Here is a 71,743-nt window from a genome sequence, read left to right as displayed (position 1 = left end):
CAACTTAAAATAATTCGTTCATCCCAATTTCCATTCTATCTTCTTCTACTCTATTTATCCAAACAAATATTCATAAAAAGCTAAGACATCTGTGGTGGTTGATTTTCTGTCAACTTGACACATGCCAAGGTCATCTGGGAAGGAGTCTCGGCTAAGAAAATGTCCCCATCAGACTGGCCTGTGGGCAAGTTTGTAGAGCATTTTCTTGATTAATGATTGGTGTGGGAGGGCCCATCTCACTGTGGGCAAGTGGACCTCAATTATATTTTTTAAAAAAACAAGCCAAGGCCGGGCGGTGGTGGCGCACGCCTTTAATCCCAGCACTCGGGAGGCAGAGCCAGGCGGATCTCTGTGAGTTCGAGGCCAGCCTGGGCTACCAAGTGAGTTCCAGGAGAGGCGCAAAGCTACACAGAGAAACCCTGTCTCGAAAAACCAAAAAAAAAAAAAAAAAAAAAAACAAGCCAAGCAAGCCATGGGAGCAAGCCAGTAAGTAGCACTCCTCCACGGCCTCTGTTTCAGTTCCTGCTTCCAGGTTCCTGCCTTGAGTCCCTGCATCAGCTTCCTCTGATGATGGACTGTAGCCTGTACACCAAATCAACCCTTCCTTCCCCAGGTTGCTTTTGGTCATGGTGTATTATCACAGCTATAGGAAACAAACTAAGACAACATGCTGAGGACTGTGTGGGATGTGATGTGCAGAACACGATCGACTGGAGAAGACTGAGCAATTTGAACAAGATAATCACAACAAAACCTCATAAGATGATAGAAGTCCCAGATCACAAATTAGTGGACATTGAAGTTGAGGTACAAACTGTAAAGGTTAGGGAGGGAGTGCTTTAAGCAAAGAAGGAAGATGTGGTGTGCCAGCTACAGCAACTGGCCTCCAAGTTAGCTCTGATGATGTCCTCTCTTTGTACCTATGCCTGGCACAGTCCTCCCCTACATGTACTGGGTCTGGTGTCTATGAGCAGAACTCCACAAAGCTAAAAGGTGTGTCCCTTTGCCTGGTTTGTGGAGCCGCGGGTTACTGCACCAGTGGATCTTTCATTCAGTTATAGATTCAAGGAATCATTCATTGGTCAAGTCTATGTCATCTCAAATAAATGCTAAACACAAGGCCATTGTGTATAGTTTGCTTTCTTATAATGTGAATCCAGGAATACAGTAGCTGCCTCAGAGATCTCCAATGATATCAAACATGATGCATGACGTGTGCGTGAGAGTGTACGCGCATGCACACACATGCAGTTATATGCCACAGTTAGGTATGTGATGAGCTTGTGTAATAAGTACAAATGGCTAGAGTTAAGATCATATTTTTGATAATCCCAGCACTCGTGAGGCAGAGCCAGGCGGATCTCTATGAGTTCGAGGCCAGCCTGGTCTACAGAGCAAGATCCAGGACAGGCACTAAAACTACACAGAGAAACCCTGTCTCAAAAACAACAAGAACAAAAAGATTATATTTTTGAAAATTCATACCATTTCATTCTTCAGTAAAGCCAATCCAATTTGGTCTGTTTGAATCTTCCTTCCTTTCCCAAATCTCTGTGGTCCGTAGTAATTCACAAAACCTTTATTCTATAAATATAGCAAAATAATAGGTCAGAACTTCAGAAATACAGTACATCAAAGTACAATCAAACATTTCTCTTCATATTTAATTGAGAAATCCAGTAATCACCAATAATACAGAGGGGCCAAATGGTCTGAGAAATGCTAAACAGTTACACACCAGGAGGAGAATGGGGCAGACAGATGTAAATCAGTCTGTAAACCCCCCCCCCGGGGGGGGGGGCAGTGTGTGAAGGGGAGAGGAAGGGAGTGCTGAGAGCCAAGACCCACCTGGGCTGTGAGACCCTGTCTCAGAAAACCAAACTAACCAAAACTTTACCACAGAAGACCAAAGCTTTGAAACAGTTTTCTGTTCACAACAGTGAGGGGTCCCTGGTGCACATGACCTGAAGTGCTAAAGCCAAGAGCGATGAGATGCGCTGGCATACGCCGCCTATTAAACCTGCATTTCAGCCCCTCTCAAGTTCTTTGGTTTGGGATTCTTCTGATGCTGGAGGGGAGCGGAACAAGGTGCAGATTTCTTTTCCCATCCCACAAGCTCCGCTCCTTGATGTTATTCATTTATCTTTTCGTTCACCCCGATTTCTCTGTCATTTCTCAAGGAGGGATGGAGTTGCCTCTACATGCCATGCTTCAAAACTGTCATATTACTCAGAAGAAATATGTGATTATAATTGGTCTGTGTGAAACAGACAGACAGAGGACGCACATGCGTGGCCAAGAGGTCCAGGGGAAGTTCTTGAAAATTAAGAGTCCTCCACACAGTTTCAACCGATAATCACAACTGAGCACCACCAACTCAAGGCTTGTCAATAGAGGATGTGAAGGCAGTTTTTATCAGTACAGCACAAAATCAACTGCAGATAAGGTGAGTACTCCCTATATCGAGTCTCAGCTTTTTAAAAGTTATTTCAAATTGGTAATAAGTGCTGGGAAGCTTAGGGCAACTGGAATAATTATCCCTCCGAATTATTAAATATAACCAAAAGTTTATAACCAGAGCTATAACTCTCTAAAGAAAACTTCAAGGAATCCTTATTGCCAAGCTGCTCAACTTCATTTCTCAAAAACAGACTTTTAAAGTCTATTGGCTGGCAAAATGGTATGGCAGGCAAGGAACTCCCCATGCAGGCCTGACGACCTGATTTGGGTCCCTGGAAGCCATAGAAGGGGAAACTGCCTCCTAAAAGCTGCCCTTTGTGCACACGCGCACACACACACACACACACACACACACACACACACACACTACTAAATAAATAAAAAAATTTAAAAGAGAATGCTGTCTAAAGCTAAGATCATTTCTAATGGGAACTTCTCAACAGGCAGTGTATTTTCATAAATACCAAAGCAGACGTGGTCATAAATTCATTCACAGAAATCCCTTCCATTTTTTAAGATATTATTTTAGTAAGTTTTCAGAAGGAAAAAAAAAGTAGAATTTTTAGGTAGGTCAGTCATAAAAAACAGATCGCAACACAGAGTACACTCTGAGAAGTATTACACACAGGTCAAAGTGCTGAATTTAAAGATCTTTCGTGCTCTCTTGTCTATGTATTGTCACCTGTGACTACTTCGACACAAGGGCAGCTAACTGACCACAATAGGAACCATAGGCCCAGAAAGCCAAGGACAGTTATTATGGAGCCCTATGGAGAAAAAACACTGAAAGTTAGAGTTATGTGTGCACCTTTAAATACCTAACAGGTGTGACTTAAAACTTAGCAAAGGCTGTCTGCTGGCTGAGCAGGTTACGGATATATGTCCTACTCAGTCTGTACAATCATACCTAACGACAATTAAGGAAACAGAGGCCATGAATTTGAGAGAGAGCAAGTAGGGCCTGGTAAAAACCAGAAGGGTTGGAAGGAGGAAAGGGAAGGGGGAAAACAATGTGATTATGTTTTCATTTCAAAGAATAAAAAAAAAAAAAATAAGTAAAAAAATAAAAAGTTTATGATTTATAATTCATACATATTAAAGAAAACCCAACATTAGGTTAGAATGGAAAAGGACCTGTACAAGTCTAAAAAGTGAGGTAGCTATTTACCCAAGATTTCTGGAGAAAATTACTGAACAAAGCGGCCACGCCACAGCGCGAACCCGTCTAAACTACCACGCGCTCCTGAGGAAGACGCTGGAGAAAGCCTGTTTCAGAGAGCCTCTTCTGGGGATCAGCACACACGGTTGGAGCAGGCTTTCTCTTGGACCACGACCCAGCCCCCAATCAAGACATGGAGACTTATTATTAGGAATGCTCGACCTTAGTTTAGGCTTGTCCCACTAGCTCATATAACTTAATCTAACCTGCTTCTCTTCATCTACGTTTTGCCTCAGGGTTTTTACCTTTCTTCCATTCTGTATGTCCTACTTTTCCTGCTTCCTCTGTGTCTGACTGGCTGGAGGCTGCCTGGCCGGCTGACCCCAAACATCTCCCTCTCTTTCTTCCTTGTTCTCTCTCTCTCTCCTCTTCTCTTCTCCCGAGCCTAGATTCCTCCTCCAACTTATTCTCTCTGCCCACCAGCCCCGCCTGTCCCTCTTCTGCCTAGCTGTTGGCCATTCAGTTTTTTATTAAACTACTCAGGTGCCTTAGGCAGGCAAGGTGAAACAAATACAACACATCTTTACATAGTTAAACAAATGCAGGACAAACAAATGTGACACACATTTACATAGTTAAAGGACTATTCTGTAACATAAACAAATGTTAACACATCTTGACATAGTTAAAGCAATAGTCCATGACACACTCTTTTGTTTTTGTTTTAATATGAAAGATATCAAGAAAAAAATAAGCCAACACTGTTATCATTTTAGAAATTAATTATATATACACACATGTTACAAAAAATAATCATTTTTTAAATCTAAGAGGATTATAGAAATTTTCCTGTAATTCAACTTCAAAATTGTGTTTTCTTACCTTGACATTTTCTATTGCCTCCACAATCCTCTCAGTCAGGCTTGCAGAATCATTTATTTGATTGTTTAGATTTCTGATGACAATTTCAAAGTGATTTCCTTTGAGCTGACCAAGTCTGAGAGGATCACCTACAGACCGAATATTAAATACATTCATTCTCTTCTTTTTAATTTCTTTTTCAATATTTTTCAACCTATAAGTGACAAGTCATATAATCAGTTAAATCTAAATCTAAAAATAAAAGTATATATTTAACACAAGCTTTAAAACGATAGTTGCCAGGCAACGCCTATCAAAATGTAAGTACCATGGGAGGCTGGAGAGATGGCTCAGCTGTTAAGAATAATGGCTGCTCTGTCAGAGGACATAGTTTGATTCCCAGCACCCACATGGCAGCTCACAACCACCTGTAACTCCAGTTCCAGGGGTTCCAACACCCTCTTCTGGCCTCCACAGGCACCAAGTGACATACAGACATGTATGCAGGCAAAACACCCATACGCATTAATATGTAAAATGTTTCAGTGAAACTGTAAATTAATGTTAGTAAATATACACTACATATTCACCATTATAGGACTAGACTAAGAGGGTTACTCATAGGACTAGACTAAGAGGGTTACTCATAGGACTAGACTAAGAGGGTTACTTATAGGACTAGACTAAGAGGGTTACTTATAGGACTAGACTAAGAGGGTTACTCTGGCGACATGAGCAGGTGTCTCTTCAGCTCGAGTGGCAGAGCCTCCTAATGGCCCTGGTCCTCCAGTCCTAACCTGTCCCTTTCCTCCTCAGGGTCTATCCCAACATTACTGAAAAACAGAACCCACCAGCATCATCAGAGAGGCTGCCCTGAACACTTCCTTACTCAATCGATCAGTTCTCTGCCAACTTTTAAAAATCACACTCCAGGATCATGTAAAATATATATAATTTGTTTATATCTATTTTTTTTAGCTCTTATAAGAATTGCCTATTTTACTTGGTAGACTGCTTGTTATCCCTCTGATTTCTAGTTCCACTAGGTCCTATTACTTAAGGGTACTTGAAATCTCACATCCATGGATCAAATCAAGGTTCTCTCTCTTCTCTTCCTAGGAACAAATAACATGTATTGCCTTTGGTTGTTAAAAATTAGCCTTTGTTTTAACAGTGTGATATCTGAATTCCTATAATTCAGACCACAAAAACAGGCCTTAAAAGAATCCCCTTGCAAACAATGCATGCTTAAATAGTTTGTAACTAAGTACTAAAATGTGAATAGCATATCCAATTAGGAGGACTTCTGATGCATGACTCAGCTTGCATAAGGTTAAGGAAAGCATCCAGAATTTGCAGACTGAAGTACCGGAACATTAACCACAGTATCGTCTATAGTAAAAGAAAGTGGACAAAATCCATTTTTAAAAACAGGGACCTATTAAATCATTTATGAAAATAATTTTGAAACTCGGCAAAAACTCTATTATTTTATTATAAATATCTAAGTTACACAGGTAGTATGATTTTCATTTCTGTGATGTGTGCACTCTGAAAAACACCTTGAAAACAATATTTATTGTAGTTATTTTTGAGCAGTGCAGGCATTCGTGAGCTGTTCCTTTTTTTTCTATTTTCTAAACATGAATACGTTATTTCTTTTAAAATGGCAAAATCACTGCTAAAACTTCATTGCACTAAGAGGTAAAATTTGAGTGCTATGCATTCTATTTAATAAGAATGTATTTTAAACGTAAGGGCTTATGATAAAAGCATTACAATAATTAAGAAGAAAGATTTATAAATGTTATATGTCTCCAGTTACACTTTTCTGAATGCAAGTGCATATTTGAACAAAGTATCAGATGTTTATAAGCAATTCGGACAATTTGAAATCTAATACTTGTCAGTTTCCATCCCAAAATATCCTATTTTCTGTAAGTTTTTTTTTTTCTTTGATTTATGTGTGTGTTTGTGTGAATGTATGCCTTGTGCAAGGAGGCCAGGAGAGGCCCAAAGAGGACAGGGATCCCTTGGGGCAGACTGCAGGCAGTAGTGAGCTTCCCATCATGGGCGCTGGGAACCGAACCTGGGTCATCTGGAAGAACAGGAAGTGTTTTAACCCGAGCCATCTCACCAGCCCCAAACTTCATATATATTCAAGGCACATTTACACATATGTGGAAGACAATTATTTTACTAATGTACAATGTGTGTGTGGTATGTAATCAGTTAGTTAATACTGATAGTAAGGATAAACTGGTTCCGATATTATTTTGAGTTTTAACCCTATATGTACTAGAAAGCAATAGCGTATTACCTCTCTGGAGTCACTTTTTTAACAACCATCGATTGATAGGTGATTGCTTTCTTGTCTTTGAGGCCCGCGTAACTAAAATCTGAAGGAATAACACCAAGTTTGACGGCTAAAAAACCAATTGCTTCAAACATCTCCAGGTTTTCCTTTTGTAGGGTAAAAGCTGAAACAAAATAATCCTAGATTAAAAAAAAAAAAAAAAGAAGGCGTCATCCATAACTACATTCTTCACAAACTAACAGGTTAGGATAAGAAATCTAAAGTAAAGTGTGCTTTAATGAAACCCTAAAGCCAGCATCACAACAGATCTCGGCTGCGTTTAAAAGCATTCCTTGGCTTGTCAGAGGTGCGCATTACTGACCCGAGCTAGTGGGAGCTCACGGACTCTGGACTGACAGCTGGGGAGCCTGCACGGGACTGAACTAGGCCCTCTGAATGTGGGTGACAGTTGTGTGTGGCTTGATCTGTTTGTGGAGCCCCTGGCAGTGGGAACAGGACTTATCCCGGGTACATGAACTGGCTCTTTGGAGCACATATCCTACAGTGGGATGGATAACCTTGCTCAGCCTTGATGCAGGGAGGAGGGGACTGGACCTGCCCCAACTTGGTATGCCAGCCCATGTTGACTCCCCAAGGGAGGCCTTACCCTCTATGAGGAGTGGATGGGGAGTAGTGGGGAGGGAGGCTGGAAGGGGAGAGGGAGAGGAGGAATGGGAGCTGAGAGGGAGGGGGAATTATGGTTGGTGTGTAAAAGAAAACAAAAACCATTTTTACAGCACTGCTGAGTGATTACAGTGCTGGTTAAAGCCTGAGCATCCACGGGAAGCCTGATGAACCACGTGTGCAGGCCCCCCACCTTACACGACAGAGCATTCCTTCCCCTTCCCAAGGATGACAATATATCCACCTTATTTCCAAACACTTAACCGTAGGTGAGACTATTCTGAAAACAGAAAAACTAATACTCGCAAAACCAATCAAATACAAAACAATTGCTTCAACTTTATACATTTGTGACTCTTAGCTGTAAATGTCTTTATTATCCATACTTAATTTTCACATTTAGCATAATTTGCAAGCTTTCGTCTTTCTCCAAATAAACAGTCCATCTATTCTTTACAACAGCTCTATGATCAGGCCTATTTATTCAAATTACTTATCTTTCACCAATTTTACACAAGTAAACGATGATTTACAAAATTACCTGTATATACAGCTTTTCTTCCCTCACACTCAAGACGAGCTCTCTTTCCGTGTGTCCGAGCCTTTTCCCGGAACCTCACGGTTATGGCTGTGCTTGGATTCCCAGCACGGGGGTTCTGCTCGGGGAAAGATTTGGTTTCCACAAGGGTTCCAAACTTCTTGTTGAGGAAATGGTGCACGGCCTTCCTGTGACCTTTGTTTGTATCCGGTTTAAAGGTAAACTTGGAATCTTCTTTCTTTGCATCCAAATATTTGAAAAAACCGAGCGCTTCTTCTTCGGACACCAAATGGCAGAGCTCTTTATACTCGGGGTTTGGTTTTACAAAGACTTCACTGTTTTTCCCTACGGTTATTAAAAAAGGAAACGTCTGCCTGACGGCACTGTGTAAAATAGTCCTTTGGCTTTTGTCAGGGATCCTACCTAGTGAGAATTCCCGAGAGGGTTCAGTTAACTCGGTTTTTGAATCCCACATCCCTTTGATGTCACGGGCAAACTGCTCCAGCAATGTATGAGTTTTTTTACTTAAAAGTGAACTTAGTAAGTCAACATTCTCTTTCTCACATTTAGAAGTCACACCATTGACACCGTCTTCTTTATCTGAGCCAGACAGATGACTCTGGTCACCATCGGAGTGCCCAGGCAGGTTAGTAGCGTCTTCGTTACCTTCATGGTCTGAGGATACATCTTGAATATTTAGCTTTGGCTTTTTGACAGAATGACTTGGCTCAGATTGTGTTTCACTAGTTTCATAAATGGATTCATCAATGGCCTTACTGACTAATTGCCCCTGTTCGTCGATCTCAGTAACGATGAAGTCACTTGGGGAGGTTTTTATAGTGCCCTGAAATCCAACATGGTCATTAACGAAACATAGGGACCTAAACCCTATTCCACCATCCGTGTCCTCTTCTTCCATTCTTAACAGTGTCTATAAAACAGACAAAACAGTCAGCTACCAGAAACATTTACAGAGAAGAATGAAATAGGTTTGCAAGACCCCACTTAGTTGTCTTCCTCTTAATTCTATGTCCCCTAAAAAACATTAATAACTTATTTTATGGATATATGTGTTTATCCTACTTTCATAGAGCAAGAAGGGTTACCAGTCCAACTATCTGTGGCATAAGTAGTGACTTGTATCTTGATTCCCCAGTCAATCTATGCTTCCATTATCCAGAATTAAAATGGGTCGATGCTGAGCTGGAGAAATGGCTCAGCAGTCAATCACACTTGTTCTTGCAGAGGACTCCAGTTCAGTTCCCAGCACCCACAAGGCAGCTCACAACCATCTGTAACTCCAGTTCCAGGGGACTTGTTGCCCTTTTCTGACCTCTGCGCCACACCAGGCACACCTATGGTGAACATGCATACCTATATACAAAACACATATAACAAAATAAACCTATTAAAAATGTTTTAAAAAAAAAAAAAACAAATGGGTCAATTTCAAGTTCATCTGAAAAGTGGTGGCTTTAAGCCCATACAGAAGAGAGAAGGAGTTTTTACAATGATTGTCACCCCAGGAGCCTCAAGATCCCCTGGAGCTAATTCCAGAGCCACTGTGGTGGTGTTTTTATACACTGGAGGTTAGATCATGAGGAAGAATAAGACAGAAAGGTCTACTGTAAATAGACAAGAGAAGTTCTCCATAAACTTAGAGGTAGGTGTATTTAAGTCGGTCCTTGTCCTTCAGCTTTCTCTAAATTCCCTGTAGGAAAGATATAACATTCTCAAGCTGATGAGAGGAAGTTTCTACCCAATCACTGGTGTCAGAGAAAAGAAACCCGGATAGAGTGTTCTCGGAGAGGTGACACCAGAGCAATTCTACAAAGAACCCCACAGTCACCATACCGCCACCATCTCACATGGAGCTGTGGGAAAGCAGCTTCACCACTCGGCTCTTGTGCCATACTTTACAAGTTCTTTGTCATCATGATCTAAACCTCCGCCCTTCTCGGTCCTTTCCACTGGGCCATGTACAAATCACATCCAATTCTCTGTATCAAATTTTCACATTTATTTTCCTTCACTTTTAAAGTCCCTGCAATCCCCTGCATCCCCATCCCCCCCCCACACACACACACACACACAATTGAGTCCTACGGATTTCCCTTCCTCCGTCATCTTCTTGAGAGAGAGGGGGACATTCTTTTCTTTCAACCCATGTGTCTTAGAATCTGGAGATTAGAAACACTACCTGTTTGTTGCCACTGATCTTTCCAAAGCGGTTCTTTTCCCTTGTACCTCAGTTCCTCTGCAGATCTTGTCCCAGGTTCTACTATCTTTCCACATCCTCTCTGATAACTCTTCCTTCACTGAGACTTCTGGCTTCCATCCTCTTGAGCAGAACCTCTTGTCAGTCACCCATGTGGACCATGTTTCTAGCTCCATCCCACATTCCCTCAATCTTCTCCTCAGCCTCTGGCCCCACTCCATTTCGGCCACCTACTCCTATGATCATTCTTACTTTCTCATCACCAAAAACTTTACCACCTTTAGAAATCTGATTTCCTATTTTACCATTCTTCCACAGTGCTAATTCCCAAATTCTCAGGCATGGTGGCAGCCTTTCTATTTCTGTCTAGCCAATTATTATCTACTATGTGTGACACCCAAAATACTGTATTAAAAGGTGAACATCCAAAATACTGTATTAAAAGGTCGAAAAACCAAAATAAATAAAAGGTAAACACCCAAAATACTGTATTAAAGGTAAACTGTACAAGTGTTTAAAACCCTATTGTTACATTTACAACAAAGTCTAAACTATTTACCCTAAGATTCTGTACCCTGTCTATTTTGCAGTGTGATGTGCCTTTATCCCATTACCCTCTAAACTATGGTTACACTGGCTCTCTTCACTACCTTTGAGGTAACTTCCTGGTCAGTCTTTTAGGATTCACATTCTTAGAGGTTTTCACTGACCAATAATCTCATCTATGGGAACCTGCAAGCCATTTTCTTTCAAAAAAAATTAATTTTCTGTATAGCAAATGTTTTTATTATTTTCTGTCCATCTTCTTCAACTTAGTGTCAATTCCACATGAGCAGGAATTCTACCTTATTCAAAACTGATTAGCCCACATTTAGAACACCACCAAGCACATTGTAGGTGACCGTAGCAGGTCTTCAATCAATATTGGTTGTTGGACAAAAACAACTAGAACACAGTCAAAGCTCGTGATGAGGAGGAAGGAAGGGTTTTAACTTTTGTTTGTGATCATTGGGAATGGTATAATAAATTGCTATTTAAGTCTTTGAAAATAGTTCAAGAGACAGAAATGGGGCAGAAATACCACAAGCAAGTACCAACGAAACGGGCAATATGTGGAAGAGCAAAAGCTCGGACACAGAGCAGTGGGGAGAGGGAGTAGGGTGGCCGTTTTGGAGAACACAGCTGAAGTAATGCTATGAAAGAAACGGAACGCCCTGTCAACGGCTGGAATCTGCCTTGTGGAGGTGTTTCTAAAATGACTGATGGAACTCAGCAGTCAGCGGTGACCAAGTCCACAGCCCTCGGGAACCCTAGGGATTCTAGGAAAGATCAAAGGAAGGCTTTCTGGACTAGACGTGGGGACGGTGCGGCGACGAAGACACTCCAGCCAAGCCGCCAGTAAAGCGGTGGAATGCAAAGGCGGGAGGACCGGGCGCGTGGGCTAGGCTGGCAGGGCGAGCCGAGGCTGCTCCTCGGGGCGAGCCGAGGCTGTTCCTCGGGGCGAGCCGAGGTTGTTCCTCGGGGCGAGCCCAGGCTGCGGAGGGACCCAGCCCGGCAGAAGGGCGGGAGGCTCCCTTGAGATCCTCACCCTGCACCCAGCTCCCGCGGCGCCCGCCACGCCTTCCTCCTCCCTCCGGGCCCCGCGCCACCCCCGTCCGTGTCGCCCTTGTCGGGGTCACGGGCTTCGGATCGCCCACGTCCGCCACTCTCAAACCCACGCGTAACCCAGCCTCCTACTAGACTCAGCCGGTTCTACCTCGCTTCCGAGAGAAAGAAAGCAGTCCTCCCGGGTGACACACTGCGCATTCCCGGAAGCCTCCGCCTGCCCAGCCTCCTACAGGGACATTTAAAGGGACAGGCTCCCACTTGCGGAGTTCCTGCCCCGGGTGGAGAGCCGCCCGGAGCCAGCTAGAGGAGTAGGGGGCGGGGCGATGAGGGCGTGGTCTTCCGGGTTGGCCACGCCCCTCCACTCCCAGCCTCCCAGGACCGCCGGAGCTGCTGTCCCGCACGGATCTGGTGCTCTGGGAAGCCGCATCACCTGGTCGCAAGACGGTCTGAAGTCGCCTCGTGGCCCCGCGCGTCCTCCCCTCCCGAGTCCTCGCGGGACCGCGGCGGAACGCCGGTCGCCTGGTTCAGGAAGCGAGGAACGTCAGAGAGGAAGTAGGTTGTGCGAGCGAGCGCGCGCGCGAGGAAGGCTGATCTCAGGCCAGGACCTCGCTGCAGTCCTCTATCCTGGGCCCGGTTTGCGACCGACCGGCTCGCTTCACCCCAGAACCGGGTAGTGGGTGCACCCCCCCGCAAAGGCGTGGGCAGCCCCGCAGGTAGCCTCTGCGCTGATGGTCCGCCGATGTCTCGCTTGCTGGAGGTGGGGAGTGTAGGAAGCTGTCAGGGGTAAGTAAGCGCAGCACAGCTTGGAAGCCGCAGATGAGCAGAAAAAGCAAAGCCCAAGAGAGCGAGAAAGCTCCAGTCACGTTCGGAATGGACACAGTGCCCCCCCCCCCCAACAGAAGATTTTTTAAAAATCCGACTTTTCCGTGCTTGAAAGTAATCCTTCAAGATATGCATCAAAGACCTCAGGTTTCTTTTATTCTATTTTCATGCTAAACATTTTTTGCTACCTCCATGTTACGGACAGATCTGATTTCCCAGGCTAAACTTGCACCTTACAGTCTTGTTTCCGGCCCAAGCAGAAAACCCTGGTGCTGTCTTCTCCCTTTCTACATCGGCAGACTTCTGTGGATTGCCCTGCAGAATACATCTAGCAATGGGACACTAGCACCCTTTCGAACCTTCCACATAAATTTTTGGTGTTCTCCTCCAGTCGCCTCTTCCTGTTTCTTTGTCCTTGCTCTGCACACCAAATTGTCCAGGGAACCTACGCTTTTGGCATGAATATAGAAATATCTGCACTCCTCTGGGAACTTCCACTGACTGTCTCTTCTCTCAATTCAGAAGATAATCGAGTCAATTCAAAGCCCTGGAGTCTAATCCCTCATCTATAATCCCACCTGCTCCTTGCTGTATGTTTGTGGAAGCTGTTAGGTCTCACACCCGGAACAAAAAAGCTAACTGAGGTGTCTAGAACATATCAAAGTGGATGCTGTCCACCAGGTTCTCCCAGCTTCCTGCAGTCCCTAGCTCTTACAGGGTCCTCCTGTACCTGGCATACCCTGTCCACTTACCCTGAACTGTGGGTACTGGGTACCAACTCAGCCACGCAGCTTCCTGCCCCCCAGCTTCTCTGGCCCCTATGTAACTCAGCCATTTGGGCTATGCCAGTCTCCTAGCCCAGGCTGCCACTTTTAGTAGGCAGCTCCTCTCTTGCTCTCCCTCCCCCTCCTCACATGGCCAGGCTCAGTTTGGCCATGTTCACTCTGGACTCTCCCAGATGTCTCTGTCTCTGCCTCTGGCTATGCTCTCCCTCATATCTGTAATAAACCTTTCTCCTCAACCCCTTGGGAGCAGTCATGTCCTCCCTGTTATTTCCTTTCTTCATTCAGAAGCACCTCCAACGTCTGTGCCTTCTACTCATATTCCCCAGAAACGTTCCCAACAGGCACCCAGCTAAAATTAGTGTTCCCATCCCTGTCTTCCATCACGATCTCCTGAGGCCCTTGGTGACTAACCGTTTTAAAGTCACAGCCCCTTGTCTCCATCTGGCACTGCCTTATTTACTTGACAAAACACCATGACCAAGGCAAGGCTGAGCTCAGCTTAGAGGGATGGAGCCGACCCCAAGCACAGTGGGAGAGTGGGAAAGGCAGCCTGCAGGCAGACAGACAGGATGAGATGGAGCCGCAGCTCAGAGCTCACATCTTGAACCACAAGCAGGAAGCAGAGAGAGCACACTGGAAATGGCCCAAGACTTGAAACCTCAAAGCCTGCCTCCAGTCACACTTCCTCATCCTCCCAAACAGCCCTCAATTGGGAACCAAGTATTCAAATGAGGGAAACTCATGGGGGCCTTCTCATTCAACCTACCACAGACACCATTTAACATACTGTGAAATGCATTCTTCGCTTACTACCTTCTTCCTCCATTAGAATAAAACTCCTGTGTGTTCTTGTCCACTTTTCCCTCTAATTTTCTTAATGTTTCATTTCCAGGCATCTGGATCAATCACAAATAGGACACCTTTTTGGTGAATGGATGACAGTATATATTTTAGTATATCCAAAGCATTTTAAGTTGCCACTGAAGTAAATCAGTGTATAAGAAACATGAATGTTGCCTGTGGCATCTAAAAGGTCTTTTTGCAGATGTATCTGGGAAAAATGGAGCTGTTGTAGGGTGAGAGTCATTGGGAGAGCTTATGTGGAACATTTTCGTTTGGGTAGAGGGTGATGTTCAGTAAGTAAAACATTTAAAAAAAAACGGCAAAAATGTGAGTATGAGGATAATAAGGAGGAAAGGAGTGATGGAGAAGAGGAGCCAGAGTGGAAGGGAACCAAAAGCCTCTACATAGGAGGAGACTTGTAGTTGGTTTTTTGTCTGGATTCAGTGTCTTTGGGCCCCATCTCAAACCAGTTAGGATGTGTTTGTGCCTAAGCAGCATTGCTCATAGGGGAAGGCACAAACACATCCCATCCTTAGCAGTCAGATCTGGTCTTTTTAAATTTGGGAGTACCGCAGTAGCCAAGGAATCGATCTGGTCCTGAAGGATGTTAAGCTGATCTGAAATTTCTTGAAGTTTTTCTGAGATCTGGTGGGACAGAGAGGCTAATTGATGCAAAGAGGGCTGTAGTCCAGTGTAGGCTAGCTTTTCTGTCCTGCCAGCTGCTCCCAAATAACCACACAGAGGCTTAATGTTAATTATAAATGTTTGGCCAATAGCTCAGGCTTGTTTTTAGCTAGTTTTACAACTTAAAGTAACCCATTTGTATTAATCTATGTGCTGCCCCGAGGCTCATTTATCTCATCTGTGTACTTCCCATCCTGCTTGCTCTGCATCTCATGGCGTCTCCTCCAACTCTACCCTTCTTCTCCCCAGCATTCTCTCTGCCTTGAAAATCCTGCCTAGCCATCAGCCTTTCAGCTTTTTATTTACAATGAGAGCGACACATTTTCACAGTGTTCAAAAGGATTATTCCACAGCAGTCCACCTGTTTTAGTTCCAAGTCCTGGAAACAATATCTATTGTGGCAGAAAGAGGGATAAGTTGGATGGCCCATTAGTTCCCCTTTTGGAGGTAGCCCAAACTGGTTTTGGGGGTTTGGGAGCACTGATTCCAACTGCTTCGAGCTGACAAAAATGGGTGATGTAGAAGGGACCACAGTTAGGGTGCCTCAGAGCAGGATCCATCCAAGGAGCTGCAATAACACAACAGATCGGAAAGATCGGAAACATAAGTTGGGAGCTAATAACTGTGCAACCTTGTGGGAACATTAAGAGGCAAAGTTAAAGAGGAAAATGTTTCAGATCAAGGTTAATGTAAGCAATTGTTTAGTAAGGTTAAGTGATCAGTTGTTTCTAGGTCTGTGGTGAGGGCGAACATCATGGCAGAGAGCACATAGTGGAACCAATCTGCCTACCTCACGGTGTGGGGAGGGGCAGAGAGAAGGAGGGAGGGAAGAAAAGAGATAGGAAGGGGAATAGAGCCCATACTCATCAGGGGCACATTCCACCTTTTCATTTAGGTAGGTCCCACCTCGTAAAGTTACCACCAGTTCCCAATATCCCATTAAAGCTATGAATCCATCAGTGGATGAATACATTGATTGATAATAGGAGAGCCTTCATAATCCAAACACCTACCAAATGCACTCCCCTCCCAACACAGAACACTACTATATTAGGGACAAAGCCTTCAAAACAAGAGCTTTGGGGAGATATTTCAAACCCAAACCCTATCATACAGAGAGATATGAATACTAGCATAGAAGCTTACAATCAGACAAATGTACTTTTTACTGTTTTATAGCTTTTATATTTTGCACCATTTGAATATATTATTTACTCCCAAGGTTAAATGTATTTAAAAATGAAAACATACGGAAGCAAATCCTTGAAAGAATAGTATGAGTCTATTTCTCTTGATTAATTGGAAGGAAGGATTTTTGTTTGTTGAGAATGAGGGACAAGGAAACCACAGAGAGAGGTAAAAGTAGGAAATGGCCATGAAAGACAAGGAGAGAAAAGTAAAAGTTAAGTGCTGGAGGGGCCCAATGGAAAGGCACGTTCTCATCAGTCTGTTCAGTAATCTAGGGCTGTGCTCAGCAGCTCCATGGACAAGTAACACTGTGAGGTATCTCTTAGCTGCAGCCTCTGAGGTGGAACACTGGGAAACAAGGATCAATCAAATAAAGGCCCTATCAAGAGAGAAGCCACAGAGAGGGGCCATGGATTCCACCATACAGAAAACAGAAGTCATGCAGATCTCACAGGCTCCAAACTGTTCGAGGTTCTTGTATACTTCGTGAAAAATAGGTGGATGGGATATGTCTTTAATGCTGTATAAATTAGTTTGCTTTTTTTTTTAACCTTTACCAAAGATGGTTGCATAAAAACTTATAACAGTAGATGCTCAGTGTTTTAATAGTGATGGCTCAGTTGTTAAGAGCCCTTGCTGCTTTTGCAGAGGACCCAGGTTCAGTTCCCAGCACCCACATGGTGGCTCACAGTCATCAATAACCCCAGATCCAGAAGATCTGGTGCCCTCTTCTGACCTCCGCAGGCACCAGACAGGACATGGGGCACATGCATACATGCAGGCAAAATAGCCATACACAGACAACAATAAAATAAGTAAATCTTTTTAAACATTTAATAGTAAGTAGCCAGGCGGTGATGGCATACGCCTTTAATCCCAGCACTCATGAGGCAGAGGCAGGCGGATCTCTGTGAGTTCGAGGCCAGCCTGGGCTACAGAGTGAGTTGCAGAAAAGACTCCAAAGCTACACAGAGAAACTCTGTCTCAAAAAAAAAAACAAAAACAAATTAATAGTAAGTAGGTACTAATTGAAAAAAATACTTTAAATTCAGAGCTAAGTCTCTTCTATTCATTTTATAGATTTGATTCCTGAACATGCTCCCAAGTCTCTTTCTAGTAAACATCTTGCTTTTTATAAGTTTCACCTGGAAAATTCCAGCGTCAGAATGAAGTTTTCCAATGTTAGTTTGGGGAGGGGGGAGAATAATCCTAGAGGGTGATTACACAAACACTTTTTAGTAGGAGGTGGGTTGCAGTAAGAGTTGCTCTGTGTTCAGACGGTCACTTGCCAGCATCTCATGCAGGATAGCAATGCATGGCATGCAGCTTCTAGAAGCTGTCTCTGATACTGTTGTAAAGTTGTAGGGTTTGTCCAATTTGTTTGTTTGGTTTTTGTTTGATTTTCATGACAGGGTTACTCTGTATATCCCTGGCTGTCCTGGAACTCGCTCTGTAGACCAGGCTGGCCTTGAACTCAGAGATCTGCTTGCCTCTGCCTCCCAAATACTGGGATTAAAGGTGTGAGACACCACCGTCCAGCTGACCTGCTATAAAGTTCTAATGAGAATTTTTCATATTTCAGGTAGAAGATGAACAAGCCTCTGACACCATCCACGTACGTTCGCAGCCTCAATGTCGGAATCATTCGGAAGCTGTCGGATTTTATCGATCCTCAGGAAGGATGGAAGAAATTAGCAGTGGCTATTAAAAAGCCATCTGGGGATGATAGATACAATCAATTTCATATAAGGTAGTATGGCGTTTATTTTTCTTTTTAAATCCTTCCCATCACAGGAAGGATACGGGCATACACACTGTCTAATACAATTGCCTCTCTCTTCTCATCTCTGCTTGATTTAGTAGAAAATACAAATTCAGGTTTCAATTTTGTGCTGTATTTTGAAGTTAAAAACTTAATGTCAAAATTTGTCTTACGTAGAAGGAAGAAAATAAATTATTGGGTTTTTTGTTGTTGTTATTTTGTTTGTTTTTAATCAATCTGGTAAAGACTCTAAAGCTAGGCTTCCAAATTATTCTTCCTGCAAATGTCTGCTCATGTGAAGGCCAACATCATAAAGTACAAGGGAGAAGCTCAGCTTTCAAACTTGGAAACCAAATTCCCAAGGATAGTTTGTTGATATTTCCATTAAAAATGGGAGGGGGGTTACTGCAGCAGTCATTCCAGAGAGAAGGGGCTCTTCCCTACCAAACAGTGCCACCAGCTGTCAGAATAGCAAAATTTATGATGTTAGCAATGTGCAGCCGCCAGTGAAGACTGGTTCCCACGAGGCTCATCGGGGCCCAAAAGCATAAAAGTTTTGTCCACATATTTTCTATGCATTAAAAAAGAGAAAACTAACTTTTGCTACTGACCCGGTCTTGTGTAGCCAAGGCTGGCCTCAAACTTGTAAGGCTAGCCTTGGACTCCTGATCCTCCTATCTCTACCTGCTAAGTGCCGGGATGACAAGTATACACCAGCAAGAGAGAGGTACATGTGTCGTGACGAAATCTGAAGCACATCCCCCTATCCAAATGATCAAACAGTGCCACCAGTCATGGCACAAAACTGCATTTTGTGCCTCTGGGTATAATGTAGCAGGAAGAACACATTACCTCCTGTGTGGTTCTTACCAAAACTGTTAATCATGATTGAAATTACTCATTAAAAAGTAGTCCTGTAAATGGAGACAGTGAGACACAGAGAAGATACCTGGTCAACACTGTAGGCATGCCATACATAGAGAGAGAGGTGGAAAATGTAGCCAGAAGATTTCCTGTATCCCGCCTGGCCCACAGTTGGGACAAATCTCTCACTCACAGCCCCACAGTCTTTTATAAAATAATCACACAGAGGCTTATTATTATTTATAACTGCTCGGCCATTAGCTCAGGCTTATTACTGACTAGCTCTTACACTTAAATTAACCCATAATTCTTATCTATGTTTAGCCACATGCCTTGGTACCTTTTCTCAGTTCTGCCTTGTCATCTTGCTTCCTCTGTGTCTGGCTGGCAACTCCTGACTCTGCTCTTCCTCTTCCCAGCATTCCTTTAGTCTGCTCGCCCCACCTATACTTCCTGCCTGACTACTGGCCAATCAGCATTTTATTAAACCAGTGTACAAAAGCATTATCCCACAGCAGGAAAGAGCATTCAGAAGAGCACAGAGGTGGGCAGATGCTGCCAGTTGGCCAACTGATAAATCTAGATGGAGGTTAGGTTGTTGTTCACTATGTTATTCTTTCAAAGTTTTTGTTAAGTTTGAAGTGTTTCCGAATAAAACCTTTGGAAGAAAAACAGAATGGGCTGTTTTGGTTAAGTTTTCAGGATTACTTTCTAAAGCTAATTTTTAATTTTAAAGAAATGAAATGAAGAAAAAGATGTTTTTCTTTCTATTTGATTAAATATAGCTAAGATCACAGCCTAGGTGCACTCTGCTTCATGAAGCAGCCTTATTTGTTTAAAAGTATACAGCTAGAAGACTGAATATGTCATGTAAGGTGCAGGTAGACCTTGCAATGTAGCCAAGTGGTTTAAAAGTGTACACTTTGGTCAGAAGAGCTCAGAATTTGGATCTAAACTTGGGTACACTTTGAGTGTGCTGTGTGGTCACAGCTCGTTATTCCACCCAGCCCAGTCTAGCAGTCCCATGCTAACTTTCTCAACTGTCTCTCTAGAGAGGTCCTATAGCTCTCTGATAAACATTCAGGGAATATTTGATAAATAATATCAACTGGGTGGGTTTGAGCAGTGTGTGTGAGTGTGTGTGTGTGTGTGTGTGTGTGTGTGTGTGTGTATGTGTGTATGCGTGTGTGTTAAGTGAGCGTGCTTGTGGAGGCCAGAGGTCAACATGAGGTGCCTTGCTCACTCTCGCTCCATCTTGTTTTTTGAGCCAGGGTATCTCACAGAACCTGGAGCTTATAGATTCATCTAGACTAAGTAAACAGCGGGCATCAGGGATCCACCCATCCCTGCCTGTCCAGCCCAATATCAGAGCAGGTGCCCTGCACTGGCTTTTTGCCTGGATGCTGGGGAATCTGATCTCAGGGTCATCAGTCTTTATAGTAGCAACAGCGACCACTTCCCAACTGAGCTGTCTCCTCTGCCCCAAAAGTCAGCTTACATTTTTTTTAAGAGTTGTTTATTTTATTCTATGTGTGTGCATGCTTTGCCTACGTGTATGTATTTTCACCACGTGCACACCGATGCCCGAAGAGGTCAGAAGATGGTTTTAGAATCGCTAGAACTAGAAATACAGGTGGTTGTGAGCTGCCCTGAGGAGGATGCTGGGAACCAAACCCTGGTCCTCTGGAAGGGCAGCCAGTGTTCTCAACCACGGAGCATCTCTCCAGCGCCAGTGGTTAACTTATCATCCTCTTTGGCCCCTTTTCTGCTGAGTGTCTTTCTCCTAGTCAGGGTCCTTACGGGTTCCCTCACACCCCCGTTGCTTTTCTGTCCTCAGGTCCAGAGATCCGGACAGAAGGGGATGCGGGAGTGGTGTGGAGATCAGTGCCTATTTTCATACGAACTCTCCTTGTGTACTGGTTTGTTTCTTGCTTTTCAGGAGATTCGAGGCCTTACTCCAAACTGGAAAAAGCCCCACTTGTGAGCTGCTGTTTGATTGGGGTACCACCAACTGCACAGTCGGGGACCTTGTGGATCTTCTGGTCCAGATTGAACTCTTTGCCCCAGCTACTCTCCTGCTGCCGGGTAAAGTGGGTGTGGCCAGAGCGTCAGCAGCTGGCTGAAGTGGCAGGAATACAAGTGTTTATTTTTCTTTTTACTCTCCTGTGGAATGAACGAACCTGACATTTGAGTCCCCTGCATCCTTTCAGCTCTCCCTAGCTTTCAACCACTCTAGATGCCCGGTGCTCTGGACTGTGCTGCTAAATTACTAGAAGCTTGGGGATGGAGTCTAGCCCCGTCAGAGTCAGGTAGTTTTGTGCCAGGAGGGTTTATTTAGAGGGATGAAGAATGTATCCTGTACGAATTTATTCTCTTGAGCCATGTCTCTCTCTAGACCCCCATTTGGCTTTACCTTGACAGGATTCCCATCATGGCTTCCTTATTCCGTCGTTCTGTCTTCTCATTACCCCACTTCCTTTCTCCCTTTGATACACTAGGGGGTCTCAACCTTTACTGTGTAAAGAATCTCAGAAAGATCTCATTGAACATGTAGATTCCCGGACTCCATGCCATGCCTTCTTTGGGGGTGTTTGTTTGGTTTTTGGTTTTGTTTTGTCAAGGGTTTTTCTATGTAGCCCTGGCTGTCCTGGAACTCACTCTGTAGAGCAGACTTGCCTCAAACTCAACAAAGATCTGCCTGCCTCTTCCTCCTGGGTGCTGGGATTAAAGTGTGTGCCACCACTGCCCAGCACCACACCTTCTTAATAGGACTCATAACACTGAGTTCAGTGTCTAAAATGTTTTTGGTCCTGTTCCCCCACACATATTCCGTGTGTGTGTGTGTGTGTGTGTGTGTGTGTGTGTGTGTGTGTGTGTGTGTGTTCAGTTGTTTGTTTTTGAGATAGACTCTCATGTAGCCCAGACTGACCTTGAATTTACTATGTAGTCAAGACCAGAGTTGAACTTGATCCTCCTGCCTCCACCTTCAAAGTGCTGGGATTGCAGGTGGGTACCACCGTGCCAGCTGGATCTCTATTCTTAAATAACTACACTGTTTCCTAATTTCCTAATGGTTCTGAACCACTTTCGTAAACACTATCACTCGGTCTATTCATCTTTATCACAACGGACAGCATCTTACCGGGTGTCTTCCTGTGTTTGGTGAGGATGTAGGGCCAACATCTAGAAGCTGCATGTGAGCTCCTGGTTGTCTTGGTTAGGGTTTCTGTTGCTGTGAAGAGACACCATGAGTACGGCAACTCTTATAGAGAAAAACATTTAACATTTTACTGGGGCTGGCTTACAGTTCAGAGGTTTAGTCAGTTATCATCATGGTGGGAAGCATGGCAACGTACAGGCAGACGTGGTACTGGAGAGGTAGCTAAGAGTCCTACATCCCAATCATCAGGCAACAGGGAGAGAGAGAGAGAGAGAGAGAGAGAGAGAGAGAGAGAGAGAGAGAGAGAGAGACTGGGCCTGGTTTGAGCATCTGAGAACCTTAAAGGCCCCTCCCAGTGACACGCTTTCTCCAACAAGGCTACATACACCTCCTAATCGTTCCACTCCTTATGATCCTAGGGGGGGTCATTTTCATTGAAACCACCCCACTGATTTTTCACAAAGACCTTTCTCTTACACGGAGACTAATTTTGTCTTCTTGTTCGGCAGACGCTGTTCCCCAAACTGTCAGCTGTGTACCTCCTAGAGAAGCAGCAACAGTGGCGCAGACCCAGGGGCCTTGCTGTGAAAAAGACAGCACCCCCGTAGTGCCTGTGCCGAGGCTAGAACAGAGCTGTGGGCGGCCTGACTCCTCCTGCCCCGCCCAGAAAAGTCTGGAGTTCAGCGATACCGATACTCGTAAGTAACGCTGCCTGCTCTTTCCCTCTGGTGGGTTTGCCGTTGTAGCGATTGAAAGTAAACCTCGCCTGTTTGTGCTGTGGGCAGAGCACTTGGACATTTGTTTTCTTTTAAATTAATTAAGTACCATCGTCATGGGGCTGGAGAGATGGCTCAGCAGTTAAGAGCACTGGCTGCTCTTCCAGAGGACCCGGGTTCAATTCCCAGCACCCACGTGACAGCTCACAACTGCCTCTAACTCCAGTTCCTGGGGATCCCATACCCTCACACAGACATACATGCAGGCAAAACACCAATGCACATTTAAAAAAATACATAAATAAAAGGTACCATCGTCGTGGCATCAGTTACTAGTTCTTTTGGTGACTTGAAGTGTAGATGTAATGGTCTCATTAAATAAGAAACACAGAGCCAAATGCAGAGTTAAAAGCCCCAGAGGTCAGACAGCAGTAGCTAAGAGCTGAGACTAAAACTGCCTTCTTATCACCAGCTGCCACTACCGTCCTTCCCCTGAGAAAAAGACCTACTTCCTGTGTGTCTGTCTTTTTATTGACTTTCTGTTCTGCCTTCTCATTGGTTGTAAACCCAACCACATGACCTCCTCATCACTGCCTGTCTATACCTCCAGGTCTCTATGGTTATTATTGAGATTAAAGGCATGTGTCTCCAAGCTGGCTATGTCTTTGAACACACAGACTCTGCCTGCCATGTGATTAGATTAAGGGTGTGTGCCACCACCACCCAGCTTCTGCTATGGCTTGCTATTAGCTCTGACCCCCAGGCAACTTTATTAATATACAAATAAAATCACATTTCAGCACAAATGAAATATCACCATATTGAAGTAATTGGGACATGCAAACAGTCACAAAAACTAAGAAAGAAAGCAAGTCAGGGTGGTGCTGTATACCTATGCTCCCGATACTTGGAAGGCAGAGGCAGGATGGTCAGGAGTTTGAGGCCAGCTTCAGCTGAATAACAAATACAAGGGTAGCCTGATCTGCATGATATCCTGTCTCAAAACTAAACACATAAAAAAATAATAATTTTTAAATGTGACTAGAGTTTTGGAGGAGTAGGACCGAACTTAGCCGAATAAGTATTTTGGGTGGAGATAGAGTGTTTGGTACAGAATCACCAAGTGTAATTGTCATAAAAAAGGTTACATGTGAGTGTGTGTGTGTGTGTGTGTGTGTGTGTGTGTGATCTTCAAATTGAGAAAGTATCAGTTACTAAAGCCACATTCCTTTGTGTAAGCACCTCTTCCTTATTTTGTCGACGTGGTAGGTTTTCACAGTTTTTCATTTTATGAACTGAAGAGTATCACGAACAACTTTGATGAACGGCCTGTTTCTGTCGGCGGCAGCAGAATGGGAGAGGGAGGCTTCGGAGTGGTGTACAAAGGCTGCGTGAACAACAGGACCGTGGCGGTGAAGAAGCTCGGAGCGGTAAGCTGTCCCCCTTCCTCCTGTCGGAACAGGCTGTCAGTTAACATTCACGGATTTATCTTCTCAGCACCTGCTCCCTTTAAGTGGACCCCATCCTAACTTCATCTCTCTTATCATGTAAGAACCTACTGAGGGCTGTGAAGAACTATCTCTAGAAAAGCGTTTATGGACACAGACATAATAGAATCATGTTTGCAATTGTGGTAGATTCACAAGATAAAGTTGAGAAGCCTTGTACCACAACGCCTCGTACATAATTTAGATTAAAGATAAGTGTGGTTAGTTGTTGTTTTTTTGGGTTTTTTTTGGTTTTTTTTTTTGGCTCTTTGCTTTTTGGGGGCCTGCCACCCAGCTCCCAAATAAATACACAGAGGCTTATTCTTACTTATAAGTGCCTGGCCTTAGCTTGGCTTGTTTCCAGCCAGCTTTTCTTCAGTTATCCCCTCTAGCTTTTGCCTCTGGGCTTTTACCTTTCTCTCTGTCTGTATACCTTTGTTTCTTACTCCATTGCTTACTGTATTGCTGGGTGGCTGGCCCCTGATGTCCTCCTCCTTCTTTCTCTCCTAGATCCTTCCTCTCCCAGATTTTTCCTTCTATTTATTCTCTCTGCCTGCCAACCCCATCTATCCTTTCTCTTGCCTTGCTATTGGCCATTCAGCTCTTTATTAAACCATCAGGTGTTTTAGACAGGCACAGTAAAACAGCTTCACAGGGTTAAACTAATGCAACATAAATGAATGCAACACATCTTTGCATTGTTGCACGAATCCTAAATGGTCTTCTAATAAAAACCCAGAGCCAGATATCAGGGTAAAAGCTGAAAGATCAGAGAGACAAAGGAACAAGCCACTAGAGAAACTTCTCACCACTACTGAATCCTCGGGCCAAAAGCCTCTGTGTCCTCAGCCAAAAGGGCTCCAAACTCCTGTCTCCTCCTGCCTTATATTCCTTTCTCTGACCAGCCATATCACTTCCTGTGTCAGCCTTCCTAGTGCTGGGATTAAAGGCCTGTGACTCCCAAGTACTGGGATTAAAGGTGTGTGCCACCACTGCCTGACCGCTATTGCGAACTCTGTGGCTGGCTCTGTCCTCCAATCTTCAGGCATGCTTTATTTCTTTACAAACAATATATCACCACATTGCATCATTAAGCAAATGTTCCAAAGCATAAACAAACATAACACACCTTAAAAATAATATTCCTCGAGAATGGCATGACCAGGGAGAAGGGAAAAGCACAGAGGAAGAAGCTGCTGAGAAGAGAGTATACCCTACAGTTCTCAGACGGGATGTTCCACAGATGCCTATTAAGTTGGCAGCTGGTCTCATCTGAGTCTTCTTTGCAGCCCAGCTTCCTTCTATCTGCCTGGGACACAAGAGCGCTACTGACAACGACAGACATGACTCTCAGCTTTTATTGCTTATTCTGTCAGGGAAGAGCCTAGTGAATCTGGTCAGTTTCAGGAACTTCCTGAAGCTATTTTGAGTTGTTTACCTTCCTGCTTAAGGAGCTTCCTTCAGGGTGGAATAAATGTTTGATCTCAGAAAAATAATAATAATAATAATAATAATAATAATAATAATAATAATATTCCTCAACAGATAAAATACTAAGAAAATGTCATCTGGATACTTTTGTATGGCCTGTCTCATTTAAAAATATCATTTAGGTGCCAGGGAGATAATTCAGTAGGTAAAGGTGCTTGCCACCAAGCCTGATAATCTGAGTTTGATTCCGGGGACCTACTCGGTAAAGAAGAGAACTGATTCCTACACGTTGTCCTCTGACCTCCACATGTTCACTGTGGCACACACACACACACACACACACACACACACACACTAAATAAATGTAATTTAAAAAATTATATATATATATATATATATATATATTTGAAACAGGGTCTCTCTATGTAGTCCTGGCTATCCTGGATCTCACTATGTAGACCAGGCTAGCCTCAAACTCACCTGCCTCTGCCTCCCAAGTGCTGGGATTAAAGGTATGTGCCACAACGCCCAGCAAAAACAATATTTTTTTTAAATGCACATTATGAAAAAGAAGTTTCCTTGCCTGTCCCTTTCCCCTATTTCTATAAGGGTTTTTTTTTTAACTTTTAACTATTGATTAATTATAATATCAATCGTTAATCTTTAAAATGACAATGTCCTGTGCATGTATGTGCCACGGGCATCCCTTGTCATGGAGGCTGCAGGTGCTTTCCTAGGATTCGATTATTTTTCTATTCATATTTGCTTTCATTTTGTTACACAGAATTCTTCTTTAAAATTTTCCCTGTGGTGAAGTTCCACATTTCATTTTGTTCCTACCATAACCCAGAAAGGTTTATATATATTTTTTTTCCTTTCTCCAAAACAACATGGACCTAGGGCAATCACGTGTACTTCCAGATGTCTCTAATTCTATAAAGAGAGTAAGGTCTTAGTGGAGAGCATGTGTACCCCTGTGTGAATGAGCATTCATGACCTGAGAATGGCCATGTCACAGACCTCAGTGCCTCGGGCTCTCCTGTGGTCTGAGTGTGGCTGTGACAAACGGTTGGCCTTTAGCCAAAGCCGGTACATGTAAAGGGACTCGACCTCTGTTTTCTCATCCCAGGTGACTGCAGTCTAAGGCTGCTCCCCTGCAGAGAAGCCCCCTACCAAGATTAGCTCACTGGCATCCTAGGACATGCTGTACACAACAAACACACCGAGTCTCTGGGTGGCTGGTATGACTCCATCTCCCTTGATCCCAGCTTTGTGTTACTTATCTCTTTTCTGTCTGTCTGTCTTAATCTCCTGTCGCTCCCTGTCAGATTGCCAGGACCCAGCCATGCAGACGATAGCAAGACATTATTTTTAATTGATTTTACTGTATTGTAAGTGAACCCAGGGCCTTGATTATGTTAGGCCAGCACTTTACCACTGAGCTACGTCCCTGCCCCCTTAATGTCTCACTTGGAGCAAAGATCAAGCTGCACTGGCCGCCCTTGAACTCACTCTGGAAGCCAGACAGGCCTTGAACTTGATGTTCTCCAGCCTCAGTCTCCCACTTATCTGGGACTACAACCCCGCGTCACCAGATCTGGCTTACCATGTGTTTGAAAAGTAAGCAAATCATCAGGGCACTCTTTCCTGAGTCCCCTGCCAGCTTTAGGAGCCACAGGGTAATTGTATCATGTCACAATATATATTTTTATTTTCATAGATGGTTGAAATCAGCACTGAAGAACTGAAGCAGCAGTTTGACCAAGAAATTAAAGTAATGGCGAAGTAAGTGTTGATCTGCCAGTGTGGCGTGGGGTGAGAACATGGCACAGGGCAAGGAGACCCGGTTTCACACCCAAGTGTGCAGATTCGGGGGTGTAAAGATACAGGGTTGAGACTAACACTATTGGTTCCCCAACTAGATGATCACATATACTCATGCCTGCAGGTTAAAAGTAGTCAGTATTCTACATCACAACGTTACAGAGGATTCGAAGTGTTTTCCATGAACAGGTTTTCTATTGCCAGAATTCCTAACAGTTCAGTAGTAGCTATTTAAAAAACAAAACAAACTGTTTCTAAATCCAAGAACGATGGTGGTACACTCCTGTAATCCCAGTACTTGGGAGGTCCAAGTAGGAGGTTGCGAGTTCAAGGACAGCCTGTGCTACATCGCAAGGTCCAAGACAGCCTGAGCTAAAAAGGAAGACTCTGTCTCAAAAAAATTAAATAAATAATAAAAACAAAAACTATTTATAAAATAACAGACCCTCGGAGAAGTTAAAATTCAGAGGAATGTTAAGGAAATACTATGTACAAAGGGGCTGAGACTATATTGATGGGCTCCGTAAGGAAGGGGAGGAGAACCAAATCAGCAAATGTGATCATTCCAGTGATTGGTATTGTAGATGTAGTTTTCCTGCCTGGCCCACAGTCAGGACAAATCTCTATCACCTGCCAGTCCCACAGCCGCTCAGACCCAACCAAGTAAACACAGAGACTTATATTGGTTACAAACTGTATGGCCGTGGCAGGCTTCTTGCTAACTGTTCCTACAGCTCAAATTAATCCATTTCTATAAATCTATACCTTGCCACCTGGCTCGTGGCTTACCGGCATCTTCACATGCTGTTTGTCATTGTGGCAGCTGGCAGTGTCTCTCTGACTCAGCCTTCCACTTCCCAGCTTTATTCTCCTCCTTGTCCCGTCTACACTTCCTGCCTAGCCAATGGCCAATCAGTGATTTATTTATTGACTAATCAGCAACACATTTGCCATACAGAACATGCCACAGCATTGGTATTTGAGTATATATAGTATGCCATACACCACATTATCTGCTTGAAGTTCATGGACTCATTTAATTGTTCAATCAGTACCACCTCCTTTATTTAAAAAAAAAAAAAAACAAGATTTAGAAGTGTGAAATAATTTGCCCAAGTTCACATCGCCAGCAAGTATCAGGGATGGGTTCTGGTCCAGATGTAGCTAATTCCAGAGCTTTTGATCTGAATCCTAAGGAAGTTATTAAACCATCGCCATGAGGCCAAAGCGCTCCTCAGATTTGACCTCCTCATCTCTACCTCCATTGTCCAGTTCTAAGAGTAACTTGTGGCCCAGGCGGTGGAATGTCTGTCACGAACAAGGCTCTGGGTTTTATCCCCGGCACCACCTAAAGCTACATGTGGTGGTCACACACTTGTGGATTGCACTACATCTCCAGCCTCTAGTGTTACAATTTTTTAAGTGTCACCTTCTGGACCTTACTACCAGAATGACCTAGTCCAAATTTTATCTTATCTCTACCCCTGAGGGAGTAAAAATGATGACATGTTGTGAAGGTTAATGAAACAAAACAGGTGAGTCTCCACCTAATTTATAAATAGTAGAAATTCGATCAACATTACCTACTTGTGTTTAAAATATGCAAATTTTGTGAAAATGGAGGATTTATCGATTCAACTGACACTTCCCAGAGTATTTCTGACAGTAGAAGTCTGATTTTTATACAAGGGTAATGCAGAGTTCTAGAAGGCATGGAATGAACAAATTAATAAACCCTGAATGAAGCATCTCTCAGGTGCCGTGTGTGCTTCCCGGCTCTCACAGCGATTCATAAATTATCGCAGCATCCACGTTGTGTGGTACCGTGATGTCAGTACCATGTTCTGTCTGCAGGGAAGCCCTGAGGCTGAGGTTGCCATGCGTCACCGGTCCAGGAGGGGGCAGGACTGCGCCTTCAGCGGAGGCCTGCAGCTTTGTTAGTGTGTGGCTGGTGTACTCACTTCTGTCAAGTGAACACAAGGCTCAGGTGACAGACAAGCATGCGGTTAAAGACCGTAAATATGAAAGTCAGATGTGACTGAAGGTCGTTCCTGTAAAGCCTGGGGTGGGTTAGAGTTTTGTCATGTTAGAGGATTTGTCCCTGCTCTAAGTTTCCAGATCTTGAAAATGCATGGAACGAAGACGAGCACTAGCCTTGTCCTGAACTAACCTGTCTCGGGTTCCCTTGATCTGATCAAATGTGGCTACAGAATCGGGAGAGGTTCGCTCCTGCTGTGGCTCAGTGTTACTGAAACCGGAAGACCCTTTCACAGAAAAGAATTAACAATTTCAATGAGCATGTTAGCATGTTAGGAACATCTGTCATACTACATATGCTATGTATATTACATATTACGTACACACACATTTACATATGCAGTTTATCCCTTTGATCTTTCTGCTAAAACTCCTACATGGAGTAACTCCTGGAAAGATTTATTATAACAATTTTGCGTGCTCCCTCACTTGTACAGGTGTCAGCATGAAAACCTGGTAGAGCTACTTGGCTTCTCAAGTGACAGCGATGACCTGTGCTTAGTGTATGCTTACATGCCCAATGGTTCCTTGCTAGACAGACTGTCCTGCCTGGTAAGACACCCGTCACCAGATTGTCTCACTTCCCGTTTCTACGTTGGATTGCTAATGTTCACGTTTGGTCGGGATCACTTAAACCACATTAAAACTTACTGTTTTCTTGTTCTGAAAAAGGATGCAGTTTATGTGTTGACAGGTATTACAAATTTAAAATGCAAAGCATCAGTAAAGGCTGAATGTTGAAGATGTTCTCGCATGTTTTTATTTCCGAGTAAGGAGTACAGAGTCCACTTAATCTTACTTGAGATTATTTTTTTGTGAGCTTTAAAAATTGTAACCCTAAATTCTTAGTGATACAAATGTGACTATAAAGAATACTGTTATGGGTTTTCTGTGGATTTTTTTTTCACCTAAACCATTGTTTTAAAATCGGTTTGTCTCTTCATAAGGATGGCACTCCACCACTTTCTTGGCACATGCGATGCAAGATTGCTCAGGGTGCAGCTGATGGCATCAGTTTTCTACACGAAAACCATCATATTCATAGAGACATTAAAAGGTAAATCTCCTCTGAAGAAGCTTTTGAAAGCCATCTTTAAAGAACAATTTTCTGTCACTTCTTTTCAGTCACTCTGCACGTGTGTCTGAACGGACAGTGGCTGGACTGTCCCTGACACTGGAATGCTCTTTGCGCTGCGCACACCTATAATCTCGACTGTGCCAAGCCTTCTGACCTACCTCTCCTTGGGGAGATTAGGTTCTTTCTTGGTTTTTGGATCACTGATCTCTCCTGAATCACCTTCGTCCTCCATGGATAGTTTTCAGTCCTCTCTGCTCGTATGTTATTTACCTCATTAAATATTTACCAGCTGTATGATAGATATTGTACATGATATGGTTGGCAGATGTAGCTCAAAGCAGAGCTCAACACCAGTCAGAGAATCACAAAACAATAGAGTTTGAGTGTTTATTATAGTGTTCAGTATTACTATAAAGGATTTTGAAAAACGATGTTTAAGCTGAGACTTGAACAATGAGCTGGAAATAAGGGAAGCAGTTTGAGGGTAGCTGTATAGAAGATGAGGAAAAATATTCTAGAAAGCGTAAGCCTATAAGGTGAATGTTAAGAGGGAATATGAGGGGCCTGGAGAGATGGCCCAGTGGTTAAAAAGCACTGGCTGATCTTCCAGAGGTCCTGAGCTCAATTTCCAGCAACCACACAGTAGCTCACAATCATCTCTAGTGGGATCTGACGCCCTCTTCTGGCATAAAGGTGTACATGCAGATAACATTCATGCAAAAAATAAATAAACCTTTTTTTTAAAGAGGGAATATGACATCATGATGAATTACAGGAAGTGAAATGATTACAGTGTGACTGATGTGTAGAAAGTGAGGGGTAGGAGACATGAGGGAAATTAAATAGATGAGCAGGCAATCAAGTCCTATAGGGCCCGGTAAACAAAGGCAAGGGTTTGATCATAAATGTAATGAGATGCTGTTGAAAGTTATAAAACTATGGCAGTGGCTCTCAACCTTCCTAATGCTGCAACCCTTTAATAAATACAGTACCTCATGCTGTGGTGACCCCAACTATAAAGTTATTTTCATTGCTACTTCATAATTAGTTATAATATCTGATATGTAGAATATCTGATATTTGGCCCCTGTAAAAGGGTCGTTCAACCCCATAGGGGTCGCAACATACAGGTTGAGAACTACTGGACTACAGCATCATATTCAAGTTTTGTGAATCACTTTGAGTCTAGCGTAGAGAGCAGTTTAAAATCAGGGGTAATTAATAGATTGCTGCAGACATCTTGGTAGGCATAGTTCATATGAGCAGAAGCGCGCAGATACAAGTGATTAAGATGGCAAGACGTGTTTATATCTTAGCTTGTAGAGGGTTCAGGAAGGAGTATCAGTAATAGCCTTTGAATTTACAACACCCACAGTTGCACTCTGGGAATGACCGCGACATGACTCACTTATATAAAAAAGACTGGAAAAGGTCCAGGTTGGGGAAGGCTTAGGAGAGGTGTACATTATGTGTTTGAAATTCTTTTAAGACATGGAAGTGGAGAGGCTAAGCAGACAGTATGACATAGATTTATAGGTAGAAGTCTCAGCTGAGGACATGGATGTGGATAGCACTTGCATATACATGATGCTTAAGGAGTTATCATTTAATTACAGAAATATATAGCATAAGGGCCCAGGATTAAATCCCAAGGATCCCTAAGACACATCCAAACAAAAGGGGACAGTCCCCAAAAGACATCTAATAAACTATAGAAACACATAAGTAGATGAAAGCCTATACATGGATTGTAATGTCTTTAAAATCGAGTAAAGAAAGTTTGCCAAGAGGGATGGTCAGAAGTCAACTTAACCCATTGGATTACTACCATCCAGGTCAGTCATGACTTTATGGGGAGTTGTTTCCATCTAGGAATTGAATTAGAAGTCAGGTCGTATAGAGGAGAGAGTGGGAGCCAGAAAACTGGGACTAGAATAAAAACAGTCTGTTGTGGCCAGGCGGTGGTGGCGCACGCCTTTAATCCCAGCACTCGGGAGGCAGAGCCAGGCGGATCTCTGTGAGTTCGAGGCCAGCCTGGGCTACCAAGTGAGTCCCAGGAAAAGCGCAAAGCTACACAGAGAAACCCTGTCTCGAAAAACCAAAAAAAAAAAAAAAAAAAACCAGTCTGTTGATGATATTTGGATACTGAAGTGTGACATCTGAAAACAAGATTAGGAAACCCTTGAGATTGCCAAGACTAGTGCATGCTTATATGGCTATGACAAGGGCCTAAAAGGAAAAGGATGCAGTAGACAAAACAAGACAGTCCTTAAACTACGGTCATGGAGAATGCAAAGAGCCACACAGAGGAGGGCCTGGTTCAGAGACGAGTCAGTCTCTGTGTCTTGTGCTGGGATTTGCTGTCTTCTGTTCTTCCTGTGGATTCTATGCCATGCTGTTGCACAGATTTATTGGATGTGCCTGAAAATTTGCACTTCCCATTTACCCCCGGTATTCTTTCTACCTAACATTTGTTAACTTCTATCAGCTTTATTTCAAGCCCTCCTACTCCATAAATCCAGTTTGCACTAGGTCTCAGCTGTTCACTACCACAGTGCCAGCTTAAGGTCCTAAAACATGTTTGATAACATCAGTCGCCCGTTCTGAGAGCTGAATGGTGTCCTGGTGCCCAAGGATAAAGTCCAAATTCTCTCTGTGTTCCATGGACACGAGTGGTCGTGTGTACTGTATACTCCTTACGTTCTCACTACCTTGTTCATCCACGTGCCTGCCATATGTCTTTCTTCCCTCCTAGTACTATCCACTTCTAATAACTCTTTAAGACCAAGCATGCTTTCCAACTGCTCTTGAGAACCCTCCTTTCACCTACACACAATTATTCTCTCAGCATTTCGTACCGAATATTACCATCATGTCATCTTATTGGTTTTTAAAAATTATTCGTATGCCTTTGTCACAAATAAGACCTGTGATTTCTTTTTCTTTTCTTTTCTTTTCTTTTCTTTTTTTTTTTTTTTTTTTTTTTTGGCCCTCAGGTTAAGCATTCAGCTTAAATACTATAAACTATAGGAGCTCTCAGTAAGAAAATACATACACATGAATGCATATGATAAATAGATGAAGATCTTTTAGCTGTGCATGGTATTTCTTTAAGATTCCTAGGAGTACAGCCCTGCAGAGTAGCACACACCTTTAATCCAAAATTCTCTGTGAGTTCCAGGTCAGCCTGCTCTACATAGTTCCAGAACAGCCAGAGCTACATACTCAGACCCTGTCTCAAATTATATATATATAGATAGATGTAGATATAGATTGATAGATAGATAGATAGATAGATAGATAGATAGATAGATAGATAGATAGATAGATACAGGAAGGACAGGTGAAAGAAATAAAAATTGCTGAGGTTTGGTTGGAAATTTGTTTCTAAATGTATTGAGAAATGTTAGGAAAGGGGTTAAGGTGCCTCTGACTCATTTCGAACCCCAACACAGAAAGACAAATACCACATGTTCACACTCATTTCTAGAAACTAATCCCAGAGAACTTTGGGGTGCAGGGGTAGTCACTAGAGACAGGGAGAGCAGGAGCGGAGGCAGAGGCAGTACCAAACAAGGTTGAGCCAGGGCTTCTGAGTCCCCCTCAGCTCAGTAGAACTTAGGCTAAGACAGCCTGTGAGGTCTCTCAGCGTAGCTGAAAGAACACAGAATGTCAGCACAGCACATGGAAATGGCTAATGACTATAGGGGCTGTCGTGCTCCCTAGCCTGGTATGACTCTACACACCACGGACAAGACTGAACTGCCATGTAATACGGAAGGTATGCAAATATACCCCATTATTAAAAAATCCAAATTTCTTCCAAAGAACAGTGCTTTTGGCCTGAGGATATAGACCAGTAGGAAGGCTGTTACCTTTCCCCCCACACCCACACCCCCCAAGTGAAGCTCTGGAGTTAGTCACCAGCACCATGAAAAAAAAAATTTTAAGGAAAGCTCCTTTGGAAGGCTGTACTAAAACTGTGCCCTCCCTTAAGAGGAAATTTTATTATGCTTTCATTCCCTTAAACATCTCTCTTCAAGATACAGAAAAGAAAGGAAAATAGTCATTTCTCTCTTGCTGTCATCTGAATAACTGACTGACCTAAACACACTTCAGTCTTCTATGCTGCATCTATAAAATGACACACAATGTAACTAATACATCTATATTACACATATATATATATATATATATATATGCATATATACACATATACCTCTTTCTAAGAACCTATTTGACCTCAGAGGCAAGAAAAATGTTTTCTTCCTTCAAATTTAAATTTTATTTTTCCCCAGTGCAAATATCTTACTAGACAAAGACTTTACTGCCAAAATATCTGACTTTGGGCTCGCCCGGGCTTCTGCAAAGTTTACCCAGACAGTCATGACCAGCCGCATCGTGGGTACAACAGCTTATATGGCACCAGAAGCTTTGCGAGGAGAAATAACACCCAAGTCTGACATCTACAGCTTCGGTGTGGTACGTGATCGTTCCCTTTATTGTTTTCCGTGTATTTCCTTACAGTGTGTGTGCATGCGCGTGCCACGGCGTACGTAGGCCAAGAGCTGGAGGGTAGCTTGCGGGAGCCAGTTCCCTCCTTCCACCATGCTGGTTCCGGCGATCAGACTCAGGTTGCCAGGATTGGTGGCAGGTGCCTTCACTTGCTAAACCTCACTCCAGCCCATGATCATTCCTTTTAAACTGTGAATTAAATTAAGATGTTGTAGTCCATGTGTCTGGTTTAGCTCTCCTATATAAATGTATGAACTATTTGTATTAGCCTGTAGTTCCACCAGAAAGTTTATGAATAATTCGCAGTATGTAAAAGTTTTGAGTCGATTTCTTTTTAATTACTGCAAGGAAAGATTCTCTTACCATGCATTCAAAGGAAGCTTCAATTGAGTCAGAGTGCAAAGTTAATCCCATCCCATAATATGTACATTTCCTTTCTTGTCACTTGTCATTTTATCATCTAACACTCAGAAGTGGAGAACGAGGGGAGATGAATGGAGCTCCATCTCCATCTTACTTTTCCAAATATGTTTCATTTATGGAAACTGAATTTCACTCCACCATAACGTTAAGGCACGGGGTTGTAAAAATGTGGCTACTGGCTAGAAAAGAAGATTCTCCTGAGCGCCCTGTAAGAATTGAAAGGACCCGAAGTTTCCAGAACACATGCTCAGTAGAACTTTTGGATACCTGTATCCATAGGCTTTATACAGAAATGACTAGGGAGATTTCTGTCAACATCCATGTTCCAGGCCAGTGGTTAGCACAACAAGCAAGCCTTGCTTAGCGTGTTCAAGTCCCTGGGCCCAGTGCATATTCCTTTCAATGTCTACTTGATGTCTTCGGTGTTTTGCTAATGGGTCTCTTTGTCTTCCTAGGTTTTATTAGAGCTAATAACCGGACTCGCGGCTGTGGATGAAAACCGTGAACCTCAGTTACTAGTAACTAATTCATTTTTTTCAGTCTTTTCCTCTTTTGCCTTTATGGTTTTAAATTCACGTGTGTAAATATGTCATATAGAAATGGCATTTCTGACATAAGACTGGCTATGTGTAATGGCATGGTGAAAGTGCATGATGTATTTACAGTCTTGGATTTGCTGGGATGTATTTGTGAAGCCTGAAAAGATTATTTATATATTCTTTGTTCCAGTGTCTTTGTAGCAAAATGAGAAGAAAACTAGTTTACCCATGGTTTGTTACTTTCTGAAGTGTACAGACTCTGGATGGTGAGGCCATTTTCAGGTCATAGGAAAAAAAATCATAGTTTTCATTTATATCTGCATAAGAATATAAATGCCAGTAAAAGCTCTCTATTTAATCATGGAGTATTTTATTAACACTTCCCTCCTGTACTACCATTCCTACTCTTTTAATTTTTACATTGAACATTTGATTGATAGTTTATAAGTAGATGAGTTAAATGATAACTAAACTTTAGATAAATTATGCTACATCCTTTAAAAAGATATATATATATCTTTAAAGATATATATACATGTGTCTTTACATATATATCTTTATATATATAAAGAAATATATGTGCTATTCATATATATGAAGACATATACATGTGTTCTTTGTATATATCTCTAAAGATATATATATATATCATATAAATGTTTCTCAAAATTAACTATATTCCTTTTATCCTCATTTATTTCTATGCCCTAATAGCACAAACTGGTACGAACAATTCAGACAATAGATATATACTAGATCATGTCCCAGAATTAGGATCAGATGATCAGAAGGTGTAACTTGCTTGTTCAGTCTTGATGACAGGGCTGGAGAGATGGCACAGTAGTCCAGAGCTCCTACTATTTTTCCCGAAGCCTAGGTTTAGTTCCCAGCACCCAGGATAGGTGTCTTACAACTGCCTGTAACCCCAGCTCCAGGTCTGAGGCCTCTGACCTCCACAGGCACCTGAAAACTTGTATACATACCCACATATAGACACACACATACATTCAGATATTAAAATACAGCTTCATAAGGACAACAAAAGTCTTAGTGCCAATACTAATTTGAGTAAACTGTAGTATGTGAGATTGTTACAAATGTCCACTACTATAAATCAAAAATGTCCATGGTCTGTTGAAAATATAATATTGAAATAGTATATATAATATATTTGCACTGGAAGATATCTGTGAGAATATTCTAATGGTATTCACATTTTTATAATGACAGATCAAAAGGTAAAATTTTATGTTAACCAGAAATATAAAGTTCTCTGTCTCATCAGTTATGTGAGGTCAAGGGAGAAACCTGAATTGGGGATGCCACATTTCATTTAAGCTGTTAGTATATGGACATAGATGAAGTTCAGGGTGGAGGTTGGATTAAAAACATAAACATTAGAAATACAGAGGCCAGTAAGATGCTCAGCATGTAAAGGTGCTGTCACCTAGCCCGACCTGAGTTCAGTTTCTTGACCTGAGAACTGGCTTCTTCAAGTTGTCCTATGACCTCCGCCCCCCATAGTATATAAATCAGTATAAAAATGATTGCTTATAGGAGGGATTTAGAGGTGCAGGTTGGTTGGGAGAACTCTTGCCTAGCTTGCACAAGGCCCTAAATTGGATCCCTAAAACAAAACAAAACAAACAATAGAAAAGCAAAACAAACGAAGCCCCACAGGGCCGGGAAAGGGGTTTGGGGTTAGGGGTGACGACCAGAGCGTCACCAGCTTTGGCTTCTTTTTCCAGCAGCCTTGCCTACACAAAGGCCACCTAGGTCTCCTAGTGAGACCTTTCTCCCCTTCAGGAGGTGTAAAAGTCACCACTGTGGTTCGAATAGGAATGAAATATAGGATCTCCGTGAGTCACAAGTTTGCACTGCATCATTTAACAGTGAAAGTGTAAAAGTCAGGAAACAGCACACTCTTGAGTGTAGTCTGGCTGGGAAGTCCTAAGACTGTCATGTGTGACCTGTCAGTGAGCCTTCCTCCCACTGCCTGTGTTGTTTCACAATCCATCTTTTGGAAGAGCTCTGGAATGCTACATTCCACTCCTCACCCATAATCCTTCCTTTCAATACAAATTTATTTGAGCTACTACAAAATATACTATAAACCAGATGTCTTAAAGTGACAGAATACAGGGCAGAAGTCTGAAGTCGAGGTTTGCTAAGACCATGAATCCCTCTTGAGGGACCAGGAGAAACTATTCCCAGCCTCTTACAGGTTCTGGTGGCTTCTGGTAGCTTTGGCTTATAGCCCTGTCGCTATAGTCTCTGCTGCTAGTGGTCACATTTTCTTCTGCGTCTTTTTCTTTTTGTCTCATATATATACATACACTTGTCATTGAAGTTAGAGTTTGCCTGGATAACTCAGTGTCTAACTTACTGTTTTATTGCTGTGATAAAATGTCATGACCCACATACACATATAAGAGAAAGGGTGTATTGGGGCTTATGGTTCCAAAGTCTTTGACAGGGAGATATGGTAACAAGTGACTGGCATGGCCTCAGGAGCAGGAAGCTGGCAACTCACATCTTAAACCACAAGCTCAAATCAGAGTGAACTGTGAGTAGAGTGAGGCTTTAAGCTCTCAAAGCCCACCTCCAGCTCCTCCAGCAAGGCCACACCTCCCAAGCCTTCCCCAACAGCACCACCAATAGAAGACCAAATGAGCCTATGGCAAACGTTCCATCGAAATCACTGCACCCAAGATGACCACTCACTTCAGATATCTACGAAGATCATTTTTCCACGTGAGGGCATATTTTCAGACTCCAGGAACCAGAACGTAGACAGACATAGATACATGCTTCTGGGGCCATCACTCAACTGACCGTTCAGCCCACAGCACCATCTCCTCCTCATTCGTCTCCCAGCCTCCCAGTCCTCCTTTCACTTTGATTCATCAGTCTGAGTCCCTGTGGATAAAAACGGGGAGTCTGGATCCAGAAGGTAGAATGGCATTTTCAGAAATGATCAAGAAGCTGATGACCCTGAACTGGCAAATGCTGCCAACAGGAATGCAGGCAGTTAGCTCATCACAGAAGGATGAGAGTTGTAAAGCCGATGGGTAGGAGTAAATGGAGAAAAAAACTAGCAAGTCAGTAATGTGTGCATGTGTAGACATTTCCTTATCTACCATTTGTCCTGTGTGGCTTCAATCCCTAAGGAGGTTATAAAAAATAGTAAGATAAGAGTTCAGGTTATTACAAAAATAGACGAATCTCAGTAATCTAAATTCACATTCTGATTTCTTTCGTTGTGACGCTTCTAACCACGTTTTAATGCCCACTTTCTAGCTGGATATTAAAGACGAGATTGAGGATGAAGAGAAGACGATTGAAGATTACACGGATGAGAAGATGGATGATGCTGACCCCGCCTCCGTGGAAGCCATGTACTCTGCGGCCAGCCAGTGTCTGCACGAGAAGAAAAACAAGAGGCCAGACATTACGAAGGTATCCATTTTATAGCCACACACACACAGTGAGGGCTCTGGGGGCCGGGATCCTTTACTGAGTGTCCATTCCAAGGCCTCGATGTCATGTTCTTTTGTTTCTTCTTAAAAGGTTCAACAGCTGCTACAAGAGATGTGCACTGAAAACGAATGAAAGACTTCATTTTTTAAATGTGCATCAAGTTCTGTAAGCCCTCACCCCTTCACACACACACACACACACACACACACACACACACACACACACACACTTTTTTTTTTTAACTTCTTGTGGTCCTGGAGACTGAACAAGCACTTTGGCACTGAGCTACATCACCAGCCTGCTTTCTTTTTTTGCGTTTTTTTTTCCCCCCCCCGTAAATGTTCTTTAACAAGGTGGCATGGTGCAGTGCATTGTCCTGGTGAATTAATAGATGTGTTGACCCACCACAGAAGTGACAGTAGTATGGCGGCACTCGGCCCCGCCTACTTTGTGTGGAGAGCATTTTCCATGACAACATCACCAAACTACAGCAGCCACACGATTCAGAAAAACAACCCTGCACTGTAGGGTGCAGAGACCCTAGGGTTTGGGGTTTGGAGGTTTTTTGAGGGAGTTGTTTTTTTGAGACAGTGTAGCCCTAGATGTCCTGGAACTCACTCTCCCTGTAAACCAGGCTGGTCTCAAACTCAGAGATCTGGGATTAAAAGCATGTGTCACCACCGTCCGCCCCGAGACCCTGGTTTGAAGCTCAACAGGACTCAGCTGATCCCCTGTAAAGCTCTGGTCCAGCTCTGAGCCACCTTAAGCCTCGGTTTTGGCTTTTCTTTTTTGTTAATGAACTCCATGCTCCTGTAAATACTCCTCCTATGCTCCTGTAAGTAACCACCCACCACTGCTCCTGTAACCCTAATTAAACTCATTGGGTCCCCAAGGTAGACATGGGTGGACATTGTTATTGGTGTCCTAATCTGAGTGAATAGATGTTTGCTTGTCTCCCGCAAGAAAAATTCACACACTTGGTACTTTATGTGTGGGGTCCCAATGATGGGCTTAGGGGTGGTACCTGCATTGTCTCTGCTATGGACAATAAGAGAGCAACTGGGGCTAAGCTCTCTGAAGGTGGAGCACGCAAAGGGAGCAATCTTGATGTCATCCTTTCCCACGTGGCAGGAATGGCAGGCTCTCTTACTCTACTGGGTGATTTTGTGTGTCAACTTGTGTCATTGGAGAGGAAGACTAGTGTCATTGGAGAGGAAGACTAGTGTCATTGGAGAGGAAGAGCCTCAGCTGAGGAAATGCCGCCGTGAGATCCAGCTATAGGGCATTTTCTCATTTAGTGGATCAATGTGGGAGGGCCCAGCCCAGGGTGGGTGGTGCCATCCCTGGCCTACTGGTCCTGGGTTCTATAAAAAGGTGAGTTGAGCAAGCCAGGAGAAGCAAGCCAGTAAGCAGCACCCCCTCCATGACCTCTGCATCAGCTTCTGCCACCAGGTTCCAGCTCTGCTTGAGCTCCTGTCCTGACTTCCTTCCATGATGAACAGCAATGCTGCAGTGTAAGCCAGATAAACCCTCTCCTCCCCATCTTGATTTTTGGTTACGGTGTTTCATCACAGCAGTAGAAACCCTGACTAAGACACTTGCTGTAGTAGTGGTTGCATTGCTCCTGCCTTGAGTGAAAAGACATGTAAACAAGACGGCAGTGCTCCACCTGCAGGAGGAGTGTCTGTGGGGAAAGTTCCAGAAAGGCCGTCTTCCTCTATCAGTATGCAATGGCATGCCTCCTTGATGAATGGAATTTGCCATGTGATACCTCAGTCCTTGAAAGTGGCACATACATATGGGATACGGTCATAAGCATGGTGTGGCATCAGTAAGACATGCCACTAAAGCTGAGATGTCCAGAAAGAATTTGCCTGTTTAAGAAGGGAATTATGAGAAAAAGATGCAGATACTATCCTCTGCATTAGTCTCTGGATTGACAGAAATGAAAGAAAAAAAAAAAAAAAAAAAACCGGGCACATGCCCTTTAATCCCAGAACTTGGAAGGTAGAGCCGGGCGGTTGCTGTCAGTTAGAGGCCAGCTAGGGCTGTAGTGTGACACTGTCTCTGTGTATCTGTGTGTCTCTCCTCTCTCTCTCTCTCTCTCTCTCTCTGTCTCACTCACTCTCTCAAAAAAAAAAAAAAGGTGGTATGGCAATGCAGTATGATAAAAATCTCTTACACTCCAAGAGACTGGAACTTTTGCTGGACCTCACAGTCAGTTAATAATACACCTTGCAGTCACTTAAGACTGATAGCCTACCGCATAGTCAGCCTGTTTCTTTAACCTGTGCTTAACAATCAACCTTATTTGCCTTTGATTCCCACATAGTCAACTTTTACAACCAAAGCTAATGAGTAGCCGTAATCTTGAGTTACCTACTCTTCCATGTCCCTGACCCAGGAGTAATGCATGCATGCTTTGTTTATGTTGTGGGAATCATATATTGAAAGCAATCTTTTTTTAAAATTTATTTATTTATTATTTACACAGTATTCTGCTTGCACGTATGCCTCCAAGCCAGAAGAGGGCACCAGATCTCATTATAGATGGTTGTGAGCCACCATGTGGTTGCTGGGAATTGAACACAGGACCTCTGGAAGAACAGACAGTGCTCTTAACCACTGAGCCATCTCTCCAGCCCCCTAAAGCAATCTTATAACAATAAATATCCATAATCATTGAAGACAACATGTAGGGATATTGTTTGATAAACAATGATAAATATAATATTGTTTGTTATCTGGGTCAGTTGAGGTCATTTGAAGTATAAAATGTTGAAGATTTCTGTTGTGTCCCTCATTCCTTCCCTGTGTGATACTCTCTGTGCTCTTCAGCCCTTTGTTAGGGATAGCCACATAAACACACATGGATATACAATCATAGACTAGGGACAGATTCACAAGATGGCATCTAGGCAGACACAGATTCAGACTCATACAGCAGACAGACAGGGATGACGGGAGACACCGGAGAGCAAAGTGGGGAATTCCTATCCGGGCTCACTGTTGGTTAAATGACACCAAAGGGAAGTGCTGTATTGATTTCTGTCCTTAATGCAATGCCGACATGTTATTGGTAACTGAGTTTATTATTTGTGCATTCAAACTGATGCACGATGGACCGCTAGCTTGCCATTTTATATGTCATGGTGGAGGGTTTAAAAGGAAGAAAGTACAAATGATATGAATGCTGAATAGTCCTCCCTGTAATCCCCAATCTTGGGATCCATAGGGAGAATTTGACAATGAGAAGGAAGAAGGAATGGAAGATATCCCTCATGCATGATCTTTAATACAGAAGAAAGAAAAACACTCATGGTGCACAGGGGCCTTAATAATGGCCTGGAGTGATAATCATGGAATACTGTGCCATTGAACTGTTTGAATTGGGAGAGGCTTTTACATGAGAAATTAGTCACAGCCTTGCTCTTAAAGCTGTAGGACAAGGGAGTAAGTGGGATCAGCCTAGTGGTGTGGAAGCAGAAAAACTAATAGAACCACACATCCCTGCTTAAGACAAAAGCTATATGATCTGTGGTGATTTGAATAGGTATGTGTAGCATGAATCTTAGAGAGTCTTATTAATAAAATCAAACCTGAAGCCAGTTATTGGGGTGAACACTGGATGATCAGAGAGACAGAACAGGCCACAGCTATCTCACCTTGCCAGTTCCTCAGCTGATCCTGTTTCCTCAGACTGGAAGCTTCTGTGTCCTCATCCCAATGGCTCTCAGCTGAACTGCTGCTAGAAGCCTGAAAGCTTAACCAGCCAAATGCTTAACCAAGCCAAATGCTTCCAGTTTCTGGTCCTCACGCCTTATAAACCTTTCTGCTTTCTATCACCACTCCCTGGGATTAAAGGCTGCTTTCTGGGATTAAAGGAGTGAGTCACCATGCCTGGCTGTTTCCAATGCGGCCTTGAACTCACAGAGATCCAGAGGGATTTCTGTCTCTGGAATGCTAGGATTAAATGTAGCTGGAGTTTTCCTGCCTGGCCCACAGTCAGGATATATCTCTTTCACCTGCCAGTCCCACAGCCTCTCAGACCCGACCAAGTAAACACAGAGACTTATGTTGCTTTCAAACTGTATGGCCGTGGCAGGCTTCTTGCTAACTGTTCTTATAGCTTAAATTAATCCATTTCCTTTAATCTATACCTTGCCACATGGCTCGTGGCTTACCGGCATCTTCACAAGCTGTTTCTCATCGTGGCGGCTGGCAGTGTCTCTCTGACTCAGCCTTCCACTTCCCAGCTTTATTCTCCTCCTTGCCCCGCCTATACTTCCTGCCTAGCCAACGGCCAATCAGTGTTTTATTGATTAATTAGCAACACATTTGCCATACATCCCACAGCAATTAAAGGCATGTGCTAACATTTTCTAGCCTAAGTATCTTGTGGCTTTTCTGTTCTCTGACCCCAGATAAGTTTATTAAGGTACGCAATATTTTGGGGGAACACAATACCACCACAGGTATGGCTCCATAGACTCGTGTGTTTGAATGCTTGGCTCATAAGGAGTGGCACTATTAGGAGGTGTGGCTTGTTCAAGTAGGTGTGTGTCACTGTGGGGCAGGCTTTGAAGTTTCATATGCTCAAGCTATGCCCAGTGTGGCACATAGTCTCCTGCTGCCTGAGGATCAAGATGTAGAACTCTCAGCTCCTTCTACAGCATCATGTCTGCCTGCATGCCACCATGCTTCTCGCCATGATGATAATGGACTAAACCTCTGAACTGTAAGCCAGCCCCAATTAAATGTTTTCCTTCATAAGAGTTGCCGTGGTCATGATGTCTTTCCACAGCAATAGAAACCCTAACTAAGACATGATCTGAGACAATATGAGGGAAATCAGTTTCTGATGGGTGACTCACAGGAACTGTCACAGATGCTCAGTGTCCTCCAGTAGGTGGTCCCCAGACTACTATGAACTAGAGTACAATAGAGGAAGGATAAACATGGAAGTAATCAAGCATGATAAAGGCAGTGTCTCATGCCCTGTTCATTACACCAGATAGGACCGGGAGATTGAAGCGAGGTTGAACCAGCAGTTACCTTGGGACTAGTACAGGGTCCAATGGCTCCATTGAGCCCATTGTGATGCATGGCCTTATTAGGAGGAAGCACCCTGGCAGGTCTGAACAGTGTGGACTGATATGTAAACAAGTTCATAAAGTAATAAAGCAATCAAGAGGGATGATTAAAAAAAAATCAGACAAAGGGACCTGTGTGGGAACTGGAAAGCAAATTTGAGGCAATATTAGTGTCGAGCTAGAGTTCCTAAGAGAAAAATATTAGCAAAATTCACTGGTATTGAGCCTCTGGAAGGTTTTAAGGCCTGAAGCAAAAGTTTAATTAATATATAAATGTCAGCACTACAAGGGAAAAAGACTGTTTGTCGCCAGGATGGTAATTAAACACCCACCCCCAACCAGAATAAGCTATGCATACTCCTCTCCTGAGAGGAAGTATACTGGGACTGGAAAGTGTTTGTCCAACCTAGAGACCTCTCAGTAGCCAGATGTAGCCAATGGAGAGGCAGCAGCCAGGCACAGCTTAGCCCAGAGACAGTCAGATCTGTGGAGAGTGTTCATCATAGCCGGTGTGATATGGCTGCTTCCTCTAGGCCCTAGGGCAGCCCAAGCAACAAGAGTCAGCCCAAGGCTTGTCATCCCTGTGGTGGCGCTTGAGCATGAGGAAATGGAGCAACTCATGGCAAATGGTTGTGGATAGTGGCCGGTAACTAAGGAAGTAGCTCCCATTCACACAGCTGTACTCAACATTGGACTTTTGAGAAAACAATTGATAGAAGAAATGGAAATTTTTCATGCTATATTGGACCACACTATCATTTTTCCTTAGTATCCCTGAAGCTACTGACCTTTGAAATCGACTGGCAATTGGTTGGCATGGTGGGTGTCGGTCCTTCAGAGGCCCTGCCACCCTTTGCAAAAACCCTTCTGTAGCTTAAGTTTTCCTGCCTGGCCCACAGTCAGGATATATCTCTTTCACCTGCCAGTCCCACAGCCTCTCAGACCCGACCAAGTAAACACAGAGACTTATGTTGCTTTCAAACTGTATGGCCGTGGCAGGCTTCTTGCTAACTGTTCTTATAGCTTAAATTAATCCATTTCCTTTAATCTATACCTTGCCACATGGCTCGTGGCTTACCGGCATCTTCACAAGCTGTTTCTCATCGTGGTGGCTGGCAGTGTCTCTCTGACTCAGCCTTCCACTTCCCAGTTTTATTCTCCTCCTTGCCCCGCCTATACTTCCTGCCTAGCCAACGGCCAATCAGTGTTTTATTGATTAATCGGCAACACATTTGCCATACATCCCACAGCACTTCCCCTTTTTTTTTTTCAAAAAGGAAGGTTTTAACCTTAACAAAGTAAAATTACATATAATTTGGGAATTTGGGCGTAGCTTCTCTTACTACTTCCTGCTGGAAGGGGGCGCTGTATCTTATGAGGAAACAAAGAAAATTTTAGAATTATGGAATAGTCCATGAGGCTGTATCGTCTGAGCCAGATGCCTTCAAACCATTCTGGATGTTGGATCATCTGGGCCATGGTGTCATCGGAGATCTTTCAGGGGGTCTTGGCTGGTCAAACCTGATGTATCTTAATCTTGAACAAATCCATAGCCTCTGGCTTTCTGTGGGAACAAAAGCAGAGTCTCCTTTCCAAAGTAACATATCCTTACATCGAAATTTTGAAGTCAAGATATCTTTAAAAATATGCATATTGGTTTAACTCAGCTTCCTTTACAATCAAATATCTCTCTGCAGTTAAAAATTCCAAAGACAACACAATCCAGATTCTCTGTGTAATATTCATCTTTACGTGGCTTATTTTTTATATTACCTTTACTGTCTCTTTAAAGACTTTATTTTTAAAAACTATGTATTTCTTTATACAACTGTATATATTCTTTTTTCTCTCTCTTCCAAGCCTACGTACATTTTTACACACATTGTAAACTATTACATCTGAATCTGTCTTATTGTGAATCTATCACTTTAAACTGCAGCAGCTGTGGCTGCTGGCTCCGCCCACCTCAGCTTCCCAACATGGCTACATTTACCACCAGCTCTGGGAGCTATCGTGGGTCTATGCTTTTATCCAAGCAGCGTGTAGTCCAGAAACCTCTTTTTTTTTTTTTTTTTTTGTTTTGTGCAAGCAAAGTCTAAATCCACCATGCAGCTTAATCTGCCACTTGCAGAGGCCTCATTCCCGCCATACTGCAGGTCCAGCACGCATGCTAGGAACCCACCAGTAGCTCAAACCGGCAGCTGCTGCTCATTTGAGAGAGACAATTAGGAAGCTGTTTTTAGCTCTGTTTTAGAATCTTTTTTTCTCAGTTTTTAGGTGGAAACTCTTGCCACCACGTTGGACGCCATTTGTAGCTAGAGTTTTCCTGCCTGGCCCACAGTCAGGGTATATCTCTTTCACCTGCCAGTCCCACAGCCTCCTATGGTCTACGGCCATACCACCCTGAACGCGCCCGATCTCGTCTGATCTCGGAAGCTAAGCAGGGTCGGGTCTGAGTGGCTGCGGGACTGGCAGGTGAGAGAGATTTGCCCTGACTGTGGGCCAGGCTGGAAAACTTTAACTACACTCTTCATTTCACAAGTGATGTAATGCTAACTTCTGGATGTCTGAAGAGATTTAGAAAGGCATCTGAGAGCTGGAGAGATGGCTCAGTGGTTACGCCCCCACAGAGGACTCAAATTCAGTTCCCAGCACCCATGTCATGGAGTCTACAAACAACCACCTGTAACTCCAGCTCCAGTGGACTCCAATGCCTCTGGCCTCTGAGGGCACCTGCAATCACATGCACATACCCACCCCTCACACCCACACATAGTTAAAAATAAAACAGATTGAAAGAAAGAAAAGAAAGGCTGGCTCCTGAAACACAGGCAAGCACATGGGAAATCAGTTCACACAAGGCTCAGGGGCCACGCACAACTCTGAAATCCTTGAGAGCTTTATGGTTGGATAAAGCATGGAGGTCAGACAACAGGGTAAGGGGAAAAAAAATCCTCCAACAGCCTGTGCCTGTCAGTGTCAAAGCTCAGAGTTTGAACAAAAGAACCTTGTTTGGCTGGAAATAAATATTCCCAGAAGCCTTAAGGTTAGTGGAAATTCCAGTGGTGGGGGTAGGGCACCTCCTGAGTTGTTGGCCAGGGATGCTCTCCAAACAATATAAGGCAATTTTGCACTGCTGTTGGTTTTTCACCAAAACTAGATGATAAGACCCTAATACTGAAGACACCACACATTTTGGTTGGGGAACATGGAGAGACGAAGCTGGAACTGGGCTAGAAGCTTCCTGCTAGCTAACTTTCATAGTGCTGGAAGGTGCCGTGCAGGCTGCTGGGGAAAGATTGCCAGAAGTATCCTCCCCAGCTGTGATCTCTGAAGGTTACACTGCAGACTTGTCAGACAAGAAGTGACCACTAACGGAATAGTGGCACCACCGTTATGGGTACTACCAACTGCTTTCTGAGTGGGTTTAAGCTCTACTCCATGGGAAGAAATTCATATCAACTACTGTAAGCCTGTTCAAAAGCCCATGGATAATGAGGCCATAGACCCTATTAGGGACTCTCCTGTTACTGTTTGGCTGAATAGATATGACGTACCGGCTAGATTCAATAGACTTTTGAGCGTTTATATTTACGTCTAATTTACTGCTGCTGTCAGCCTTGGCCAATCAGTGCTAGTGACTACAGAGACTCAGAACTGACCCAAGTGCTGAGAATAATGACTGTCGAGTGCTTAACTCCAAATGGGACATCTTTATTATTCTTTCTGAATCTCAGGGAACGGTTTAGTTCCCTTTTTGTTGCTGTGATAAAAACACCATGACCCAAAAGCAACTTATAGAATGAAGAGTTTGGGACTTATGGTTCCAGGAGAATGAGGGTCCATGATGGTAGGGGACCATGGCAGCAAGGGGCAGACATGGTAACAGGAGCAGCAAGTTGAGAGCTCACACCTTCAAGCTCAAACACAAAGCAGAGAAAGAGAACTGGAGGTAGAATGAGGCTCTATGACCTCAGAGTCCACCCGCATTGTGCTTTCTCTCACAAGGCTGCAACCACACAAAACACCCCCAATGGCATGGCCAACTGGGAAGCAAGTGTTTAGAGCCTATGGGGTACATTCTCATTCAGACCACCACAGGGAACATCACGGAAGAGAGGATGGAAAGATTATAAGAACCAGAAGAAGGGATACAAGTTTGAGGAACACTTTCCTCTCGGCATGACTTGGCTATTGCTCCCCTGGACCCTCAGCAGCTGTGATTATCTACACAAAGCACGCACAAGATGGAGCCCATTTGTGGAGGGAGGGGGGAGTTCACAAGATCCCTCACTTCCCGAAGGATATATAGGCAGTTAAGGGTGGCTGGGAGAGACATTTTCTTCGGTGGTGCTATAAGCCCATGACTCTGTAACCCCTTACCCTGCTCCTGAAAATATCCCTAATTAAATTAGCTGGTTCACCAAGTAAGACGTGAGTGAAATTGCTTATTTGTTCTGTCATTTGTAACATGTCTCACTGAAGAGATGTCTGGTCATCCCCCCACGAAGACTTCACACACATCTTTCCCCAACATTGGACTATCTGCTGTGCCTTCTTGGCACGGTGTGTGTGTGTGTGTGTGGGGGGGGGTCATGAAAAGCAAATAGTTAAAAATACATGCCAAGACTTTGTCATAGTAAAGTGGTAGATTGTTTAAAGTTTATGGATATAATTATAAAACCCTATCTACAGCGAAACATTTGTAAGGTCTGTTCACAGTGTGTTCATTTCAGCAATCATTCACCACAAACGAAATGTCCCTTGATTATACTCCCACAGTAAGTGTACTAGATTACATTTCATGCAAAGTTTAAGGGATTTTACATATGCAGTTAAGGGACCTACTCATCTGATTCTGAGTATCAATCAGGAAACTATGGAAGGAGCCTAGCCAAATCAGGAGACCCAGGACAATAAGCCAGAGATGCTTTCCTGTGGGCTGTGCAGGGGTATACCGTTGTAAGGGGACAACATTGTCAAAAACCCAAGGGTGGCCTCAAGAAGATGAACGCTACCTCCAGCTGTTACTCAGCTGGAAGTAGATGAGAATGCGGCTGTACAGCCATGGAGAACTGAAGTCTGCCAGCTGAAAGAAGCTGGGAGAGAGTTTCAGCCTTCATATGATTCTGGGGCCTGGCCCCCATTAGGGCCTCTCCAACTGAGAACAAGCCGAGCTACCCAGGAAAGGCTCAGGCTAGCCAGGCGGCAAGAAGAAATAGAAACCAGTGGAGCCCCTGGAGGAGTCTCAGATCAAAGGAGCTACTCCAGCCTCCTGAGCTGCACAAAGGCTGTGCAATATGTTCCAGGTTTCCAGCTTTCCTCAACTCTCCCCATGCTGAGGTAGAGTGATTTCTGTTCCTATAAGTAAACCCTCACCCATATTCCTGTTTGTAGCCCCAATAAGACTCATTGGCTCACCAAGTTGGACTTGGATGATATTTGTGCTTGGGTCTGTTGTCAAATCCCTAACTGGGACAAGGGACTGTTCACGTCTCCCCCAAGAACAGCATCACACAACACCTGCTCACCTTGTCCTAGCTCTCCTCTTCCAGCAGCCTTTAATTTTTCTTACTGTTTTTGTTTTGTTTTGTTTTGCCTGGTTTTGCCTTTTGGAAAACAATACACAGAGGATGAGACTCATGGATTATATAATACTTTTCTATTATATAGTCCTTTACGACTAGTAAACTGTATTTGGATTTACACCTCTGTCCCTGGTGTAGGGGTTCTTCAGCAATTCATCTTAGGCTGCCCTGCAGCAGTGGAGTCAATCTCAGCTGTCCATTGTTGTGGGAATTCTGCCATTTGATCTAATGACCAATGGAATGGAGCAGGTTAGTCCAATGGGCATGTCTTCTCTGAAGATACGGTGACCCCTTAAGAATCCAAGGAGGAGGGTCATGTGCCCCTTTTTGGACAGTGGAAGGCTTCCTGGCGCCACTGCTAGGTGATCTTGTCCAGAGTTTCCCCATCTTTCCCTGGTGGACGAAGAAGCAGTGGTGTATTCATGAATGTGTCATATCAATTTCATCCTTTAATAAATCCATCTGATCCAAAACTTCTGCGGCCTGCCCCAATAATCCATGGTAAGTTTGAACACTTCAACTATGAGAATGGCTTTTACTCATTCAAATTCTGTTCTCAAAAACAGTCAATGTTGGAGACAACAGCAATGGATTTCCAAAAGAAAGCTTTCATTCCTTGGATAAAATTGGGGAAAATAGCATATGGAATGTTGTGCCCAGATCATGACCCCCAGAGAGACCACCAAAGACGAGCATGCCAGAATGCAAAAGCATGGTTTAATTCTGGATATCCAAAAGCAATACAAGCCTAGGCAGGGACTTCGTCCAATACATCCAACGCAGTGGAAGCTGGAGGAAGCGCCCACCTATCTGCAAGCTCAGCTTTTAAAGGGAAAAGTCACAAGGTTACATTGTTTAGGGGTGCTAGTACGGGTACAATTCTGATTGGCTCGCTTCTAGGGGCTTCTAAAAATTACTTCTAAGGGAGTGGTTACCTGCCACCATTTCTCATTGGCTGCCCTCAGGTGAGGGCATTTTTTTTTTTTTTGGTTTTTCGAGACAGGGTTTCTCTGTGTAGCTTTGCGCCTTTCCTGGAACTCACTTTGGAGACCAGGCTGGCCTCGAACTCACAGAGATCCGCCTGCCTCTGCCTCCCGAGTGCTGGGATTAAAGGCGTGCGCCACCACCGCCCGGCTATGGTGAGGGCATTTTTATGGTCAGTTACCCTGGAAACCAGGGAGAGGACATTCCATAGTCTGGCAGGCATTACCTCGTGACTATCTTGTGACTCTGTACTTTTACACTTCCTGGTTTCTGGAATCTGAACTGACTGGTTTCAGTAACTAATGGCCTATTCCCAAAAGGAAAAATCTTAGGCCTTAATTTTAGGGTGAAAGCATTTTGGTCTTATTTCTAAGATGGCTCATTTTGGTCTCACATGGAATATTTGCCCTAGACTGTGAATGACCATTTCTCCTGTTACCATCGTTCTCACGCAAGACTGTGTCTCAAGATGGCATGTCCCCCTCTTTTAAAATTAAAGACTTAGGTTTGGAGAGCTGGCTCAAGAGGTTAAGAGATTTTACTGCTCTCTTTGTTTCCCAGCTTCCATGTCAGGAGATTCACAATTGCCTGTCACTCCAGCCCATGGATTATCCTCCACCCCTTGGCTCAGCAGGCACTGGAATTCACATGTACGTATGTACACACAGGTGTGTGTGTGTGTGTGTGTGTGTGTGTGTGTGTGTGGTTGCAATCAAGTTTGTAAAGCGCCTCGAGATCATTTAAGACCACGCGCTTAGCCTGTTGTCCGACTGTGTGCTCGGTTTAAGTTTGGTCTTCCTTTAAGAGAACAATGTATGTAACCAACCTTACTCAGCCTTGGATTTCCCGTGTAATCAGCTTTACCTGGGAACCTGAGCTACAGGCACAGCTTTAATCTTTTTGTTGTTATTGTAACTACAATAAGATTTTAAAAGAAGAAACTTAAGGTGAGTATGGGGAAACTCTACTTTCTTCTTCTCTATTCTGAAACGCCTCAAAAAAAAAAAAAAAAACTTATGGAAAAAAAATGTAACAAACCAATGACCACAAATCATTTCCTAGATAGCTAAGTAGTTAACAAGACATAGAGAGGCACTAAAGATGATTAGGAGTCTGCACACTGTTATCAGAGGCATGCTAATTTGTCTGTGGATGCCCCACTTTCAGAAACATTGAGGGCCTACCTCTTAGCTTCCTTCCCAGGAGCCCAGAAGAGACACTACTAATGGTGGGGGTATTCTGCAGGAAAATAATCTGAGTACACCGGGTTCTTGTGTCCGTCTACTTTATTCCTCTGAGATTAAATTCTATTAAATTCTATCTACACAGTTTCAATTCTATTCTTATATTTAGCTCCTCTTTGTCCCCTCTCCTCCTGTCCTCTCATAATGCTAACCCTCTTCCCTCTCCATCCTCATCTTTATTCTCTTACAATACAAAGCAAAGCCTCCAACGTCCCTACCAGAGCCAAGATAGCCAGCTTCATTTGCAACCCGAAAGGGGAGTGAATAGAGGAGGTGGGGTCAGATAAGGCCTGGAATAAGTCAGAAAGGGAATTTATGTGCTCAAAATATATTTTTATAAGTGGTTAGGTGAAATGTTATGAGTCTATCATAAACGTGTTCAAACTACAGTCTTACACAGGTGGTTAGGTAAATGAGTCCATAGGTCACTAAAATAAAACAGCCTCTGTTTTCCTATGCCGCCATACACTGGCAAGGGGGGTAAACCTGTTCAGAGCTAGGAAGTCTGCCACACAGCTAAATTGCACCTGGTATGCAAAAAGCTCTTTTGTTCTGAGTCAGTTGCTCTGGAATGCCATTAGGGCTGTGAAAGAAAGGAGGGTCTGAGCTTCATTTGCACAAGAAACAAAGCTATGTATGCCTAGGATGCTAGAGACGAACTTCAGGTAAACGCACTATTAGGAGTTCTTGGAAGCATACAAGAAAATCATTGCGGGAACCGGCTAATATAGATGTGTATATGTATATATAAGCTAAAATGTCACCAAGACTTCTTAAGCCATGGCTTGACCTTTGGAAAAGTTCTTTCCAAAGAGGTAGATAGTAGCTGGAACATGTGCTGTTCAGGAGTTAAGCAAAGGGTCTTGCGTCTTACATAATCAGTGTGTACTCGTGGTGTGGTCGCGCAATCAGCGCATGCGTGATGTAGCTCCATAAGCCCATTTGTGCATGTTCACCGGGAACCCTTAAAAAGCCAGACACAGACACCACCCTCTCTCTCTGTTTTGTTTTCTCTCTCCCCCACCATCTTTCTCTCTCTACACGTATTCCTTCCCCAGGCCTGGTTCTCTTCCTCCTAATTAAGCTCTGATACTGATACTGGGTTATGTCGTGACCATGACCTTTCCGTGTGGTAACCAGCGCTGGTAACCTGCGTCACTTATCATTCTTTCAAAGAGGGCACCCAATCTCATTACAGATGGTAGTGAGCCACCAGGTGGTTGCTGGGAATTGAACTAGGACCTCTAGAAGAACAGCCAGTGCTCTTAACCTCTGAACCATCTCTCCAGTCCCAATTTAACCTGTTTCTATTCATCTACATTTTGCCTTGGGGCTTTTTACCTTTCTTTCATTCAGTTTGTCCTACTCTCCTGCTTCCTCTGTATCTGGCTGGTTGACCCCTGACATCTCCCTGGCATCTCTTTTCTTTCTTACTCTGAGCCTAGATTCCTCCTCCTACTTATTCTCTCTGCCCACTAGCCCTGCCTATTCCTCTACTGCCTAGCTATTGGCCATTCAGCTTTTTATTAGACCAATCAGGTGCCTTAGACAGGCAAGGTAAAACAGCAACACATCTTTGCATAGTTAAACAAATGCAACACATCTTTGCACAGTTAAACAAATGTTCTGCAACAATTATCTTCTATTCCTGGGCATGGCAAAACCCAGGCTGGTAACAGGGAGAAAGAAATCATGCCCTGGGGGTGTCTGGCACCCAGGTTTGACCAGAATGAGACTTCAGGCAAACCCAGCCTGTTTGATCTTCAGAGAGAAGTCTGCCATAGTAGCTGTGTTAGTTAGGGTTTCCATTGCTGTGAAGAGACGCCATGGCCATGGCAACTCTTAAAAAAGTAAAACATTCAATTGGGGTGACTTACATTTTCAGAGGTTTAGTCTGTTATCATTATGGTGCAACATGGTGGCATACAGGCAGACATGGTGCTGGAAAAAATAGGTGAGAGTCCTACATCTTGACTCAAAAGCAACAGGAAGTGGTCTGTCTCACTGGGTGTGGCTTGAGCATATTTTTATTAACACAGTCTCGTTTTCACAGTGTGATCAAATATCCTGCAACATATAATGGCACAAGATATACATTACAATTCCAAAATACAGAGAAGGGAGTATAATGAGGAAATGACCAAAATAAGACCAATAACCAGGTGGGCAAACTCCAAACTTGGCATCTCCATGGCTGATGTCAAAACGCTCTTCAGGTCTCCAACTCTTTTCAGCTTTGTTGACTGCAACATACTTCTTCTTCTTCTTGGGCTGGTTCCACTCCCTGTTAGCAGCTCTCCTCAGCAGGGATCCCACACAGCTCTGGCATCTCCAACATCTTGAGGTCTCCATGGAAATCCAGGCTTCACCTTCACAGCTTCATGCAATGGCCTCTCTAGGCCTCCATTCAGGACACCCCTGACACATGCCTGGTCTCAGTGGTTTTCCTTAGTCACAGAGGCAAATTCCATAGCCCATTTCTTCTATCCTTAGTTCCAGAACCATGTGGCTGAAGCTGCCAAGTTCTGCTGCTTACTGGGGCTGGAACATGGTCCCTCGTTCAATTACATCTTCACCAACTTTCTGTTTTTAATGATTTCCTTCACTGCCTAAGTTTGCTTGTCCTCAAACTGGATCTGTAGACCAGGCTGGCTTCAAACTCAGAGATCCACCTGCCTCTGCCTCTGGAGTGCTGGGATTAAAGGTGTGCACCACCACATTTGGCTCTAAGCTTTTCTTTAATTGCTTTTCACGAGTTAGAAACTTAGCTGGATGGGAGCTTGTCCTGGGTTCACCACTCCCTTTTTTTTTTTTTTTTTTTTTTTTTTTTTTTTCGGTTTTTTGAGACAGGGTTTCTCTGTGTAGCTTTGCACCTTTTCCTGGAACTCACTTGGTAGCCCAGGCTGGCCTTGAACTCACAGAGATCCCCCTGGCTCTGCCTCCCGAGTGCTGGGATTAAAGGCGTGCCCCACCACCGCCCGGCTCACCACTCCCTTTATTCCATTTCTTAATCTGTTTATCTCCTTGAACACAGGATTTAGCTCCATTCCATGTTCCTTTTCTCCTCAAATACTTTTCCTTGCTCAGCTTGCTCCTTTTCATTATGTATCTTCATTAGAGTTAACACTAGTAACCACATAGCAGAGTCTATATTTAGGTTGTTTTGAGATATCCTCTGCCAGGGAAATTAATCCAAAACCCTTCACTTGAAGCCTCAGGTAAACTTTTCAGACAAGAGCAAAAAGCCACATTCTTCACCAAAACATCACAAGAATGATTTCTAGGCAACATACTAAAATTCTTCTCCTCTGAAACCTCTTGAGCCAGCCCTCAACAATTCCAATCACTCTTACCACCCTTGTCTTCCATGCTCCTACGGGTATGGCTGGTTAAGCAGTGCTTAAAGCATTCCACTGCTTTCCTAACCCAAACTCCCAAAGCCCAAATTTCTCCAAATAAAAACACAGTCAGGCCTATCACAGCAATAGTACCCCAGTCCCTGGTACCATCTTCTGTCTTAGTTAGGGTTTCTATCGCTGTGAAGAGACACCATGATCATGGCAACATTTATAAAGTAAAACATTTCATTGATGTGGTGGCTTTCAGTTTCAGAGGTTTAGTCCATTATCATCATGGTAGGGAACATGGAGGCTGGGAGTATGGTAACATGTAGGCAGACATGATGCTGAAGAATTCTATTATCTTGATCCAAAGGCAACAGGAATTGAACTATCTTACTGGGCGTGGCTTGAGCATAAACAAGACCTCAAAGTCCACCTTCACAGTGATACACTGTGATACAACAAGACCACACCTACTCCAACAAAGCCATACCTCCTAATAGTGCCAATCCTTTTGGGGGCCATTTTCTTTCAAACCATCACACATATACTCTATCAAAATTAAAGAAAAATGAGATAAATAGTTAAAAATACATCTGTAACAAGCAATGATGTTGAAGCAGCTAGAGTTAAGTCATACTCACCGCAGACTTTAAAGACCAGCATCAATCCTTCCAAAATTATTTCATGAAATAGTAAAGCATGGAGTGCTTCTAAAATCTTGTGATAGAGCCACTAATGCTCTGATATCAAAATCAGATAAAGGAACAACAACAAAAAGCTACAGCTGAGGTTGGATCTCCTTGACCAACATTATGCACAATCCTCTGGGTCAATGAGATAGCTCTGCTGAAAAATGTGTTTACAACTGAGGCTAAGAGTCTAGGTTTGATCCCTGGGACCCACATGGTGGAAAGAGAGAACCAACTCCCTCAGGTTGTCCTCTGACCTCCACACACATGCCAAGGCACATGCACACACACACACACACACACACATTAAAAAATAAATGATAAATAACTAAATAGGTACTTCCCAAAAGGAAAACAGATGGCTAATAATTTTTTTTAAAACATATTCACTATTCTTAGTCATCGGTGAAATGCAAATTAAAACTCCTTGAGATTCTATCACATGCCAGTTAGAATGCTGGCAATGATGCAGAGAAAAGGGAGCCCTTATTCATTGTTGGTAGGAGTGTAAACTAGTGCAGTCACCATGGAAATCAATATGATGATGTCACAAAAAATAAAAACAGAATTACCATGTGATCCAGGTTTGCCAATCCTGGGTATATACCTAAACGGTTTAAAAATACTTGTATATTCGTGTTTATCATAGCTTCCTTGACAATAGCAAAGAAATGTAATGAGGCTAGATGTCATCCATAGATAAATGGATAATGAAAACATGGCATTTTGTTCAGACATAAAGAAAAATGAAATCTGTAGGAAAATGGCTGGGTGTAAAGTATATTGAGATAGTTTTGGCTCAGAAAGATATTAAACATTTTCTCTCCTAGGTGGGTCCTAGTTTCTAATTTTCCTATGTTTGCATTTATTTGGGAATGTGGAAAGAGCCCAGGAAGCTAGACAGGGGTCCACAAGAGAACAAGAAACGTGGATTTCAGGTTGGGGAGGGGAGGGCAGTATGCCCTTGCAGAAGACCTGAGTTCGATTCCCAGCACCTATGTTAGGCAGCTCACAACTGCCTGTAGCTCTAGCTCCAAGGGATCTGACACTCTTCTGGCCTTGACAGGCACTGCCTCAAGTGACTAAGTTGGTCTGAGCCTCCACCAGGAAGCTAGGCTGGTTTCTGCTTCTTCCAGGCAGCTGGATTTGTCTCAGTCGTCTTTGCAGTTTGGCTAGTCTGAAAGTAACTCTCACCAGTCTTTAGTGTTTACTCTTGGGAGGGAAGGGCCTAGTGAATCTGATCAGTTTCAGGGACTTCCTGGAGTTATTTTGAGTTGTTGCCTTCTGTCTTAAGGAACTCTGCTGCGAGATGAAATATTTCAGTCATGGAGGAGACTGCTATACAAGCAATCAACCACTTTGATTGGAGTTGAGGCCAGCTGAACAGAAGGGGATTTATAGATGGCACTATAAACATAGACAAAAGCCTGTGGCTGGGAAGGCCCTCCTGTGGAAGCTACCGATGTTACTTGTTTGATAGGCACAACGTGCCCATTAAATTGCTTTCTAAGCATCACGTTGATGCCCATAATTTATTGCTGCTGTCAGCCTTGGCCAGAGATGATTCCCTTTCAATGGTCAGCAGTAACTACAGAGATCCACAACCCGTCAAACTGACGAGAGTGACTGTGGAATGCACAGCCAGCCAAAAATGGCACACCTACGTCACCCCTTCAAGGATCAGGGAACACATCACACAAGGAGTGGGAGGAATGCAAGAGGGACACAGCTGTTGCACTTACTTTGTGTGCACTTAAAATAATCAGTGTGTGTGTGTGTGTGTGTGTGTGTGTGCAAGTGTGAGTATGCCATGGTGTGTGGAAGTCAGAGGGTATGTCAGGAAATGTTCTTGCCTTCAGCCTTACTGAGGCAAGGTCTCTTTAGTTGTTCCTCCTCCCTTTCCTCCTCCTCCCTCTCTTGCTGCACTGGCCCTTGAGCTTCTGGGTGATTCTCCTGTCTCCCACCTTGCCACAGGAGAGCCAGAATCACGGATGCTACCACACCTGCCTTTTTGAGTGGGTTCCAGCAATCGAACTCAGGTGTCAGGCTTGTGTGGCTAGAGCACCCTTGCCTGCTGAGCCATCTCCCTGGCCCATGAAGTCTCTCAAACTCACAGCAGCTGTACTTAACCTACAGAAGACCTGCCACAAGATCAGGCCTGTCCACATCGTCATGGAAGACACATGGACTCACAGGGTCCTACCTCTCCTGAGAGGTAGGTATAACCAGGTAATAGTAACTAGAGGGGAAGGGGGACAAGGCCCCACCCTTCCTATCTACAAGAAAGTTAATGATTTCTAGGAGGGGAAGAAACATCTTTAGTGATGTAGCCACTGCTAAGTTGCCATTCAAGAGTGGGTTAATATTAGCTTGGGTCTTATGTGGCTTTGTTACAAAACAAAACACCCTTCCCTTTGCTTCCTGGCCACAGTGAGGTGAACAGCTTGACTATGGGATAAAGGCTCCATCAAGCTTAGCAACAATGACCACGGACCGGACCCAACACTCTGAAACCCTGAGACAAAATACATCTTTTGTAGGGTAACAGGCCAGTGGAAAATTACCCTGTCCCTGGCCTGCCCCCAGCTCTGAGACTTGGAAATCCCCACCCTGTGACTCAGCCTTAAGGACCAAATAATGTTTCAGAGTTAACCTCCAAGCAATACTTCTGGCTGCCTGTACTTTTCCATTAGCTCCCTGTGTGGTGAATGCTCCAAGACCCTATAAAAGCTGCCCCGCCCCAAGCCCTCTGCGGTCTCTCTTTCTATTCAGAGGTAGTGGCCATTCTGTTCTTCTCCCCAATAAATCTCTTGTGTGAGGTTTGTTGCATGGTGGACTCTGTGATATTCCTTGGCTCCCAACTGCCAGGATGGCCTTGTGCCAGAAAAACCCTTACATCTTTCCCCACTTAATTTCCCTCAGATATTTCGTGACAGTAACACAACCCTGACACACTGCCTAGGACAAGTATCCAAAATGCACAAACAGGAGGCCAGGGGTGACTGAACATGAAGAGAATTGCATTGGGCAAGAAAAGGGGCATGCATCTAACAGGTTAGAGTGATCCAGGGTGAGGGTTCCCGAGTTCATCGTTTGTGGACAACTGGGAATGGCCATTGAGGCAGAAGGAACCGACGAAGAGGAGTAGGAGGTCTTCAGCCACATCATGCAGAAGCTGGTGGCCAACAGCTGAGACTTACCTTGTTGAGGCCAAGCCATCATCAAAACCACTATCTACCACCACATAGCTTTTTGATGAACTGAGAGAAGCCACAACGTCACTTAAGGTGAAGTGTTCCCAACTGTCAATCACATGTGGTGCTAATTAATTGTTAGCCCATTTGCTACAGGAGGACCTCTGACTAGGAGTCTAGGACAGAAAATGAACCCACCCCCCTTACACTGTATATGCAAAGGAAGTGAATACATACCCTCACAATGCATACTGTGGGCACAGTACCTTAGTTCTCCAAATAACAAATTCTCTGCAGGCCTGTTTCATTTGGTGTGTGGGAATGCACACGGCAGTGCAGACACACAGGTCGGAGGACCACTTGGAGTGAATTCTCTTTCCACATTGTGGGTCCTGGGGAGTCAATCTTGTTAGGATTTGTGGAAAGTGACTTTACTTGCTGAACCATCTCACTGGCCTGTTTCTAAATCAGCTCTTTAAAATGTTTTTCTTTTTCAAAATTCCTACCAAAAACATCACCCCTCCCCAGTGAAAAAGGATTCCGTACTGAAATGCAGACTAAGAATATACCAGTCATTTTCACATGAAGAGCACTGCTGGCCCCTTGGTCTTGAACTTCTCAGCCTCTAGAATTGGGAAATAAGCACTTCTTTATAAATTGCACCACGCGCATTGGACACTTATTTCCCCGGGGGTTGAGACTGGGTCTATGCAGCTCACGCAGCTCTGGAACATGCTGGAAGTTTAGGTACGCGCTACCCACTCAGTGCTCAATGTGGTGCTTTTATCATGGAGGGAACTACTGCTACATTCCTGTAGGGCAATTTTAATCTACATTAAGCACTGTTCTTGCCTAGGTTTCCAACTACTTAAAATCTCCTTCAATTTAAGTAAGCTAATGAAAACATCACACAAAATCACCAGGTATCAAGACTGTGCAAAATTATCCAAACATTTAAAATGTATTATAAAACCAACATAGACAACTCAAAGAGAAAAAATTTTATTGATATAAAATGCACTTATAAAATGTCCACAGAAGACATGTGATTTTTCACTGCTATATAAATTTATTGGGAATGTTATTCACATCTATTGTCACCTAAAACATACTGTAAACAATGAGTTATACCCTAAAACAAATGCATAACTGATTCTGCAATTGTTGGTTTAATCATTAGTAAGGTTACACGATCACATCTATGTTCTGGAATGTGCATTTACTTTGATGTAGTGTAATAGAATTCAGAGCATAACTGCACAGGGATACTTTCAAACAGTCACCAATGGTTCCGGATCTTCATGACAAAGAGTATTCCCTCTGCTTGAAACTGGAAGCTTTTGGCGATGGTCTGCAACGTGTCTCTAGGACTCTCACCACAGCAATCTGTGCGTGGGTGTGACTACGTGTGTACACGTAAAACTACACGTTTACCTCTAGTAAACCAGTGCAACATTACTGTCAACTGTTCTGCATATTTAAATATTAAAGTCTAAGTATTTGTAAACAAACAGAACACACAAATACCCAAATCTATTCTTAAAAAATTCCATCAGCCCATAACTCCTCTCACATGGTTTATGTGAATACAACTTAATTTTTGAAAGGCGTGTGTATTGCCTTCGGTAATAAGGCTTTGCAATGGGTGCTTCATAGTTCATACCATGAAATGTGCATTACTGACATTTATCTTATGCAGCATGAAGTTCAGGTCAATGACTTCCAAATCCTGAATACCATAGTCCATTTCAAAACTCCTCTAAGTTATGGCTCTGCAGCAGGTTTAGCAGATTAAATATGAAGTGTTCTAACTCCCTCTATTTCAAGTATCAAAGAACTCGGAGGCTCAAAATTTCTAGGTTGTAACTGAAAATACAAAGCTTCAGAAAACACATGTTTTGAGAAAAGTTATTAACTGAAACAAGATTCTTAAGCTAAGTATTATCTGTGTTAACCTGCTAAGCACGAGGAATTGATCATTTTAGATCTGAATACTTGCTCCCGAGTGATAAGACAATTTGCTTTAAGATTTAAAACTTGTAACAGTTTTCACTTTAGTTTTGTTTCCTTTTGAATGATACTTGAACTCTGTTCTGGCTTCACAGTACTTAGAATGAAGGAGTCATTTTGGAAACAGACATTTGGAAAGCTCTGCGAAGACCTTACAAGACTGTGTAGTCTTCCAGGACCATCAGAAACCTTTAAATCTGGTACCTTTAAAGCTTCAGAATGAGCTGGTTTTCTGAAATTGTAATGCTATAAAAAGAAAAGGTCAAAGTGACACACTGCTGCAGACGGTCCCTGCAGACAGTCCCAGTCTGAGCCCAGCTCTCAAGAGCAAGCAGCTTCCACCTGTCCCAGGCTCCCGATCACACTCATCAAGAAGTGAGCATCAGGGGAACTCAGACCTCACTACGGAGTATGAAAAAGCAAGTCCTCGGGCCTCTGGAACTGGCTCACCTATGTAAAATATTGAAGGTTATGTGGAAGTGTGGAATCAACACGCTATGAAAACAGTGTGACAAAACCAAACATTACTATGTTGAAATCTTGTCTAGCTTTAACTAAAAAATAGAAATCATGAGTCTTCTATAGCATTAATTTAAAAAATACATAGAAGTGAAAAGTGCTATTTTTCAAAAAGTACAATTTTCCTCCCAACTATATCAACATGGAATGATTTCAGTTCTCCTCGTACTAAAAGCTGGAATTTTACAAAACTATATTGCAACATTTAATCACATCATTTTAATCAGTAGTGGCTTCTGCTTCTGCTGGACCTCTAATCAGTCTTCGAATCCCTCTCTTTCCTGCAGGACCTTTTGGTTTAGCAAAACTCTGCTTATGCGCATGTTGCTTGGGATGTACTTCATCATAAAGGAAATCTGCAGTCAGCTCATCCCCATTGTCTATCTCAATCTGCAAAGGAGGAAATCAATAGTGAGAAACCATGTACAGGGAACATTCAAAACCGACCACAAGCAGTAAGCCAGCACACCTTCCACATGAGAGAACGCAAAGACTGTGGTTAAGTTCCCCTCCCGTCCTTCTGAGGGAGATGCTACAGCAGTCATTGAAACACAGTCAGTCAGTCCCCCTCTAGTCTGCTGCCTCTCACTGCCCCACTTCAAGTCACATTTACAAGCCGAAGTGAGTGCCCCGTCCTCCAGCTGCTCTGCTTTCTATACTCAAACACTGCACTGGCTCCCTCATTCTTGGGACACTTGGAATCGCTCTACTGAACAGGTGTGGGCCAATGATGGCCTACAGACCAAATCTCCAAACCAATTAAGAACACTTCACACTTTAAGAAAAACAACAAAACCGTGCAGGAGACCTATGGGACCGGCAAAGCCTAAGGTATTACTGTCTGACCTTCTGCAGAGTAAGCTGACCCTTTCTGAAAGGTCCTCCCACACAGCGAGTGACCCACAGAATCTAGAGTTGCTCGAGGCTCAGCACCCCAACACCAGCAGTTTGTAAGTCTTTCCTTATGCCCCACCTGCATTTAAGAACATATATGGAGATCTGGTAGCGGCACCCCACTTTGTAAACTGACAGAAATGCTCTGTGTATGTTATACTCCTAATGCTACAAATGGCCAATGAGCATTTGCAATTATCAGTGTTAGATTAAGAAACTGAATTTTACATTTTACTCAAGTGTACACTGAAATAGCCAAAAATGACCTGTAGCTATCACACTAGATAATACAGATCTACAAAGATGGGGATCATGGCAGATCATCCCCAGGCACTAAGCAGGTTCTGAGGATTTAGGGTGAAAACAATAAAATGAAACATTTCATTTCTAAACTACAGCACCCAGAAATGCACCCCATTGTACTACATGGAAATGACAGAATCTAGCAAAACTTTAACATTCTTAAATAGTAAAGTCTACCTTTCTGATCACATTCATCTGTAATTGTCTTTCTACAATTTCTAGCAGAGGGCTCTTGCAGCTAGAATACAGCATCCGTTCTCTTATGCTGCACGTGTATCCAGGCATTGAATAAATAAAAACTGTAAGGTAAAATAACAACAATTAGAAATATCAACTAAAGCAAGTCTATAAGCCTCCTAAAACTTCAACTAAGCCCCCAGCAAGAAATACCTAAGAATGTGGTGCTGAAACACGCTAAGCAAACTGAAGGTCCCATGGTGAGGACAATGTGTGACGTACCTATGGACTCTAAGTAGTCCCCTTCATGAGAATGCTTATACAGAAAGAAATGGTAACGTGCTGAATCCTTGGGAATCCTCTTTGGCAAATCTTTTAGTTCTGTATTTGTTGTGTTGGCCAAAATTATTGTTTCATTTTTTATATCTATTTCCTACCAAAAAGAAACAACATTTATTAAACAGGTAAAACAAGTTAACTTAAAAGACAAGGATGATGCACAGTTGTGAATTATCTGACTTTTTCATACATATATAGTACTTGGTGATTTAAAAAAACAAAACAGTGAGAGCCTGCCTCAAAAGAAAAAAATTAATAAAAAGCCAAGAAGGAAAAAACATAAAGCTAGGGCTGGAGAGATGGCTCAGCGGTTAAGAGCACTGGCTGCTCATCCAGAGGACCCAGGTTCAATTCCCAGCACCCACATGGCAGCTCACAACTGTCTGTAACTCCAAGATCTGACACCCTCACACAGACATGTAGGCAGAAACACCAATGCACATAAAATAAATAAGCTAATTAAAAAAAGGAACCACACAGGCCACAGCTACTGAGGAGGGCGGCCACTTTGCGGCTAGCGCATGCCTCTTACCAACTGCACGTAGTTGAGCTGTTTGTTGCTCAATTTCTCCAAAGCCTGGAAAGCATCTCGAGAAATAGGAAACGCCACTCCTTGTAGTGTCTGATGCTTTGTGTCCACACCCACGTCAGTCTGTACCTGAGACACAGATATAATTGGCAGGTAAAGCTTTAGTGCTTAGCAGTGTCTGAGGGCAAAAAGCAGAAAACTCCACTTAAAAAAAAAAGTCTCACTTACCCTTCCCCAATCTACAATTCAAATTCTTAAAACATTTTAAACTTAGAAGGCAAATCATCCTCACACTGATTTACAGTCCTGCTAGCATACTGTGGGCACGCAGAGAGCATGACACACGGGTATGAACTACTGGAGGGAGCCTTGACTGAGCAGCGGTATGGCTTTGGAGGTTTCCTTAGCTCAGCCTGGCACACGTTCAAGTAGGTACAGTAACTCTTCCAAAGGGTCATCAGGTTACCTCCTGAAGTGCAGACTGCTCTTGCTAGAAGTTGTGAATAGTAAAGTGTGCACAGTACACACAGAACTTTACTGTGCTCTACTGGACATAAAATACGACACAAACGCCATGCACTGAACTGAAATGATGACACAGGATCCAGACAGACACACTCACTAAGCTACAACGGCACACCTTCCAGATGTGAGGTTTTCTTTACTAACAGCGTGTAGTGTGTGTGGCTGACAGGAGGATACTTGAAGAAAGTGCTTCAGTGCGCATGTTTACAAATGTTCTACTTCATAGACGACAGCTAGTGTAGGGTCTCGTGTGCAAGATCGCAACAGAAAATCAAATACAAACTTTACTGAAGAAAAAGATGAATGGACAGTCTACAGCATGACACTGGATGATGAAAACATCACAGAACATATGCAAGTGCATACCCCAATATTATCCTCTGGGTTCTGATCGCAAGAAATAAAACAAACTATCAAACTTGTACAAAACAAAAAACAGTCACATAAAAAGCCCTACTCAAATAACTTTAAAATATATGCTAGCTCCTTGCCATCAACTTCCTATCAAAGGTACTAGCCATTTCCAGACTAGTCCAGCCTGGTATGGAGAAGAGTGAACAGTGGTTTGGGACACCTGTTCTTCTCTGTAAAGTTTCAGTAACTAAGATGGCTGCAGACAAATAATAAAATTATGGCTCCAACTTTACTGGCTTCAATATGCTTAACAAATACTCCACCTTCCACATATGTCTCCAAGTTCACAGAAGTTAAAGCCCATTTAGAGACCTTAAGCATTCTCTAGCATTTTCATTGGATTCTCTTTAGCAAACACTATTCTCTGAAGTAATATATTTTTAAAGAATTTTCTTTATGCAGTTGTATTAGATACAAAACTCTTTGCAAACAATGGGTAACACTTTTCTCTTTAAAAGTACTCATAGCAGGAGGGCGGTGGTGGCGCACACCTTTAATCCCAGCACTCGTGAGGCAGAGCCAGGAGGATCTCTTTGAGCTCGAGGCCAGCCTGGGCTACAGAGACAGATCCAGGACAGGCACCAAAATAACACAGAGAAACCCTGTCTCGAAAAAACAAAACAAAACAAAACAAAGTACTCATAGCACAGAGCTTTTGCAGGAAGCTTGTTTTAACATGTACATTTTGGGGACAGCCCTTTATGAACTGCAATTAGTTCAATATGAATGTTTTACTATTTTTTTTTTCTGAAAACACATTAAGCACACAGATCTTTTTCTAAACCAAACAGAATAAACCTAACCAACCCAACATCTGATTTCCAGTTACCTCTGTGTCTATTCATTCAACACACTTGAAACCTTGGAAGCATTAAAATTGTAACTTACCTCATTAATTTTAATCTGTCGTAACTCTTCCTCTGCTGCAGTCAGTGGGGCGGGGGAGGACAGGGACAGCAAATGCTTTTTATATCCATGTAACGATACATCTTCCTGTAAGCAAAGCAATGGGTAAGTATTTTCCAGAAACACAACCAAAGTGAGGCTACATCAGGAAAAACAAAATTAATAGAAAAATTAAGTGATAAAAAGCAGCTGTAAGAATTTTACTCTTCTTACTTTAATCCCCTATTTTGAAAGTTTCAAAACTTTTAACAACTGTCTCCTTTTCCTCAAGTTTATAATCATTAAATCTTTTGACTGAGTTTGATCAGCCAAATAATGAACTGATCAAGCCTCAAGCCTATGGGACATCTGTAATTTACCATCTGCAGAAAACTGGCCTACAGATACCAATCTTTTTATTAAAATCACTTATATAGTATTTGCAGAAGCACTCATATAAGAAAAAAGTACTTCAAAGAGATGTGCTTATGAGCATTTTGCTCCTAGAAGGCTGAGAGTGAGGGAGCTCGGATGGTTTGATGGATGAGAGCAAGGAAGCTGAGAAGCCAGCCCAGCTCATTGTTAAAGTGTGGGAGCGGGGGAGATACATGCCTCCTCTATTGGCGAAAGCATATCATTTTCTGAAACAGAAGCATAAACCAGCTGTTCAAAGTCTATTCCAATCACCTTAATTTGTGAATATAGTCATAAATGCATCAATTTCCCATACATCTTAGAGGATAATTATACTTCAATAGTGTTTATTCTCAATATCAATAGATACAAGTGAATTAATTAGCATGAACTTGCATATCATGAGAAATAACAATACTCTTCTTATGCTTGAGACAGGGTCTCAAAATGTAGCCCTGGCTGTCCTGGACTCAGTACGTAGACCAGGCTGGTATCAAACTCAAAGAGCTCTACCTCCCAAGTGCCAGGATTAATGGTGTGTGCCACAATGCCTGGCTTCACCAGTTTTGTTTCCTGTTCTGGTTTTGGGGTTTTATTGAAACACATAAAAAGCACACAAACATAAGTTCTGCACCTTTACTGTTCCAAATACTTCATCTTTAATGTGGCCACCTCCAAATTCTTTTTTCAGGGTTGCTCTTGTTGCTGCATACAACATTTTTTGACGAACCTATACAATTGTGAAAGTTTTACATGTTAACAGTATTATCATTATAAAAGAAAGCAAGGATATAGTAAAACCTTCAAGTACTTAAATCAATATGGCTGATACTCACTGACACTAACGACTATAGCCATTAGTGACCATTAAGGTAGATTTAAAATTATACTTTTTTAAAGTAGAAAATAAACTCCTAACTTTATCCTAAAAAAAATTTACTAAAATACTATTTCAAAATATTAGGGGAGAAATTAATATAAAATAACCTTTATAGTGATATTTTACTCAAAGCTAGAGCAGACATTACTAATTAAGAATCAAATATTCATGCATTCCTGATGGCAAATACCAGCAGATGAGGAACAGTGGGATGAAAAGACACACGTTTTATTATTAAACAGCTTTAGTAGCTTTCATAGATATCAATTAACAGAAACACTTTCATAATTCTAAATGGTGAAATCCGCTATTTCTTCCAGAATTAAAAATGGGTAATCGTTTGAGAATATCTAGATAGCATTAAAAAAATAGCTTTTTATAAGAAATCTGAGTCTTTAAAATCTTGGGCAGTATCTAAAACCTAATTCCATCTTTTACTTTATTTAGTCTACTATCAACTCTCTTTTGTTGTTTTGTGACAGGATTATCCCTCTATGGGAAATGATTGCCCCTTCTTACCCTTCTTTTAGCCTGAAAATATTTTAGAAAAAAAATTCTTCCCAGCATTTAATGTTTGAAAAAAAAAAAAAAACTACAAAAAATTACTCACATGAGAATGATCTGGAGACCATGCAATGAATATCCATTCATATCCCTGGGCATTCTGAGAGTCTAACCTGAATAATACATAGCACGGTTGCTTGTCCTCCAGCAGGGGCAACACAAAGGAATCGTAATCCCGTTCCCAGGAATCAGAAGGCTGACTACATGATCCGATCACAAGCTGCTCTAGGAAATGAAAATTTCAAACAGATAAATGGTTTGCACTATCAGGTGATGATAGGATGAAGACAAGAAAAACGAGTTATTTCTCTACTACTGCTTTTCCATAAAAATTGAAAAGGTGGAGCTATACAAAATAATTATGATGTGAGGCATTACTGAGAACGAATAATATAAAGATCTTAGAAAAAGCATGGTTAAAATATTTTATATAATAAGGAACAAACAAAAATGGTAATAGCTGAGTTAAATGTTCAAATAAAGGGCAATTAGATAGTTGTTAAAATGTTTATGCTGAAAATTTTATGTAAATTTTATATAAAACTTCATTTACTCAAAACGGTAATTCTTAAAATTGATAATTGTAAAGAATTATGAAACAAGCGTTAGCTCCTACTTGACAGCAACACTGCTGACTTAACATGTTGCCCAAGAGCATAAACTAGAATTGGGAGTTGTCAGTTTTCAAGTACTATCTTGCAGAATTCAGTAAGATTCTGAAGGGAGTCTTCCAGAGAATCACTTGGGCACACGGATAGGTTCTACTATACCACCACACAGCAGCAGGGCACATGGACAGGATCTACTATATCACCACAGAGCAGCAGGGCGAGCCAGTGACAGCCGCTATCTTCCCTCAGAGAATGTGCAAACCGGTGGTACAGGCAAGTGAAAAAACTCGATTCGTGTTTTAAAAGAATTCATAGACGATCAAAACAAATCACACATACAAAAAAAAATCCCATAAATGAAGAACAAGAATAAAACAATATGCAGTTTATGTGAACTTAAAAACTCAAAACAGAATTATGTCTATGTAGGCATTTAGGGAAAGGGAACTGATCATATGTAAAAAACTTTCAAACTGTAGCTGCCCCAGGGAAAAAAGAGAAGTCCAGCAGTCAAAAGATATTTTTACATCAGAGAAACAGTAACATTTAAAAAGTTAAATTTGGTTCGGAGCAAACTATAAAGTACTAAGTCCTTGATTGAAGGGGTAGGCATTTATTTTTTTATTCTCTGAAATTTCCTAATTTAACATTTTTCTCAAGATTAAAAAAAAACCTGGAAAACATTTAGGAATAGAAATTTTCCTTCTGAAGTGCTTATTAGATACATTTTATCTTCCCATTTTGTTTACTAACTAGTCACTTAGGAGGTAAGAGCATTCACAATTTTAGCTATTTTGAAGTAGACATTTGTTCCTATTAAATATTGTAAGATTTTTCTAAGCTATTTTCACATTTTAATAAGCAGAAAAATGAAAAAACAAAGTTGATTTATTTCCAGTTCATGAAAAAACAAGTTATTTTTTGAAAACAAAAGGTTCTAGGGTATCTGAGGAGGCCAAGGGGATGCTTTCCGCACATTTGTTTGGACATGAGGTTTTTATGGGTGACTTCAAATTCATCTAGTTCTGATGTGGTCACTCAGCCAGTTTTCCCAATCACACAGTTACTGTTAAGGAGTCCATTTATAATTTGCCATGTTCTTAGAATGTTTCCAAACAAGAAATGGTAATATTCCTCTCTCTACTCTAGGGTCCAATCAGACAAAAAACAAAAGCATTGAAATGTTTCTACTTCAAAACACACTTTACTGCATTAACTTACAAATACTTAGTTTTGTTTGTTTTAAATAGTGGCCTGGTTACTGATTTCCATTCTAGAAGAGGAAGCACTAACATTAGACATGGATTCTAGTGCAGAAAGATACACAAAAGATGAAGCTATCATACCAGAAACTATCTGGGGTTTCCCCCATAGCTACACAATTTAAAAGGAAAATAAGGCTGAAAGGCAAAAGTTGAACTTGTTTCATGCTGATTAATAGTTCAAATTACTAATAACACTTGGAAACCTGAAACTGTAACATCGAATACTCAAAGGACACATAGTATCTTAAAATGTTAACTAACCATTTTCAATAGATATTTTCAGAAGTCTGTACTTCCCGTCTCTGGCTCTGGCAAAGATCTCTTTAACATCTTCACTTGCTGGGGAAAATGATAAAGAAAAATAAATCCATTTTTAGCCTAGAAGTACTTTATTTTGCTCTTTACACAAACAGCATAAAGAAAAATGTAGAATATATAGCACTTTCTTATTATTATAAAACAAAAGCACAAAATATGGGCATTGACTATTATTAAAAAAATAAATACTAAATTTTAAAAGTACACGAACTCAACAATTTAGCTACAGAATTCCATAGCAGAAGTAACACTGAGGTGAATACTTTTAGTCAAACTCAGTAACAGACGAATTACTTCATGTCTGAAAACGTTGTAAGTTGCTTCTATAGTCCAATTTTAACTTTGTGATAGCGTCTTCATTTCCTGTATCTGTCCATCAAAAACAACAGGATCAAGTCTCGTACTCTGATTAAAGAAAAAGCTTGTAAAAGGCACTAGATCTTACACTGTTGATATCTTTCTTGTATCTCTCAAAAAGCTATCGTTGTCACTGAGCAAATAAACATTTAATAACCTATGCCTTGTGTACTCATTACAGCTTCCATTTTCATTCTTGGGTTGGTTTCCAGCAAGACTATAAGTCTTGCTATAAAAGGCTCAAACATCAAACTTAATCATTAATTTTGACGCATTTAAATGCCAAAATTAACACGGAAAGACAAATGTTTTTAGAAATGGGACTATTTTTTACCCGGGTGTGTATGAAAGAAAGAGGAGGTGTCAAAAACCCTTAAACACAAAACAAGTTATTATCTGGTCACCTGAGAGAAACACTCAGTTGACTATTACAGGAAGTGTTCTAGTTTATGTCAGAACTCGTTAAATAACTCCAGGATATATTATTTGATTCTAAGGAGGTGAGTACTTTCAAGTTGCCTATTTTCAAACCAGGAAATAATGGAGGGTTAAGATACACAAGTATCTCCACGGGGTGATCAGGTGCAGCCACAGAGACCAGGTTTTTCATGCTGCCCCGGGGGAGCATCCAAAGATGGAAAAACACTTCCTCCTCAGGATTTCTCCGAGAGGAAAGCACGCTCCCGTTCTGAGATAAAATCCGGGGAGTTTGGGAGGCAGCCTACAGCTGCGGGATTTGTTTGTTTTTCAAATGATCTGAGTGCTGGCACAATCTCCTTGCGGGGAGGGGGACCGAGGAAAGGCGCTCGGCTTGGCCGGCCTGGGGTCTTCCTGCTCCGGGAGCCAGGGTCAGGAGGCGGCGGGTCGGCCCCGTACCGCTCCACACGTCTGGGCTCTCCTGCAGGCACTGCCTGTTAACGTGGCGGCGGCCGGGTAGGGCCGCCAAGGGACACGATCCGGGCCGTCGCACCCAGAGCTCCAACGCCGTCGGCGCCTCCAGCGCTCGGGCCCGCCGCCTCCCGGGAGCCCCTGCCCCGTGGCGCCGTTACCTTGGATGCCGGTCTGGTGGGACATGGCGGCGGCCGCAGGTTCCCGGCTCCGGCGCAGGGTGCGGCAGCGGCACCGGCCGGCGGATCCAGGA

At 42.8% G+C, this 71,743-nt stretch overlaps 3 protein-coding genes across 3 annotated transcripts in view; 1 reads left to right on the top strand and 2 right to left on the bottom strand.

Moving 5' to 3' along the window:
• The window catches only part of Pus7l (pseudouridine synthase 7 like), a 16,467-nt gene extending 7,074 nt beyond the window's left edge, over window positions 1–9,393 (bottom strand). The window contains exons 1-4 of the mRNA XM_059247840.1: window positions 8,002–9,393; window positions 6,801–6,960; window positions 4,502–4,694; window positions 1,486–1,584 (exon numbers count right to left, since the gene is read on the bottom strand). Coding sequence (XP_059103823.1) covers window positions 1,486–1,584; window positions 4,502–4,694; window positions 6,801–6,960; window positions 8,002–8,917 — 1,368 coding nt within the window. The 5' untranslated portion in view covers window positions 8,918–9,393. The remainder of the gene's footprint in view (window positions 1–1,485; window positions 1,585–4,501; window positions 4,695–6,800; window positions 6,961–8,001) is intronic.
• A 2,785-nt stretch (window positions 9,394–12,178) lies between these two features.
• On the top strand, window positions 12,179–40,357 carry Irak4 (interleukin 1 receptor associated kinase 4). Its single transcript, XM_059247861.1, has 12 exons — window positions 12,179–12,380; window positions 17,733–17,896; window positions 20,712–20,857; window positions 22,442–22,630; window positions 23,918–24,078; window positions 27,287–27,351; window positions 29,865–29,979; window positions 30,375–30,484; window positions 34,804–34,987; window positions 35,899–35,961; window positions 39,283–39,441; window positions 39,553–40,357. The coding sequence occupies exons 2-12, from the start codon at window positions 17,736–17,738 to the stop codon at window positions 39,592–39,594; spliced, it is 1,395 nt and encodes a 464-aa protein (XP_059103844.1). The 5' UTR covers window positions 12,179–12,380; window positions 17,733–17,735; the 3' UTR covers window positions 39,595–40,357.
• Window positions 40,358–60,584: 20,227 nt separating this feature from the next.
• The window catches only part of Twf1 (twinfilin actin binding protein 1), an 11,201-nt gene continuing 42 nt past the window's right edge, over window positions 60,585–71,743 (bottom strand). Inside the window, exons 1-9 of the mRNA XM_059247459.1 lie at window positions 71,652–71,743; window positions 70,189–70,266; window positions 68,098–68,276; window positions 67,242–67,337; window positions 66,197–66,301; window positions 64,373–64,498; window positions 63,784–63,934; window positions 63,502–63,623; window positions 60,585–62,517 (exon numbers count right to left, since the gene is read on the bottom strand). The exon at window positions 71,652–71,743 is cut by the window's right edge and continues 42 nt beyond it. Coding sequence (XP_059103442.1) covers window positions 62,347–62,517; window positions 63,502–63,623; window positions 63,784–63,934; window positions 64,373–64,498; window positions 66,197–66,301; window positions 67,242–67,337; window positions 68,098–68,276; window positions 70,189–70,266; window positions 71,652–71,676 — 1,053 coding nt within the window. The 5' untranslated portion in view covers window positions 71,677–71,743 and the 3' untranslated portion in view covers window positions 60,585–62,346. The remainder of the gene's footprint in view (window positions 62,518–63,501; window positions 63,624–63,783; window positions 63,935–64,372; window positions 64,499–66,196; window positions 66,302–67,241; window positions 67,338–68,097; window positions 68,277–70,188; window positions 70,267–71,651) is intronic.

This window comes from Peromyscus eremicus, chromosome 20, assembly GCF_949786415.1.
Source record: "Peromyscus eremicus chromosome 20, PerEre_H2_v1, whole genome shotgun sequence".
NCBI classification, from domain to species: Eukaryota; Metazoa; Chordata; class Mammalia; order Rodentia; family Cricetidae; genus Peromyscus; species Peromyscus eremicus.
This window is presented reverse-complemented; position numbering and strand designations above follow the sequence as displayed.

Bases quoted from the DNA above. Each gene is read 5' to 3' on its own strand.
- Irak4 (XM_059247861.1), top strand. From the start codon at position 17,736: ATGAACAAGCCTCTGACACCATCCACGTACGTTCGCAGCCTCAATGTC. The intron at 20,858-22,441 runs GTAAAGTGGGTG...CTTGTTCGGCAG, and splicing joins AGCTACTCTCCTGCTGCCGG to ACGCTGTTCCCCAAACTGTC. The intron at 29,980-30,374 runs GTAAGACACCCG...TCTCTTCATAAG, and splicing joins TAGACAGACTGTCCTGCCTG to GATGGCACTCCACCACTTTC.